The following is a 72089-nucleotide window of genomic DNA, read 5'->3' on the forward strand; positions in this document are numbered from 1 at the left end:
CTCTCTTATTAATATAATAGATTGCTAGGTAATTAAGATGCCAGAATATATTGTTTTATTTGACAGAAACAGCATTCATAAAGTGCTCCTCTGAATCAGGCTTGAAACAAAATATTATCTGCCTCTAATATGGTCAGTGCATGTGGTCAAAGAAGACTATCATTTTGCCTCTCTTGTTTACTCTGGTTTCATGAGGCGCTGAGGCTACGGGGTGATGAGTGCTTTTTACTAGTAAATCATACTGTGTGAGAAGCCTCATATCCTGAGTTTAATCCCTATTACCTGAAGAGTTCTCATATTATCTCAGTGAAAGTGCTAGTCACTCAATCATGTCCGACTCTTTGTGACCCCATGGACTGTAGCCTGCCAGGCTGCTCTGTCCATGGAATTCTCCAGGCAAGAATACTGGAGTGGGTTGTCATTTCCTTCTCCAGGGGAACTTCCTGACCCAGGGATCAAACCCGTGTCTCCTGAATTACACACAGATTCTTCACCATCTGAGCCATCAGGGAAGCCATTTATTATCTCAAAGTCTTCTCAAATAAAATACTAATTACCAAATAATAATGAGCATTTGGGTTTATCAGAACTTATGTAATTTACTTCTCCACTTTGGGACATTGCTATAGACTGAAAGTTTACTTCCCTCTCCAAAATCATAAGTTAAATCGTTTCTAGTGTGATGATATTGGGAGGGCGGCCCTTTGGGTAATGAGTAGGTCATAAAAGTTTCACCCTGATGAGTGGGATTGATGCCCTTATAAAGAAACATCAGAGAGTTCACTTAACTCTTTGGCATGTGAGGACACAGAAAAAAGAAAAAAAAAAAAAAAAAAAGGCTGTATGTGAACTAGGGACAGGACCTCACCAGATATGGAGTCTGTTAGCAACTTAATCTTGGATTTCCTAGCCACCAAACCACTGAAAAATAAATACATATTGCTTAATCGTCTAGTCTATGATGTTCCATAAAAGCAGGCCATACTCAAAGTATACCAGGCATATGTTTAGTTAATTTTAAAACTTGTGTAGTTATATCAAGTAATAAGATAAAAATATTTGCTAACTCTCTATGTTCCTTAGTCTATGAGCTTCCTGAAGTCAGGGACATTGTTCTAACTGTCTTTGTATTTTCTATTCCTTGCACAGTGTATGGGAGATAGAATCTACTCTATAGTTTTGTCAATTATCAGAATTATTGATCTATTGGAGTGAGAATCTTTACTGAAAGGTTATGATTAACTCTTTTTATGTTAAATATACTCACAAATATTACTATTCTTTGACATCTCTTACATTTATTTTGTTGTTCATGTTAAATTCTAAGTGTTTTATAGATAGCTCTTATTTTCATATTTTTCCTTTTTATTTCTTCTATCACATTACTTTTGAAAAGTTTCATTTCCTAGCAATTATTTTAAAGTTTTAACCTCTTTTTTTAAAAAAGAAACATGGATGGACCGAGAGAGTATCATACCAAAGTCAGAAAAAGAAAGACAAGTAGCATCCAATCTCATTCATATGTGGAATCTAAACTATAACACAAGTAAAATTTTCTACAGAATAGAAAGGGACTAAAGACACAGAAAACTGACTTGTGGTTGCCAAGGGGTTATTTGGGGAGAGGGATGGATTGAGAATTTAGGATTAGCAGATGGAGGTTATTATGTATGCATTGTATAGGCAACAAGGTCCTACTGTATAGCACGGGGAACAATATCCAATGTCCTGTGATAAAGCAATAAAACACCATATAAATCATATGAAAAAGAGTGTTTGTATGTGTGTGTGTATATATATATATATATATATATATATATATATATGTATGTATAACTGAGTCACTTTGCTGTGTAGCAAAAAATAAAGCATTGTAAAATACTCTTCAATAAAAGAAATAAAAATTCAATTATTCATTAACAGTCTAGAATTTACTTTTATTTGTGATAGGGAAATATTTAAGCCTATTTTTCCCCAACAAGTAAAATAATATATCAACATAATCATTAATTTCAGTTTATTTGACAATTTTCTTTTTACTATGTGAGGTATTACACCATCTAGAAGGCTGAATTCTGAGGAACTTGCTCTTCCTCACCACTCTCCTCCTTATTTAGCTTGTCATGACACTTATATTTATTTTGATGAAAATTACGTTTTAATATTATATTTTCTCATCCAGAATAAGACACATATTGTAAAGTATTCACTGATGTTTCAATAAAAATTTATAAGTATCTCCATAGAGTGTATACAAATCTTGTCTTTTCATTTTCTTATAGAAAAGGATGACTCTCTTATTTGCATTTGACTTACCGACACATTTTCAATGAACAGCTCAGAGAAGAGTCAGTGTCTTTTTCTGGTGTGAATTATAGCTCATTTCTAAAGGTCACAGGCATATCAGTCAGTTCAGGTCAGTCGCTCAGTCATGTCCGACTCTTTGTAACCCCCATGAATTGCAGTATGCCAGGCTTCCCTGTCCACCACCAACTCCTGGAGTTTACTCAGACTCATGTCCATTGAGTCAGTGATACCATCCAACCATCTCATCCTCTGTCGTCCCCTTCTCCTCCTGACTTCAATCTTTCCCAGCATCAGGGTCTTTTCTGATGAGTCAGTTTTTCACATCAGGTGGCCAAAGTATTGGAGTTTCAGCTTCAGGGTCAGTCCTTCCAATGAATATTCAGGTCTGAAGTCCTTGAGGATTGACTAGTTGGAAAGGGACCCTCAAGAGTCTTCTCCAACACCACAGTTCAAAAGCACCAATTCTTTGGCACTCAGTTTTCTTTATAGTCCAACCCTACATCCTTACATGACCACTGGAAAAACCATAGCTTATACTAGACAGGCCTTTGTTGGCAAAGTAATGTCTCTGCTTTTCAATATGCTTTCTAGGTTGGTCATAGCTTTTCTTCCAAGGAGCAAGCGTCTTTTAATTTCATGGCTGCAGTCACCATCTACAGTGATTTTGAAGTTCCCCAAAATAAAGTCTGACACTGTTTCCACTGTTTCCTCATCTATTTGCCATGAAGTGATGGGACCGGATGCCATGATCTTAGTTTTCTGAATGTTGAGTTTTAAGCTAACTTTTTCACTCTTCTCTTTCATCAAGAAGATCTTTAGTTCTTTGCATTCTGCCATAAGTATGGTGTCATCTGAGTATCTGATGTTATTGATATTTCTCCCAGCAATCTTGGTTCCAGCCTGTTCTTCATCCAGCCCAGCATTTCACATGATGTACTCTGCACATAAGTTTAATAAGCAGGGTGATAATATACAGCCTTGATGTACTCCTTTTCTGATTTGGAAGCAGTCTGTTGTTCCATGTCCGGTTCTAACCATTGCTTCTTGACCTGGAAACATATTTCTCAGGAGGCAGATATGGTGTTATGGTATTCCCATCTCTTGAAGTATTTTCCACAGTTTGTTGTGGCCCACACCATCAAATACTTTGGCATAGTCAATGAGGCAGAAGTAGCTGTTTCTCTGGAGCTCTCTTTTTCGATAATCCAATGGATGTTGGCTATTTGATCTCTGGTTCGTCTCCCTTTTCGAAATCCAGCTTGAACATCTGGAAGTTTGTAGTTCACATACTGTTAAAGCCTGGCTTGGAGAATTTTGAGAATTACTTTGGTAGTGTGTGGGATGAGTGCAATTGTGTGGTAGTTTGAACATTATTTGGCATTGCCTTTCTTTGGGATTATCCAAACATTCCTAGGCCTATATCCAACAGTACACATGTATGTATCCCACCACACTCTCAGATCTGTATCCAATCTCATGTGAATTTCTATGACAACTTGTAACTACATATTCAATATTATTTAGGTATTTATTCAATTGAACACACTATATATCTGACAATATATAGTTACTAAGTGAACTAGTGAATATGCGTATAATTGTTATGGATTTTGTCTAGAATGGTGTTGATTTTGATCTGTGATTTCCAGATATTGGGAGATCCTTCCTCTGTATATTGTTGGTTATTATTTGCAACAATTTGGTAATGTATGCCTCTGTGAGTAGACTTGAGATGTTTTCCTTTTCCCTCTGCCTGTTTGCTTAAAAAATTGGAGACTCTGGGCTACTGCTAATAAGCCCTAGTCCAATAACAGCACACTGAGTGGCCTGTCTGTGAAATTTTCAGCAGATCTTTGAATGAGCATTTCTAACACCTTGGGTTGAAATAGTCATAAAATGTCCTTAATACCATATCTGAAATTAAGACCCTGAAGGAGCCTTTCCACCTGGAAATTGGCACTTGTTGTCAGCTTCTGCAAGAATTAAGTGGGTGGTCATCATAGTCACTGACCCTCAAAACTGTCTGAAAGGAGTTCAGGGAAGAGATTTGGAATGAGGCAATCTGTGCTCTGAGAAAAGCTGGCAGAATAGGCCTTCAGATAGATATTTTCAGAAGACTTTATGAGCCACAAATCTTACATCTTCTCATGTCTAGAAAAGCACTGAAATCATTAACAGAAACATCTGCTTCAGACATTAGGAAGGAAATAAATTTGAAAGTCAAAATGGGATAATTGCAGTTCAGATATCGAAGGTAAAATTAGATGGCTATTGTGGATTTCAGCCACATTCCTGTATTGCTAAGGACTTAAATTTTCTGAGCTGTGTCAGATTAGGGGATGACACTGGTCACTAGTAGCTGCAACCTTATGATTTTAAGGTATCCTCCTGTAACTATTAAGATCTTCTACCCTAAAATTGTTTTAGATCAGATATTGACAAAAAAGCAGAGACATATGTAGTGGCCAATAACTCCTGTCATATATATGTCAGATCAGATCAGATCAGTCTCTCAGTCGTGTCTTTTTTGTACAGTTCTTCTGCGTATTCTTGCCATCTCTTCTTAATATCTTCTGCTTCTGTTAGATCCATACCATTTCTGTCCTTTATAGAGCTCATCTTTGCATGAAATGTTCCTTTGGTATCTCTGAATTTCTTGAAGAGATCCCTAGTCTTTCCCTTTCTGTTGTTTTCCTCTATTTCTTTGCATTGATTGCTGAAGAAGGCTTTCTTATCTCTTCTTGCTATTCCTTGGAACTCTGCATTCAGATGTTTATATCTTTCCTTTTCTCCTTTGATTTTCGCTTCTCTTCTTTTCACAGCTATTTGTAAGGCCTCCCCAGACAGCCATTTGCTTTTTTGCATTTCTTTTCCACGGGAATGGTCTTGATCCCTATCTCCTGTACAATGTCACGAACCTCAGTCCATAGTTCATCCGGCACTCTATCTATCAGATCTAGGCCCTTAAATCTATTTCTCACTTCCACTGTATAATCAATAGGGATTTGATTTAGGTCATACCTGAATGGTCTAGTGGTTTTCCCTACTTTCTTCAATTTAAATCTGAATTTGGCAATAAGGAGTTTATGGTCTGAGACACAGTCAGCTCCTGGTCTTGTTTTTGCTGACTGTATACAGCTTCTCCATCTTCGGCTGCAAAGAATATAATCAATCTGATTTTGCTGTTGACCATCTGGTGATGTCCATGTATAGAGTCTTCTCTTGTGTTGTTGGAAGAGGGTGTTTGTTATGACCAGTGCATTTTCTTGGCAAAACTCTATTAGTCTTTGCCCTGCTTCATTGTGTATTCCAAGGGCAAATTTGCCTGTTACTCCAGGTGTTTCTTGACTTCCTACTTTTGCATTCAAGTCCCCTATAATGAAAAGGACATCTTTTTTGGGTGGTAGTTCTGAAAGGTCTTGTAGGTATTCATAGAACCATTCAACTTCAGCTTCTTCAGCATTACTGGTTGGGGCATAGACTTGGATTACTGTGATATTGAATGGTTTGCCTTGGAAACGAACAGAGTTCATTCTGTCGTTTTTGAGATTGCATCCAAGTACTGCATTTCAGACTCTTTTGTTGACCATGATGGCCACTCCATTTCTTCTGAGGGATTCCTGCCTGCAGCAGTAGATATAATGGTCATCTGAGTTAAATTCACCCATTCCAGTCCATTTCAGTTCGCTGATTCCTAGAAGGTCGACATTCACTCTTGCCATCTCTTGTTTGACCACTTCCAATTTGCCTTGATTCATGGACCTGACATTCCAGGTTCCTATGCAGTATTGCTCTTTACATCATCAGACCTTGCTTCTATCACCAGTCACATCAACAGCTGGGTAATGTTTTTGCTTTGGCTCCATCCCTTCATTCTTTCTGGAGTTATTTCTCCACTGATCTCCAGTAGCATATTGGGCACCTACTGATCTGGGGAGTTTCTCTTTCAGTATCCTATCATTTTGCCTTTTCATACTGTTCATGGGGTTCTCAAGGCAAGAATACTGAAGTGGTTTGCCATTCCCTTCTCCAGTGGACCACATTCTGTCAGATCTCTCCACCATGACCTGCCCGTCTTGGGTTGCCCCATGGGCATGGCTTAGTTTCATTGAGTTAGACAAGGCTGTGGTCCTACTGTGATTAGATTGACTAGTTTTCTGTGAATATGGTTTCAGTGTGTTTGCCCTCTGATGCCCTCTTGCAACACCTACCATCTTACTTGAGTTTCTCTTACCTTGTGCGTTGGGTATCTCTTCACGGCTGTTCCAGCAAAGCACAGCCATTGCTCCTTACCTTGGATGAGGGGTGTCTCCTCACTGCCGCCCTTCCTGACCTTCAACATTGAATAGCCCCTCTAGGCCCTCCTCTGCCTACGCAGCCACGGCCCCTTGGACGTGAGGTTGGTTCTCCCGGCCACCGCCCCTAATGGGACTTACCCAGGGTTCTCAGATGCTGATAATTCTATTTTTGGTGTTACTTAGCATCTATATGGCAAATAGATGGAAAAAAAATGGAAACTGTGACAGACTTTATTTTCTTGGGCTCCAGATGGTGACCATCACTGCAGATGGTCACCACAGCCATGAAATTAAAATACACTTGCTCCTTTGAAGAAAACTATGACAAATCTATACAGCATATTAAAAAGCAGAGACATAATTTTGCCGACATAGAGTCAAAGCTATGGTTTATCCAGTAGTCATGTACGAATGTGAGTTGGACCATGAAGAAAGCTAAGCACCAAAGATTAGATACTTTCAATCTATGGTGCTGGAGAAGACTTTTGAGAATCCCTTGGACAGCAAGGAGATCAAACCAGTCAATCCTAAAGGAAATCAACCCTGAATATTCATTGGAAGGACTGATGTTGAAGCTGAAACTCCAATACTTTAGCCACCTGATGCGAAGAGCCAATTCACTGAAAAGGACCTTGGGAAAGATTGAGGGCAGGAGGAGAAGGAAGCGACAGAGGATGAGGTGGTTGGATGGCATCACCATCATCAATGGACATGGGTTTGAGCAAGCTCTGGGAGATGGGGAAGGACAGGGAAGCCTGGCTGCTGCAGTCCATGGGCTCACAAAGAGTTGGACATGACTGAGACACTGAACAACAACAATAACAAAAAGTTTCCATGATGTGGCACAGAGAGGGAGATCTCCAAAGATCCCGATGCTGCCTCTGAGTTGAGAATCTGAAATTCACAGTCAAGGACACTAAAGCAGAAAATACATCTATAGTCCTGGAGAGTCTGAGTGTGAGAAAGAGAGAGAGAGAGAATTATGCAAAGCTAAGAGGATGCATCTCAAGGATTCATCAAAGAACTGATTTGTGTGTGCATCTGAGGAAAATACCTGGGGCTGGGGAAAGATTTACCCAGATGAATTAGAGAGAAAGGCTTGGTTCTCCAACTAGGCCAGGAAGAGAGCCTACTCTCATTAGATGGAAAACCTCATAGTTCACAGGGGCAGTGCTGGTGGTTGAATACTTAGAAAAATTTTCATTATTGTGGCACGTGACTAGTTCTAGACTGAGCAAAATCCAGGACCAGCTTCAAGACGTGTATCATCAATATATTAAAAAAAAAATCCTCAAAGAAAACACCCAAAGGAATCAAAACAAGTATTTTGTTCAAAATTTTGTGTCTTTGTTAATGTGAACTATTAATCTAATTATTTCCATTTGATGCCCTTGTGTCATGCTTGTGTAAGGGTTATGCTGAGTGCATAAAATGTATTAGGAAATATATTGTTTCATTACTTCTATGAAAGTGTTGTGTAACAAGTTATTTCTTGATTAGTTGCCATGAAATTAAAAGATGCTTACTCCTTGGAAGGAAAGTTATGACCAACCTAGAGAGCATATTCAAAAGCAGAGACATTACTTTGCCAACAAAGGTCCGTCTAGTCAAGGCTATGGTTTCTCCTGTGGTCATGTATGGATGTGAGAGTTGGACTGTGAAGAAGGCTGAGTGCCGAAGAATTGATGCTTTTGAACTGTGGTGTTGGAGAAGACTCTTGAGAGTCCCTTGGACTGCAAGGAGATCCAACCAGTCCATTCTGATGGAGGTCAGCCCTGGGATTTCTTTGGAAGGAATGATGCTAAAGTTGAAACTCCAGTACTTTGGCCACCTCATGCGAAGGGTTGACTCATTGGAAAAGACTCTGATGCTGGGAGGGATTGGGGGCAGGAGGAGAAGGGGACGATAGAGGATGAGATGGCTGGATGGCATCACTGACTTGATGGACGTGAGTCTGGGTGAATTCCGGAAGTTAGTGATGGACAGGGAGGCCTGGCGTGCTGCGATTCATGGGGTCGCAAAGAGTTGGACACGACTGAGCGACTGAACTGAACTGAACTGAAAATTAATTGATTAAAGCTCCATGGGAATGAAGTATCTTGCAAGAGAATGTTAGGACTCTAAACATTCAATTTATTTGCACTTAGATTATCCCAGTTTTAAATTATTTCTCAATGTATGTTTAGATCATTGTGTTTTTCATAGAAATGGTCTGTTTTCTTTTCTTGGCACATTAACTGCCATACCTCTTTTATCATATCATTTTGTTGTCTTTTAAAATTTGTGGAATCTACAATGATGGCCCTCTCTTCAATCTTGATTCTGATAATTTGGTTTTTCTCATATTTGTTCTTAGTCCATTTGGCTAGAAATTATAATTTATTCAATGTTCAAAGGATCAATTCCTGGTATTCTTTACTTTATATAAATTACTCTTCTAATTATGTATAGCTTCTCAACACTTTCCACACTACAATGTTCTTTATGTTCATTTTAAATTTTCTTTTTTAGCATTTTGAGACAGAAGCTTAGTTCATTCTTTAAAGTGTCTATTGTTTTCTAATATTTGCATTTAAATCTATAAAATTCTCTCTAATCACACAGTTAGCTGCATCCAGTTAATTTATACACATTGCAATGTATTATACATAGTCCTTTATGTATATTAATATATATCTTTTATAAATATTTTTCATATAGTTTTTGTATACATGTATATCATAATGTTCCTGTTGAAAATATATTTTTGAAAATAGTCATGAGTGATTTTAGGCTAAATAATTGGAAAATATGACATTTTTGTTATAAATTTCTATTTAAAGTACATATGTGCTTTATGATTTAAGTTCTTAGAAATATATGGCAAATTGTGTCATGGCCTTAGGTATTTTCTGCTTTGGTGGCTGCCCTATGAACACTTTGAAATGAAAGGGACAGTCCCACAAATACCTTTTTCTTTTCCTAGTATGATACTAAAACTGATAAAAGTTTCTATCAATTCTGCGTCTGAAATTATGTGACACCTTTTATCTGCATTTGAAATAAGGTTTAAATGACCTGCTCTGAAATTAACATTCATGATTGGAAATTAGTTCAGATATCATATTTCAAAGATAAAGCTTAAATTTAAAAAGATTTGCTTGTTTTGAAGAACATAATTTCACAAGAATGTTTTCACATATTTCATTTCCACCAAGATTTGAATTTCTCTTTTGGTGATATGACCTAAATTTGTTTTCCATGATTTTTTCCCAGAAGGTAGAATTTTATAAGTCTTGTTCCACACCGTGATTGTTCTTGTACTATCTCTGGAGATCTACCCTCAAAATTATGATTAAGGTCCCTGTGAATTTAATTAGACAAAATCATACTTGGAGATGCAGGAATTGAATGACCCAGTTGTATGTGCTGCACTTAAATGTAGACAAAGTGCTTCCAGCCCTTTGCCAGGCCCTGCGGCACATTTGTCTACAACAGTGATCACATGACCGGCTTCTTCTGGAACTGCAATGATGGACTCAGAACACAATACAGTGTGCATATGAGATCATTCGCCCTCGTTCAGGAAGACTGAAGGTCAACAGCACTGTATGCGCACAGCACAGTAACTGATTAAGAATCGAAATGTTGCCACAGCTATTTCACAGCTTCACTTTGACTGCTGTAAGCGCAAACAGAAAATATTTTATTATATTTCATTAAATATTTAAAATATTGTATTATAAACAATTTACACAGAGTTTGAAGTTTTTTCTCTCTGTCTGATTAACGTACTGATTTAATATTTGTTTGTTATCAGGACAAATCGAGCCAACTGCACATTCTGAGTTTCTGTTCACAATCAAGATTCAGTGTTCCTTAGGAAATAGAATGTTCATATTCATTTTAAAATCTCAGTCATTTGAAAAGTAATTTTTAAAAATAACAGATGATTTTGATTTTCTGCAATCATGGAAAGCATTGGTCACAAGGAAGCAGTTCAAAGTGCTGTGAGGCTGCATGAATCTTCCTCTCTGCATTAAGAGAGACAACATCAGTGCATGAAGGACAAGCAAGAAGGAAGCAGAGCCCAGAAGATGGATTGAACAGCTTTCTTCATAGGCAGGTAACCCAGGAAGCATATTTAGAAACAAAATTCTGAACGAGGCTTTCAATTTTGCAAGAGTACGTTGGTGAGGTGAGCTTTCTTACTTGCTCAGTCATGTCCAACTCTTTGGGACCGTTCGAATTGTAGCCCACCAGGCTCCTCTGTCCATGGGATTTTCTAGGCAAGAATACTGGAGTGGGTTGCCATTTCCTCCTCAGAGGGATCTTCCTGACCCAGGCACTGAACCCGCACCTCCTGTGTATCCTGCATAGAAGGCTGATTCTTTGCCCACTGAGCCATCAGGGAAGCCCAGGATGGGGTTTGAATTCAGTCTTTTAGAGTTTTCCTTTGCGATTTTCATAAGTCATGTTAAACTCCTTTATGATTATCAAATATGTTGATTCAATAGATTGATTCTATTCTGTAATACTTCTTTTGAATAATTTCATATGATAATGATCTGGAATAAAGTTATCTACTTGCAGATAAAATATCCTTAGAAATTAATTTCAAAGGTAATGATCTGGGGATAGTTTCATGGGAAGAGATATATAAATCTGGTAATAGTTTTAATTTGTATGTTCTCTAAACATTGTGTGTTAATTAAAAGATGAGGTAACACCTGTAGACCTTGACTGAGTGACCCTCAAGAACATGAACAAATGCTGTAATAAGGAAACCGTGACTTTAAGTCCTGTTTTTTTTTGTTCACAGGTGGGCTTAGGCACCCTATCATGTTTGTTGGCCATTTAGAAGCTGTCTTCTGTTAATTTTTTTGGTTGATATTTTATTCATATTTCATACTTTTATATTTATCTTTTCTTCATTAGATGATAACTCTCTATATCATCCAATATGTAAGTCTTTCTTCAAACATTTCATCTACTGCTGTTTTGGTATCATTTCCTAAATCCTTAAAAGACATGAAATTGCCAAATAAACCTATTTGAGATTTCAAGGATTGGTTAAAAATATTCTTCCAACCCTAGAATGAAGAAGTGTACCTCCTTTATGAAATGGATAGCAAATATAAAGTAAATCTTGCTTTACCTTTGTATTACATTTTTTATTTTAATAGCTATTAGCTATATGTACAATAATTAGCTTCCAGATGGAAAGCTAATAGTGACACCTCATTTATTTAATGATGTATCCTTTTCCCACAAATGTCTCTAATTAATTGCCTCTCCATTAGTGTAGAAGATTTTGAGTTTAAGGATGCTGTTTTAATAAGCCTTGATCATGTTAATAATATCTGAAAATATAAGAACCATACTGCTCATTTGCTGAATGAATGAACAAATTATCATAAGACATCAGAACGTCAGTCGTGATAATTATATTTGTAGGAAATGTCCTGAACTCTGAAATAAAAGATGCAGAAAGACCTATGGAACAAAGGATCAATGTAACTGAGTTTGTCCTCTTGGGGCTCACTCAGAGCCCCCAGGGTCAGAAAATATTATTTGTCATCTTCCTGCTCATCTACCTTGTGACCATGGTGGGCAATCTCCTCATTGTCCTGACTGTGGTGTCCAGCCCAACCCTGGATGTCCCTATGTACTTCTTTCTTGGCAACTTATCATTTATGGATGCTGTTTATTCTACTACAGTCACCCCAAATATGACTATAGACTTATTCTATGTGAAAAAAACCATTTCATTCCAAGCTTGCATGATCCAACTTTTTACAGAGCACTTATTTGGTGGTGCTGAGATTTTACTCCTGGTTGTCATGGCCTATGACCGCTACGTGGCCATCTGCAAACCTTTGCATTATATGACAATCATGAATCAGAGGGTATGTATTCTGTTACTGCTGTTAGCCTGGACTGGTGGGTTTTTACATGCTATCATTCACATTCTCTTTGTTTACAACCTTCCCTTCTGTGGTCCCAATGTCATTGACCACTTTGGATGTGACATGTACCCCTTGTTAAAACTGGCCTGCACTGACATCCATATTATTGGTTTCTCGGTGCTGGCTAACGACGGGGCCATCTGTGTGGTCCTCTTCACACTCTTACTCATCTCCTATGGGGTCATCCTGCGCTCCCTGAAGAATCTTAGCCAGGAAGGGAGGCGCAAAGCCTTGTCCACCTGTGGCTCCCACGTCACTGTGGTGGTCCTCTTCTTTGTGCCCTGTATTTTTCTGTATGTGAGACCTCCTTCCACCTTACCCATTGATAAATCCTTGGCTGTGTTTTACACCATTGTCACCCCTATGTTGAACCCTCTAATCTATACTCTGAGAAATGAAGAGATGCAAAACGCCATGAAAAAGCTCTGGATCAGAAGAAGAAAATGAGGCCATAGGGAAATATGTCACCTATTTTCAATGAAAAATTGCTCTTCTCAGGAAAGCAATGTGTGATTCTTTAACTGTAGTATCTCCTTAGGCTAACTAACTTGGATATGATGAAAAACATTTCTTATTGAATAATTTGAGTGGTCAAAATATACTTTAATATTTTCAAAATTTCCTAGTTCAAAATATATATTTGTTTGAAATGCATTTTTATGATTTCCATGATTTCTTGGGGGAAGTACATATAGTTTTGGGGTATAAAATGTCTCTTTGAGACTATAGGTTTATGTTCTATATGATGAGTTAAGCTATATAGTTAACACTGTTAATTTATTAGATTAGGGGAAGATTTTACCATATTTCTCTCTAAAATAATGCAATATTTTTCAGAATTAATAGGGTTTATTATGTTATAGATTTCAGAAAAAAATAACAAAAAATATAAATTCGTCCACACACACACTTATTAATATTTGAAGTATAGATACAATTTTTATATCTGCAAGATACTTTATTTATACATCATTTTGTTTCTATTGCTTAACATCTTAAGATTGAAGAAAAATGTTTCAAAGATCTAAATTTAATAACAAGGCCATGTTTATAAAAATAATCTAAAGGAATGAAATTTTATGTAGAATAAAACCAAATCTTAATTTTCCAATTGTTATAATTATGAATGTTTTAAAATAAATGTGCTATTTTAATATTTTCTGCTTTTATATTTCTATTACCATATCACTTTTGAAAATTCCATTTCCTTCAAGTGATTTCATACACTTTAACCACTTTTTAAAAAATAACTTTTAAAAACACTTTATGAAAGTGAAAGTCATGTCTGACTCTTTGTGACCCCATGGAATGTAGTCCATGGAATTCTCCAGGCCAGAATACTGGAGTGGGTAGCTGTTCCCTTCTCCAGCAGATCTTCCCAACTCAGGAATTGAACCCAGATCTTTCCCGCATTACAGACAGATTCTTTACCAGGTGAGCCACCAGGAAAGCCCAACAACACTGTATATTTTAATCCATCTAGAATTTATTTTCATTTGTCATGTGCAAACATGTAAGTCTATTTTCCCTAAAGAGGTAAAATAGTCCATCAACATAATGATTCATTTCACATAGCTTGAAAATTTTCTACTTAGTAGGTCATGTTTTACACCATCTAAGATGTTCAATTCTGGGGCACTTTCTCCTCTATCCATCTCCTCTCTCACATTTCCCTTATCCTCTAAAGTTTAGGGTCATTTTGTAAAGTTTGAAAATTTCCATAAAAACATATTTAGCACGTCATTGCGAAATATAAGTAGGCTCTCCCTTGTCTAGAGGATCTTCCTGACCCTGGGATCAAACCCAGGTCTCCCAGATTGCAGGTGAATTCTTTACCAGCTGAGCCAAAAGGGAAACCCAAGGATACTAGAGTGGGTAGCCTATCCCGTCTCCAGGGGATCTTCCCGACCCAAGAATCCAACCGGGGTCTCCTGCATTGCAGGCAGATTCTTCACCAACTGGAAGTCCAGAATGTCATAGCACAACATAATTATTCTGAAAAAACTGGCATGTTTTAGTATTTTGTTTTCCTATCTAGAATAAATATATATCGTGAAGGATTAAATGATAGCTCAAGAAAAGTTGTAATCATCTCCTAAAAGTGAAGACAAATCTTGCTTTTTGGCTTCCTTTTTGAAAAAAAGGATTTTTTTTATATACATTTGATTCATGTTTTCAGTCAACTGTTGATCATAAAGGTCTTAATGTCTTTTGCTGGCCTGAACTAAAGCACAATTTTCAAAGCCATGGGCATATGTGTGTATCCAAACATTCATCGGTCTGTGCTCAGCAATACTCAACTGCGTATGCTTCTACACACTCAGATCTGTATCCAACGTCACGTGATTGTGACCACTTGTATATACATATTCAGTATTATATACTATGTATTGAATTGCATGTATTCATCTATATGTAAAAACAATCAGATATGTATAAAACAATACGTTGGTGAGTACTTGATTATCATTAAGGATCCATTTGTTTATGTATATGTTTTTGATATAAGCACACACAGGCATGCATCTTTCCATTCATTGCCCTGTATCTGATCATATAAATTTAGGCAGAATGTGTCTGAATGATTCTTCTGTTCCAAGTGCAACGAATCAAGGTCATTCTTTGATACTCAGCATGTTGCTGGGCTTTTAAGGAGGGTCCAAGGTGGCTGCACCTGCGTGAATGGTGCTTTGGTAGGGATGGCTATAAGATGGGGCCCTCTGGGTCTTTTTCGTTTTCTGTGTAGATACAGGGCTTTGTAGACAGTGTCTAACAAGTGAGGTTGCTAACTTGTAAAAAAGTCATCTCAGGACTCTCAGAGGGTGAAGGTAAAAACTTTCATGGTAGTTAAGTCTCCTCTCATCATATCAGCCTGAAGTCCCGGATCTCAAGTTCTAAATCCAGACTGCTTCCACATGTTGCAGGAAACAATCAACAAAATGAAAAGGCAACCTGAAGAATTAGAGAAAATATTTGCAAATCACATATTCATAAGGAGTTAATATCTAAAATATATAAGGAATTTCCACAACTAAATAACATAAAAACAAATAACCTGATTTAAAAATGGGAAAGGAACTGAATAGATATTTCTCCAATGAAAATATAGGAATGGCCACAGGAACATGAGAGGGTGCTTGACATCACTAATCATCAGAGAAATGCAACTCATAACAACAAAAAAAGATCGCCTTTCATCTGTTAGGATGGCCATATGATATCTATATGAGACAAAAAGTTTGGTGAGGATGTAGAGAAAAATGGAACTATACTATTAATGGGAATATAATTTTTCAGTCCCTACAGTGAACATTAGCAAGGTTTCTCAAGCAATTAAAAACAAAACCATTGTATTATGCAATCCTGCTTTTGTGTATATATTCAAGAATATGAAATCAGGAATCTGAAGGGTCATCTCTACTCTCATGCTCATTGCAGCATTATTCACAATAGCCAAGATCTGGAAACAACCAAATGCACATTGATAGATGAATGGATAAAAGAAATATGAGAGGTATATATATATATATATATATATATATATATATTCATGTATATATATAATGGACTTTCATTCAGCAACATAAAAGAAGGGAATCCTGAAATTTGTGATAACATAAAGGAACTTTAATGGCACTATGCCAAGTGGAATAACCAGAAATAGAAATACAAATACTCAATGATCTCACTTCTATGTGAAATTAAAAGAAACAAACAAACTCAGATGCAGAGAGAAGAATGTTGATTGCCAAGGGCTGGAGGATGAGGGTTAAAAAAATGCCATTTAGTTCAGCTCAGTTCAATCGCTCAGTTGTGTCCAACTCTTTGTGACTCCATGAGCCGCAGCACACCAGGCCTCCCTGTCCATCACCAACTCCCAGAGTTTACCTAAACTCATGTCCATTGAGTTGGTAAGGCCATCCAACCATCTCATCCTCTGTCATCCATTTCTCCTCCCACCCTCAATCTTTCCCAGCATCAGGGTCTTTTCAAATGAGTCAGCTCTTCACATCAGGTGGCCCAAGTATTGGAGTTTCAGCTTCAACATCAGTCCTTCCAAGGAACACACAGGACTGGTCTCCTTTAGGATGGACTGGTTGGATCTCCTTGCAGTCCAAGGGACTCTCAAGAGTCTTCAACACCACAGCTCAAAAGTATCAATTCTTCAGCGCTCAGCTTTCTTTAGAGTGCAACTCTCACATCCATACATGACTACTGGTAAAACCATAGCCTTGACTAGATGGACCTTTGCTGACAAAGTAATATCTCTGCTTTTCAATATGCTGTCCAGGATGGTCATAACTTTCCTTCCAAGGAGTAAATGTCTTTTAATTTCATGGCTGCAAACACCATCTGCAGTAATTTGGGAGCCCCAAAAAATGAAGTCTGACTCTGTTTCCACTGTTTCCCCATCTATTTCCCCTGAAGTGATGGGACCAGATGCCATGATATTAGTTTTCTGAATGTTGAGCTTTAAGTCAACTTTTTCACTCTCCTCTTTCACTTTCATCAAGGGGATTTTTAGTTCCTCTTCACTTTCTGCCATAAGGGTGGTGTCATCTGTGTATCTGAGGTTATTGATATTTCCCCTGGCAATCTTGATTCCAGCTTGTGCTTCTTCCAGCCCAGCATTTCTCATGATGTACTCTGCATATAAGTTCAATAAGCAGGGTGACAATATACAGCCTTGACACACTCCTTTTCCTATTTGGAACCAGTCTGTTGTTCCATGTCCAGTTCTAACTGTTGCTTCCTGACTGGCATATAGGTTTCTCAAGAGGCAGGTCAGGTGGTCTAGTATTCCCATCTCTTTCAGAATTTTCCACAGTTTATTTTGATCCACACAGTCAAAGACTTTGGCATAATCAATTAATCAGAAATAGATATTTTTCTGGAACTCTCTTGCTTTTTTGATGATCCAGCAGATGTTGGCAATTTGATCTCTGGTTCTTCTACCTTTTCTAAATCCAGCTTGAACATCTGGAAGTTCACAGTTGATGTACTGCTGAAGCCTGGCTTGGAGAATTTTGAACATTACTTTACTAGCATGTGAGATGCGTGCAATTGTGTGGTAGTTTGAGCATTCTTTGGCATTGCCTTTCTTTGGGATTGGAATGAAAACTGACCTTTTCAAGTTCTGTGGCCACAGCTGAGTTTTCCAAATTTGCTGGCATATTGAGTGCAGCACTTTCACAGCATCATCTTTCAGGATTTGACATAGCTTCACTGGAATTCCATCATCTCCACTAGCTTTGTTCATAGTGATGCTTTCTAAGGCCCACTTGACTTCACATTCCAGAATATCTGGCTCTAGGTGAGTGATCATACCATCATGATTATCTTGGCTGTGAAGATCTTTTTTGTACAGTTCTTATGTGTATTATTGCCATGAACAGTAGATCAGTTAAAAATAAAATATGATAATAAAAATTAAAGCTAAGACACACATCTAAGTGTTTAATTTACATGGTATCAAATATTCAGACTCCATATTTAAGCTCATTTATTATCAAATATCCAGTTTATGTCTTCCCAAGTGACCCAGTGGTAAAGAATTTGCCTGACAATGAAGGAGATGCAAGCCATACAGTTTTGATTCCTACAGGCTATAGTTCATGGGGGTCACAAAGAGTCAGACACCACTTAAACCACACACTCACACAATTCAAGTTTATAAGTGGTCAACTTTTTCTCTTTTGAGATGTTTTGTTTTCATGTAGACTTATGGATGAAGTTTAAAAGTAGTGAGAAACACTGTAAAAGTTCCTCTCTGATGTTGTCACCTTATTTGAAGTAATTGGTTTGTTGGCAAGACCTGTTAATGATAGGGAAATACCCATGAGTTCCAATTAGTCACAGAGAAGAAATTTCATAGATTTTGCCAACAAATAGGATATATGGTAGTGCTTTTAAGGCTTCTACAAAGTTATGATTTATAAATGAAGAGACACTTACTGCAGCTGAGTTAGTTGACACTTTTATCTTATGGCTTTTACTTCTTTCCTGATCAACTAACAGCTGCCTGGGGCCTAGCCATGGAGATATGTCAGACACTTTCATAGGTGAGATTATTTTTTTAGAAATCATATAATCATACATTCTCAGGTTTAAATACATATTACAAATCATACAATCAACCCTCATCCAAGCTTACCTTAGATTTAAATCCCTTCTTCAGCATACAAAATAACAAGAAAGGTAGACTCTGCTATAATACTATGAATTTAAAAATAAGAATATTTTGGAGACGTTTATTTCTTATTGATGTATTCTTAAATGGGCCTCCCTGGTGCCTCAGATGGTAAAGAATCTGCCTGCCAATGGAGGAGACGTAAGTGCAATCCCTGAGTCGTGAACATCCTCTGCAGGAAGCAATGGCTACCCACTCCAGTATTCTTGCCTGGAGAATTCCATGGACAGAAGAGTCTGGAAGGCTACTGTCCATGGGTGTGCAAAGAGTTGGACATAATGGAGTGACTAACACTTTCAGTTTCTCCTTTTATATATTTAAATTAGTTGAATTAATAATATAATTAGTTGCAATTACATAAGTTAGAATAAATTTGCAAGTCATATATGCATCCACAATTTCCCTCACTTAATATTACAACTTTAGAATTTTTTTATGACATTGCACAATTTGTAAAAGCATCGCTCTTAAATAGTATATATTATTCAAAAAGATGTACTATATATTATTCAACGAGATGTACAATTAAAAGGAATTTTAATTATCTTATTCCCCAGTGTTGAACATTCCATGTTGTTTCTAAAATTTCCACAGCTCTTATTAATAGTATTGGACAAATTTGTACATAGTGATTTTCTCTTTTAAAAATATTTTACATTAAGTTTTATCCCTAAAAGACGTATTGCAGAGCCAAAAGGAAAAAAATAAAGTAATTTATATTTTTTCATAGTTGTTTCTAAATTACTTTCATAAACTATGTTTGATTCTTACTTTATTTACACTGTCCTCTTCCTTATCTGCTGGGGGATCCCGCTAAAGAATGAGGAAATGCTGTAACAACGGTGCACTTTGTTTCCACGTGTGCATGAATGTTTCATCTTAGATAATCTAAAATAAAGTTTTTCATTCATTTATCTTTGAAAAGATATGCTGTATGAAATATACTTAATTGCATCTATTTCTCTTCTCCTTGGCAAATTTAAAACTGAAAATTTCTTGTTGTATTAGTCATGCACTATTTTGTAACCAGGAATGATGGATGCTGTTGGAAGATGTTAGAAGAAGGCATGAGAATGCATGTAGCAGAAACATAAAGGACCGGGAGGGTCGTTCCTACTGTGGATGGGTGAGCCGGTGGTGTTTGGTAACGGTAGGTCAGGCACTAAGGGCATTTAATAGCAGCACCACTTATGACTTTGTATGAATAAGCATACATTAATATACATAGTAAGTGTCCAGTAAATATTTGTTGACTGAGTGGACTTGTAGGAATAAATAGCAAGTAAAAGATTTTATATGTGTTTGTGGTAGTTGGTGCATATACACATATGTATGGTGCATTACCTGTCTCTCTAGCAAATTATTTCTGTTCTTCACATTAAATTTTTATTTACAGAACTTGAAAGTATTTCCTTTGCTTGAAAGATTTTTGTGTGTTGAACACCTATCTGAATTTAGTTTCTTTTTTAATCAAAACTACTGAAGGTATGGGTTTCTCTGGTGGCTCAGATAGTAAAGAATCTGCTTGCAATGTGGAAGACCTGGGTTCAATCCCTGGTTTGGGAAGACCCCCTGGAGAAGGGGATGGCAACTCACTTCAGTATTCTTGCCTGGAGACTATCATGGACAGAGGAGCCTGAGGTCTTGCAGGCTACAGTCCATGGGGTTGCAAAGAGTCAGACACAACTGAACAACACATACACACACACACACACGCTGAAGCAATGAATATACAGAATATGTATATTAAATTATATTTGGAGCAGAATTTTGAAAAATAAAATAATCAGTTAGCATATATACAAATTATCTTTAAAGTAAAATGATCCCTAACATGCACTTTTCTAGAGACATTTAAATATTTTCATGCTTACTCTGGAGAGTGTTCAGAAACTCTTAAACTGGAGTGCAGCTTCCCTTCAAATTTCTCATACAGTAGAGAGATTATAGATCAACAGAGCTGGAGGACAAGGGCATTTGAATTTCTGTTGAGTTTATGCTTTGGGGAAACAAGCATATCCTTACTTTTGGAGAATGACAATTTGATACCAAACATTTACTCATCACCTGATAGGCTTCAGGCACTGCGGACATCATTCCCTGCACTCTAGTGGAACAGTAAGGAAACACGATTGAATAGTTTATGTGTTCTGATAGGTACCAGAAAGGCTGTTTCACCAAGGACTTAGATATATTTCCCTAAACTCCCTGTTTAGCTGATATTTCTTGATCATGTTTTTTCTTTCCAAAGTTAAGAGTCGATGCCAAACTGTAATTCCATCATGGAAAAGGGAATAACTCTTACCTATGTACAGCAGTTCTTAGCCTATAAAATACATCTGAGAATTGCGATTTGTAACCTTACAGACACAGTGAAGGGCCTGAAGAACGGAGAGGATGCAGCCAAGTCCAGTGGGGTCAGAACAAGAAGGAGAATTCAGATCTCAAGTAGACAGTCCAGTGTTTTCTCAGTAAATTACACATCAAACTTGCCCTACAGATGGTTTACAGGTGATTGGTGCTAGGTATCTGAAGAGATGGAAAGCTTTATGGAGGAAATAAGAAAAAATTGAAACAAGTACTGGGACAAAGAGTCAAAGGCATACTCTACAGTTACAGTGATTGCACTATTTTGTTGTAAGTCAGACCACGATTCTTTGGTGATGAACGAGTATCATTCTTTTTTCCTCTGTAGGTGAGTCAGGCCCCAGGAAGCGGTTACTTGCTGAATGGATGTCTTCAGCTCTTCCAACAATGTGACTGAATTTGTCCTCCTGGGACTGACACAGAATCCACACGTGCAGAAAATACTCTTCATTGTCCTTCTGCTCATTTTTTTATTCACTGTTCTGTCCAACCTGCTCATTGTCATCACCATCTCCCTCAGCCCCACGCTTTCTGCTCCCATGTATTTCTTTCTCACCTACTTGGCTTTATTAGATGCCTCCTTCACCTCAGTCACCACGCCTAAATTGATCATTGACCTGCTGTTCCAGAGGAGAACCATCTCCTGGCGAGGCTGCCTGACTCAGATCTTTTTGGAACACTTCGTGGCAGCATCAGAGGCCATCATCCTCACTGCCATGGCCTATGACCGCTATGTGGCCATCTGCAAGCCTCTGCACTACATGACCATCATGCGACAGGGGCTCTGCCGGCTCCTGGTGGTGGTGGCCTGGATCGGGGGGATCCTGCATGCCACCGTGCAGATTCTTTTCACCACGGACTTGACCTTCTGTGGTCACAATGTCATTGACCACTTCATGTGTGATTTCTTCTCACTGTTGGAACTCGCCTGCAGCGACACCTACAGGCTGGGAATGGTGGTGGCAGCCAACAGTGGGGGCATGTGCTTGCTCATTTTTACCATGCTGCTCATTTCCTACATAGTTATCCTGAGCACCCTGAAAACCCATGGCTCTGAAGGACGACACAGAGCCCTCTCTACATGCGGCGCCCACTTTACAGTAGTGGTGCTCTTTTTTCTGCCTTGTGTGTTCACCTACACACGTCCTGTGGCCACTTACCCTGTGGACAAGTGGGTGGCTATGTTCTTTGCAATCCTCACTCCCATGTTAAATCCTATTATTTACACAGTGAGAAACACTGAGGTGAAAAAAGCCATGAGGAGTCTGATGAAGAAGAGAGCAACTTAGGCTATTCAGGATACCAAGAAAGTGATGATTTATATACATATACAGGGAGGATTATTCATGCTGTAAATTGTGAAAGTAAATTAGCAAATTTTGCAGACTATTGACAAAAACAGGCTAGAAAATAGGCACTTTGACAACTTTTTAAAATACTTTGCCAAGACTTCTATATTCTTACTCACAGTTTCAGAATAGCCAATGGCAAGAATATCAACAATAAACCCCTAGTTTATTGTAGAATATATTTTTTCCAATGTCTTATTAATTTTTAAAAATTATTGAGATAAGTTACTTGGATGAAATGGATTTTTTCATATGACCTTCATGTCAGAAATCTTGTTTTTGCAGAGCCTCTGGGACAGCGAGTAAGGAATAGATATACTTAGATAGATGCATGGAGAGTTGGGGAAGTTTAAGAATCAGTGCTGAATTTTCTATTAATTTTCCAAAATCAACAAGAGGAACACCTAGAAAAAGAGATAATAATAACTCACAAACTATTCCTTTTTTTGGTACAAAAATTAAGCCAGAAATTTTGAAATTATTCTTTATTTGCTCTTATTTTATAAAGTATCTTCATGACTCTTAGCTTTTCTTGAACATGAAGGAAATGTTTCTTTTTATGTCTCAAGGCTTGAGGAGCCATTTGAAACTAGAAGAGTAAACATCTTTTATTAAATTTCAATAGAAAATCATATGGGTAGATCCCAAAGCTCTACATCTATACATCTGATACATATATTTACATTACTTGAACCTTTTATTTATATTATATGTCAAGCATCTGTGTTTCAGTTGATTTAGTCATGTTCTAAGCTGGTGGTTTCATTATCATTAAACCCATTTTGTTGCTGTTGTTTAGTTGTTAAATTATGTCCAGCTCTTTTGCAACCCCATGGACTGTAGCCCACCAGGCTTCTCTGTCCATGGGATTTCCCAGGCAAGAATGCTGGAGTGGGTAGCCAGTCCCTTCTCCGAGGGATCTTCCTGACCCAGAGATTGAACCTGCATCTCCTGCATTGACAAGCCAATTCTTTACCACTGAGCCACCTGGGAAGCCCTATTCCCCCCATTTTACAGAAGCAAATTGAAGCCAAGAGAGTTTTACTAATTTACTTGTCTCACCTCACATGCCCTTCCCCCATTAGCGTGTCAGGAACCATTACACTGGGATGTATCTTCCTTTCAAAAGTTTCAGCTACAAGCTTCGAATCCAGGTCTTTAAAACCCAGTCTTCTTTCAAATGAGACAGGGCTGTCTGTGGTGTGTTTAAGTAGATCAGATCAGTTCATCAGTTCAGTTGTTCATTTGTGTCTGACTGTATGACCCCATGGATTGTAGCACACCAGGAGAATAGATAAATTTATCTGCAGTCTTAATGGTCCACTTTGTCCTTTAAGAAAATGGCGTAAAATACACAAAAATAAACTCAAAATGGAATAAAGATCTAAATGTAAGACCAGAAACTATAAAACTCCTAGAGGAAAACATAGGCAAAACACTCTCTGACATAAATCACAGCAGGATCCTCTATGACCCACCTCCCAAATGGAAATAAAAGCAAAAATAAACAAATGGGACTTAATTAAACTTAAAAGCTTTTGCACAATGAAGGAAACTATAAGCAAGGTGAAAAGCCTTCATATGGGAGAAAATAATAGCAAACGAAGCAACTGATAAAGATTTAATCTCAAAATAAATCTCAGAATAGCCAATGGCAAGAATATCAACAATAAACCCCTAGTTTATTGTAGAATGTATTTTTTCCAATGTCTTATTAATTTTTAAGAATTATTGAGATAAGTTACTTGGATGAAATGGATTTTTTCATATGACCTTCATGTCAGAAATCTTGTTTTTGCAGAGCCTCTGGGACAGCGAGTAAGGAATAGATATACTTAGATAGATGCATGGAGAGTTGGGGAAGTTTAAGAATCAGTGCTCCTGAAGCTCAATTCCAGAAAAATAGACGACTCAATCAAAAAGTGGGCCAAAGACCTAAACAGACATTTCTCCAAAGAAGACATACAGATGGCTAATAAACACATGAAAAGATACCTAACATCACTCATTACCAGAGAAATGCAAAGCAAAACCACAATGAGGTACCATTTCACGCCAGTCAGAATGGCTGCGATCCAAAAGTCTACAAACAATAAATGCTGGAGATGGTGTGGAGAAAAGGGAACCCTCTTACACTGTTGGTGGGAATTCAAACTAGTACAGCCACTATGGAGAACAGTGTGGAGATTCCTTAAAAAACTGGAAATAGAACTGCCTTATGATCCAGCAATCCCACTGCTGGGCAGACACACCAGGGAGATCAGAATTGAAAGAGACACGTGTATCCCAATGTTCATTGCAGCACTGTTTACAGTATGGAAGCAACCTATATGTCCATCTTCAGATGAATGGATAAGAAAGCTGTGGTACATATGCACAATGGGATATTGCTCAGCCATTAAAAAGAATGCATTTGAATCAGTTTTAATGAGGTGGGTGAAACTGGAGCCTATTATACAGAGTGAAGTAAGACAGAAAGAAAAGCACCAAATACAGTATACTAACACATATATATGGCATTTAGAAAGATGGTAATGATGACCCTATATGTGAGACACTAAGAGAGACACAGATGTATAGAACAGTCTTTTGGACTCTGGGAGAAGGCGAGAGTGGGAAGATTTGAGAAAATAGCACTGAAATGTGTATATTATCATATGTGAAACAGATCGCCAGTCCAGGTTCGATGCATGAGACAGGGTGCTCAGGGCTGGTGCACTGGGATGACCCTAAGGGATGGGATGGGGAGGGAAGTGGGAGGAGGGTTCAGGATGGGGAGCACATGTACACCTATGGCTGATTCATGTCAATGTATGGTAAAAAACCATGACAATATTGTAAAGTAATTAGTCTCCAATTAAAATAAATAAATTAATTTTAAAAATAATATAAAAAAGAAGATGGTGTCAAATATGTTGCAGACTTGTCTCACGTGTAGTAATGTATTTCAGCAGTTAAAGCTTATTCGTTTCATGAAAGTTCAACTTATGCCACTTCACTATTACAGAAGAGAAACATTTCTATGGCAAAATTTACCTGTGATGGAAAGGAATCTGAAAAAGTATACATATATTTTTTTATATATAACAGAATCACTTTGCTCAGCAATTAAATCAAACACAACGTTGCAAATTAACTGTTCTTCTATTAGAAAATGGAAAAAATATTTTTAATATCTCACTAATACTAATATGATTTTTTTTAAGTAAAAGGAAAAAGTCCTCTTTGGATTTTTTTTAAAAAAATTTTTAATTGAAAATAAGTACTAATGTTGCTGCTGCTAAGTCACTTCAGTCGTGTCCGACTCTGTGCGACCCCATAGACGGCAGCCCACCAGGTTTCCCTGTCCCTGGGATTCTCTAGGCAAGAACACTGGAGTGGGCTGCCATTTCCTTACCCAACGCATGAAAGTGAAAAGTGACAGTGAAGTCACTTAGTTGTGTCCGACTCTAGCGACCCCATGGACTGTAGCCTACCAGGCTCCTCCATCCATGGGATTTTCTAGGCAAAAGTACTGGAGTGGGGTGCCATTGCCTTCTCCGAAGTACTAACCTAGGCCTTCATAAAAGCCATGTGGCTAAGGTGAACTTTCAGAAAGTGGGGATACCCACGCTACTAATCTATGCCCGTGGTCACACTGTGAAGTTTGTCTTTGAGGTATTCTTCCCTTTTTTATTTATTTTTGGGAATGGTGGGGCTTTCTTCTCTTCATCTCTCTGTTGAACTCCATTTCCTAAGTTATTTGCACGTTTTAGGGTAATCTTGTGTGAAGTAAAACCATCTGATGATGTCTTTTCTGCAAATATGTTTCCCTTCAGGGGTTTTATGAAAAGAGGGATGTAATTGGATCAAGAAATAAAATTCAGTTTTCTTATTTCACAGGAAGTGTGACACGTGGGTAAAAGAGAGATGTTTAGAAGAAAGTAGAGCAACTCAATCACTGAGGAGATTGATACTTGGTTTGGGCGTGAGGTAGAACCTTGAAGAGCTAAATAGGTGCTGTTTCTGTTGGAATGCTTCCATTATTTTACCATAGTGATAACATTTATTATTGAAAAAGAGGGTTTCATAGTGTTAACATGTATTTCTGATTAAAAAAAAAAGGACTTTAGGAAAATTTGACTTCTTTAATTAATGGAAAAAGTAATGTTCAGTGAATACAATGTGCCAGAGAGTTATGGCAGCTCGGGATATGCCGCTGAGTAATACAAACAAAGGCTGTGTTTATGTGGAAGCAAAATTCCAGAGGGGTAATAGATGGATAATAAGCAAGTAAACAAGTAAATGAAAAGTATAGTTTTGTTAGTAATCGTTAAAATAAAAAAAAAGGCATTTTATAAGAGTGTGATACAGTAGAGAAGAATTAGATATTTATTTGTCTAGTTGTGTAAATCCCACCTAGAATTTCACTTTGATAGAAATATAATCACAAAAGCTATCACTTTTTTTAAAGTAGATTATTTTAAAACACGTGTTTGAAATGGGGATAATATCTTTTTTCAATGAGAAATAAATAATTTTTTAGGGGATGATCATTTCTTACTCTCTCTCTCTCTCTCTCTCTCTCTATATATATATATATATATATATATATATATAAAACGCATGTTAGTGCTACTGCTAAGTCGCTTCAGTTGTGTCCGACTCTGTGTGACCCCATAGAGGGCAGCCCACCAGGCTCCCCTGTCCCTGGGATTCTCCAGGCAAGAACACTGGAGTGGGTTGCCACTTCCTTCTCTGATGTATGAAAGTGAAAAGTGAAAGTGAAGTTGCTCAGTCGTGTCCGACTCTTAGCGACCCCATGGACTGCAGCCTACCAGGCTCCTCCATCCATGGGATTTTTCCAGGCAAGAGTACTGGAGTGGGTGGCCATTGCCTTCTCCATATAACACATAGATGTACATAAAGCACATGAATAGGTAGTATATTTATTGTATGATTACTTTAGAGGGGAAGGTTACTAAGGGAATATAGTATCTACAAAAGCCATAAAGCACCTTTTCGAGTCAATAGTGAAAAAAAAAGATTGGAGAATACTGCCTTAACTCATATCTAAAAGAGTAGGTAAGACCATGGAGTAAATTTAGAATGACAGTAAAATTCATCCAAGAACAGAGAGTGGCCCATCACCTGTAAGGATCATATGCAGTAAAATTGAGAGACTCTTCATTCTCAGGGGACTGCCCAGAGTGTGTGCTCAACTATATTAATAAGCAGGTTGTAATCTACAAACTATGTTGTAAACTGATATTTTATACATATGGATATAGAAGAAGAAGAAAGAAGGCTATAATCCCTAATATTCCTAAATAAAAAACAAGAAATTTGAGAGTACCAATTGCTATGCAATGAGAAAGAATTTAGTCCTTATTTTTCTGAATGAGGAACATTTTAAAATCCTTTACAATGGAAACTATTCTGTAGTTTGATGTGACACAGTTGTAATAATCATCCTGAAAGAGTTAGAGAGCACCAGATTAGGTGATAGAAAAATTCACCCCTGAAAAATTGGAAAGGAGGCTGGTGTGGGGCTGATGCTGGCTACCTGGTGGGTGGGCCCCAGGTCAGGTATGGACTCAAGGTATCCTGAGGTAGGGGGTCTAATGGCAGATGGGTGGGGCTCTGCCTTCGCTCTGCAAGCTACTTGCCCTGGGGCTTCTCAACATTGGTGCCACCTGGCTGGTGAGTGATGTTTGCACCCACCACAGAATTGCTAGAGGGAGAATTTCCAGCATCATGTTATTATCATGGAACAGCTGCCCCAAATGGTTGTGACCAGTGTCTGTGTCCCCAAAGTGAAGCTCAGCTTTCTCTTATGTTTCTGGGATGCTCTGTCCATTGTCAGTAATTTGATCTGACTCAAGCTCTTTTCAGATTTCTATTTCATATTGGACTGGATGTGACTTTTAAGGCTGGAGTCACTATTTTCCAAAGTCCGCTGGCTGTCTGAAAAGGAATCTCCACTGGCTTACAAAGTCATATGTTTTTGGGGAGATCACTTCCCAGTGTAGGAGTACTGGGCTAAATAGTACTATGTGGGGTTCAGAACAATTTCCTCCTTTGGGAAAATGTCTGCAACTGGATTATCACCCTAGGTTTATTGCCAACCTGAGGTATGGGACTGGACTATACCCTGTATCACTCACTACTCCCTGTCTTGTCATGGTTCCTACTTTATATATTTTAATAATAGAGGATCTGCTAGTCTTCAGGTTATTCTCATCAGCAGTGGCTCCTAGATAGTCATAACTTAAGTTTGAGAGGGCAAGAGTTCAGGATCTTTCTACTCTGCCAGTCATGACTGCTTCAACATGTATGTCTGTCTTTGTGCCAGTACCATACTCCTGGAATAGCCTTAACTTTATTGTATGTTTTAAAAACAAGAAGTGTGGTTGTTTTTTCTACTTGGAATCCCTTGAGATTTCATATGAATTTTAGGATGGATTTTTTTTCTATTTCTGCACAAAAAAGAAAAAAAAAAGAGAGAGAGAGATTGAAGTTTTCATAGAAATGACATTGAATTTCTAGAACATTTTAGGTCATCTTGACATCTTAATTGTTGTTCAGTTGTTAAATCTTGTCTGACTCTGTAAACCCGTGGACTGAAGCATGTCAAGCTCTCCTGTCATTTACTGTCCCCTGGAGTTTGCTCCAACTTATGTCCATTGAGTCAGTGATGCCATCCAAACATCTCATCCTCAGCCACCCCCTGCTCCTCCTGTCCTCAATCTTTCCCGGTACCAGGGTCTTTTCCAATGACTTGGCTCTTCGCATCAGTTAGCCAAAGTATTGGAGGTTCAGCTTCAGCATCAGTCCTTCCAATGAATATTCAGGATTGATTTCCTTTAGGATTGACTGGTTTGATCTCCTTGCAGTCCAAGGGACTCTCAAGAGTCTTTTGCAACACCACAGTTTAAAAGCATCAATTCTTCGGTGTACAGCCTTCTTTATGGTCCATCTTTCACATCTGTATATGACTACTGGAAAAAAAAAACAGCTTTGACCATATAAACCTTTGTTGGCAAAGCAATGTCTAAATTTTTTAATACACTGTCTAGGTTTGCCATAGCTTTTCTTTCAAGAAGCAAGTATCTTTTAATTTTATCTTAGTAATTTTAAAAATTCTAGCTCATGAGTGTATTTCCATTTACAAGTGTCTTCTCTAGTATCTTTTGGTAATATTTTAGAGTTTTCCTTGCTTAAGTGCTCTGCCTCCTTGCTTAAATTTATCAAGATATTTTATTTTTATTAATGCTATTGTCAATGGAAATGCTCCCTTAATTTCTTCTTTGTGTTGTTCATTGACTGTGTGGAAATTCAATGTCCTTTCATAATAATAATAATTATTAAAAAAAAACAATTCAGGTATAGAAGGAAAGTACATCAACATAATTAAGGAGGTAAATGACACAAACACAGCTCACATCATACTCAACACTGGAAGTTTGCAAGCTTTTCCATTAAGATAAGAATCAAGAAAAGCATGTACTTTCTGATCACTCTTTTATAACATAGCATTGCAATAACAATTTCTGTTAAATATTTAGTGTTTTCGACATATAGGCAAGCTCATCTCTGAAATGAGATTATTTTGTAAGTTAATTTTTACTTAGTTTTGCTTAAGAAACAGTGTTCCTGATGGTAGCCACATCTATTTTTTTGGATCTTACCTTAAGCACACTGTTTAGGAACAGTCATCTCTGATTATATTATTGATAGTAGAATTTTCCCTCATATCTGGTGCAGTCCTCTATTTGTGGTCTTGAAACACTGAAAAACTACACCTACTTTATTACTTATGGTCTCCTTCCTTGTTGTGAAATCTGTTATAAAACCATAGCATGCATACAAGAAGAAACGTTTATATCTTTTCCATTTTAGTATCTGCTGTGTCCTCAGCCATAGCATATTTTGTGTATTCAAATAGTCTAAGTACAATTTAATGATTGGATAAATATTTATTATATCTGAATTGATTATGCATTTCATATATTGACCAAACAATAATGAAGAATAGATTGAGTACTAAATATTAATAAAAAGAAAGAAAACTTTCCTATGGCAAGTGGAAAAATGCATGATAAATTGCTCTTTGCTGAAGCAAATCAACTGGGCTGATGTTTTGTTCTTAACGGCAGTAGTCTGCAAATAATTATAAACCATTTTGTTTTACTATCAATGTCACATCTTTCTGACCCTAAAAGGTGATGTGGTTTACTAGTATTTTTTACACATGGGCATACTTTTTAAATTTACTGGAAAAATCCAGTCAATTGAATTGAGCAAAGAATCAGTCTTGGACAAAGTCAAGTTCTAAAATTTAATAATCAGTATGGTGCAGTTCAGCTCAATCACTCAATCGTGTCTGACTCTTAGTGAACCCATAGACTGAAGCACTCCAGGCCTCCTTGTCCATCACCAACTCCCGGAGTTTACTCAAACTCACGTCTATTGAGTCGGTGATACCATCCAACCATCTCATCCTCTGTTGTCCCCTTCTCCTGCCTTCAATCTTTTCCCGCATCAGGTTCTTTTCCAATGAATCAGTCCTTCACATCAGGTGGTCAAAGTATTAGAGTTTCAGCTTTAGCATCAGTTCAGTTCAATCGCTCAGTCGTGTCTGACTCTTTGTGAACCTATGGACTGCAGCCCGCCAGACCTCCCTGTCCATCACCAACTCCTGGAGTTCACTCAAACTCATATCCACTGAGTCGGTGATGCCATCTAGCAATCTCATCCTCTATCATCCCCTTCTCCTCCTGCCCCCAATTCCTCCCAGCGTCAGAGTCCTTTCCAGTGAGTCAACTCTTCGCATGAGGTGGCCAAAGTATTGGAGTTTCAGCTTTAGCATCAGTCCTTCCAATGAACACACAGGACAGATCTCCTTTAGAATGGACCAGTTGGATCTCCTTGCAGTCCAAGGGACTCTCAAGAGTCTTCTCCAACACGACAGTTCAAAAGCATCAATTCTTTGGCGCTCAGCTTTCTTCACAGTCCAATTCTCACATCCATACATGACCACTGGAAAAACCGTAGCCTTGACTAGATGGACCTTTGTAGGCAAAGTAATATCTCTGCTTTTTAATATGCTGTCTAGGTTGGTCATAACTTTCCTTCCAAGGAGTAAGTGTCTTTTAATTTCATAGCTGCAATCACCGTCTGCAGTGATTTTGGAGCCCCCCAAAATAAAGTAAGCCACTGTTTCCACTGTTTCCCCATCCACTTCCCATGAAGTGATGGGACCAGATGCCATGATCTTAGTTTTCTGAATGTTGAGTTTTAAGCCAACTTTTTCACTCTCCTCTTTCACTTTCATCAAGAGGCTCTTTAGTTCGTCTTCACTTTCTGCCATAAGGCTGGTGTCATCTGAGTATCTGAGGTTATTGATATTTCTTCCATCGATCTTGATTCCAGCTTGTGTTTCTTCCAGCCCAGCATTTCTCATGATGTACTCTGCATAGAAGTTAAATAAGCAGGGTGACAATACACAGCCTTGACGTACTCCTTTTGCTATTTGGAATCGGTCTGTTGTTCCATGTCCAGTTAAAACTGCTGCTTCCTGACCTGCCTACAGGTTTCTCAAGAGCCGGGTCATGTGGTCTGGTATTCCCATCTCTTTCAGAATTTACCACAGTTTATTATGATCCACTGATTTCACAGTCAAAGGATTTGATAGTCAATAAAGCAGAAATAGATATTTTTCTGGAACTCTATTGCTTTTTTGATGATCCAGTGGATGTTGGCAATTTGATCTCTGGTTCTCTGCCTTTTCTAAAACCATCTTGAACATCTGGAAGTTCACAGTTCACGTACTGCTGAAGCCTGGCTTGAAGAATTTTGAGCATTACTTTACTAGTGTGTCCTTCCAATGAATATTCAGAACTGATTTCCTTTAGGGTTGACTGGTTGGATCTCCTTGCTCTCCAAGGGACTTTCAGGAGTCTTCTCCAACACCACAATTTGAAAGCATCAATTCTTCAGTGCTCACGCTTCTTTATGGTCCAACTCTCATGTCCGTACATGACTACTATAAAAATCATACCTTTGATTATACAGAACTTTGTCAGCAAAGTAATGTGTCTGCTTTTTAATATGCTGTGTGTGTTTGTCATAGCTATTCTTTCAAGGAGCAAGTGTCTTTTAATTTCATGGCTACAGTCACTGTCTCAGTGATTCTGGAGCCCAAGAAAATAAAGTCTGTCACTGTTTCCCCATATATTTTCCATGAAGTGATGTGACTGAATGCCATGATTTGAATGTTGAGTTATAAACCAACTTTTTCACTCTCCTCTTTCACCTTCATTAAAAGACTCTTTCGAACTTATGTAATTTATTTCTTCACTTTTGGATGTTGCTATAAACTTAAAACTTTTGTCCCTCTCCAAAAGCATAAGTTAAATCCTATTTAATGAGAGAGTATTTAGAGGTGAGCCCTTTGGGTAATTACTAGATCATAAAATTGTTATGAAGAGACGTTAGAGAATTCTCTTGACCCTTCTGCAATGTGAGGACACAGGAAAAAGATGGCCGTCTAGGAATGAGGTAGGGGAATTCACCAGAAATGGAGTCTGTCTGCAGCTTAATCTTGGATTTCCTAGCCACTAAACTTGTGAAAACTCTTTATTATTTAATCCTTCTACTATCAGTTCAGTTCAGTCGCTCAGTTGTGTCTGACTCTTTGGGACCCCATGAATCGCAGCACGCCAGGCCTCCCTGTCCATCATCAATTCCCGGAGTTCACTCAGACTCATGTCCATTGAGTCAGTGATGCTATCCAGCCATCTCATCCTCTGTCGTCACCTTTTCTTCCTGCCCCCAATCCCTCCCAGCATCAGAGTCTTTTCCAATGAGTCAACTCTTCACATGAGGTGGCCAAAGTACTGGGGTTTCAGCTTTAGCATCATTCCTTCCAAAGATATCCCAGGGCTGATCTCCTTCAGAATGGACTGGTTGGATTTCCTTGCAGTCCAAGGGATTCTCAAGAGTCTTCTTCAACACCACACTTCAAAAGCATCGATTCTTCGGCGCTTAGCTTTTTTCACAGTCGAACTCTCGTATCCATACATGACCACTGGAAAAACCATAGCCTTGACTAGATGGACCTTTGTTGGCGAAGTAATGTCTCTGCTTTTCAATATGCTGTCTAGGTTGGTCATAACTTTTCTTCCAAGAGTAAGTGTCTTTTAATTGCATGTCTGCAGTCACCATCTGCAGTGATTTTGGAGCCCCAAAAATAAAGTAAGCCACTGTTTCCACTGTTTCCCCTCTATTTCCCATGAAGTTGTGGGACCAGATGCCATGATCTTTGTTTTCTGAATGTTGAGTTTTAAGACAACTTTTTCACTCTCCTCTTTCACCTTCATCAAGAAGCTTTTTAGTTCCACTTCTGCCATAAGGGTGGTGTCATCTGCATACCTTAGGTTATTGATATTTCTCCCGGCAATCTTGATTCCAGCTTGTGCTTCTTCCAGCCCAGCGTTTCTCATGATGTCCTCTATATATAAATTCAATAAGCAGGGTGACAATATACAGCCTTGAAGTACTCCTTTTCCCATTTAGAGCCAATCTGTTGTTCCATGTCCAGTTCTAACTGTTGCTTCCTGACCTGCATACAGATTTCTCAAGAGGCAGGTCAGATGGTCTGGTATTCCCATCTCTTTCAGAATTTTCCACAGTTTATTGTGATCCGCACAGTCAAAGGCTTTAGCATAGTCAATAAAGCAGAAATAGATGTTTTCCTGGAACTGTTTTGCTTTTTCTATGATCCAGCAGATATTGGCAATTTGATCTCTGATTCCTCTGCCTTTTCTAAAAGCAGCTTGAACATCAAGAAGTTCACGGTTCATGTATTGCTCAAACCTGGCTTGGAGAATTTTGAGCATTACTTTACTAGCATGTGAGATGAGTGCAATTGTGCGGTAGTTTGAGCATTTTTGGCATTGCCTTTCTTTGGGATTGGAATGAAAACTGACCTTTTCCAGTCCTGTGGCCATTAATGAGTTTTCCAAATTTGCTGGCATATTGAGTGAAGCACTTTCACAGCATCATCTTTCAGGATTTGAAAGAGTTCAACTGAAATTCCATCACCTCCACTAGCTTGGTTCGTAGTAATGGTTTCTAAGGCCCACTGGACTTCACATTCCAGGATGTCTGGCTCTAAGTCAGTGATCACACCATCATGATTATCTTGGTCATGAAGATCTTTTTGTACAGTTCTTATGTGTATTCTTGCCACCTCTTCTTAATATCTTCTTCTCTTAGGTCCATTCCATTCCAGTCCTTTATCGAGCCCATCTTTCATGAAATGTTCCCTTGGTACCTCTAATTTTCTTGAAGAGATCTCGAGTCTTTCCTATTCTGTTGTTTTCCTCTATTTCTTTACATTGATCCCTGAGGAAGGCTTTCTTATCTTTTCTTGCTATTCTTTGGAACTCTGCATTCAGATGTTTATATCTTTCCTTTTCTCCTTTGCTTTTCGCTTCTCTTCTTTTCATAGCTATTTGTAAGGACTCCCTAGACAGCCATTTTGCTTTTTTGCATTTCTTTTCCATGGGGATGGTCTTGATCCCTATCTCCTGTACAATGTCACGAACCTCATTCCATAGTTCATCAGGCACTCTATCTATCAGATCTAGGCCCTTAAATCTATTTCTCACTTCCACTGTATAATCAATAGGGATTTGATTTAGGTCATACCTGAATGGTCTAGTGGTTTTCCCTACTTTCTTCAATTTCAGTCTGAATTTGTCAATTAGGAGTTCATAATCTGAGCCACAGTCAGCTCCTGGTCTTGTTTTTGCTGACTGTATAGAGCTTCTCCACCTTTGACTGCAAAGAATATAATAAATCTGATCTTGGTGTTGGCCATCTGGTGATGTCCATGTGTAGGGTCTTCTCTTGTGTTGTTGGAAGAGGGTGCTTCATGACCAGTGTGTTCTCCTGGTAAAATTCTATTAGCTTTTGCCCTGCTTCATTTTGTACTCCAAGGACAAATTTGCCTGTTATTCCAGGTTTTTCTTGAATTCCTTCTTTTCCATTCCAGTCCCCTGTAATGAAAGGGACATCTTTTTTGGGTGTTAGTTCAAGAACTTCTTGTATGTCTTCATAGAATCATTCAACTTCTGGTTCTTCATCATTACTGGTCAGAGTATATTCTTGGATTACCATGATATTGAATGGTTTACGTTGGAAATGAATAGAGATCATTCTGTTGTTTTTGAGATTGCATCCAAGTACTGCATTTCAGACTCTTGTTGACTATGATGGCTATTCCCTTTTTCTAAGGGATTCTTGCCCACAGTAGTAGATATAATGGTCATCTGAGTTAAATTCACCCATTCCAGTCCATTTTAGTTCGCTGATTCCTAAAATGTTGACGTTCACTCTTGCCATCTCCTGTTTGACCACTTCCAATTTGCCCTTGATTCACAGTCCTAACATTCTAGACTCCTATGCAATATTGCTCTGTACGGCATTGGACATTGCTTCCATCACCAGTCCCATCCACAGCTGGGTATTGTTTTTGCTTTGGCTTCATCTCTTTATTCTTTCTGGAGTTATTTCTGCATTGATCTTCAGTAGCATGTTGGGCACCTACTGACCTGGGGAGTTCATCTTTCAGGGTACTACCTCTTTGCCTTTTTATACTGTTCATGGGGTTCTCAGGGAAAGAATAAGGAAGTGATTTGCCAGTCCCTTCCCCAGTGGACCACATTTTGTCAGAACTCTCCACCATGACCCATCTGTCTTGGGTGGCCCTACACAGCATGACTTAGTTTCATTGAGTTAGATAAGGCTGTGGTCCATGTGATTAGATTCGTTAGTTTTCTGTGACTGTGGTTTCAGTCTGGCTGCCCTCTGATGCCCTCTCTAAGGGCCTACCATCTTACTGGGGTTTCTCTTACCTTGGATGTGGGATATCTCTTTATGATTGCTCCAGAAAAGCGCAGTCGCTGCTCCTTACCTTGAACATGTGATATCTCCTCATGGCCTCTCCTACTGACCTTGGATGTGGGGTATCTCCTCTTGGCTGCTTGCCTGGTTTTATATAAAACTATTTCTGAATTGAATTGAATTTTGTTACCAAACAACTTTAATATCAGTTTTATCTCTTTTACTAGATAATAATAATAATGGGTCTTGCCGTTGGTGGCAATATATGAGTATCATGATACTTTAGTCATAAAAACATAATTTTAAGATAATAGTCCTGTCCCAGGATTTAATGGCCTGGTTTCTTATCTCTCCATGGTAGATGTGTTCCCATTCCCTTTCTTATGTTTTGCTATATAAATTCTGAATGTTATTTCCTACTTTTAATACCTATATGGATATTATAGGATTACACTTAAATGACAAATGCATTTTATCATTTCAGAATATAATTGAAAAATAGATTTATTTTCAGCATTTTCATGTTCATCTTAACAACTACTTTGAAGAAGTACCATAAAATTTATCTGGTATGAAGCACTAAATTTATAATGAGGTTCATAATTATCATTTAACATATAGCTGAATGCAATATTTAGAAATTAGGACTACTGTGAATGGTCATTAATGTTGTTTAGTAGTGTATTAGTCTTTGCTATTCCATGGACTCTAGCCCTCCAGGTTCCTCTGTCCATGAGATTTCCTAGGCAAAGATACTGGAATGGGTTGCCATTTCCTTTTCCAGGGGATCTTCCTGACCCAAGGATTGAACACGTCTCCTGCACTGGCAGACAGATTCTTTACTGCTGAGGCAACAGAGAAGCCTATCATGAATGGTAGATCAGTTAAAATAAAATGATTGTTCAGTCACTAAGCTGTGTCTGACTCTTTGTGACTCCCTTGCCTACAGCATGCCAGGCTTCCTTGTCTTTCACTGTCTCTGGGAGTTTGCTCAGTTTATGTTCATTGAGTAGGTGACGCTATCTAACTATCTCTTCAAAATATAATCATATAATAAATATTTAAAAATCTGATAGTAATGCACTGAAACATATAATTTATAATTTCCAAATACTCAAACTCTGTATTTAAGCTCATTTACTATCAAATAATGAAGTCCATAAGTGTTCAACTTGTTGCTATGTTTTTCTTTTGTGACTATGTTTTACAGAATCTGCCCAAATGCAGGAGACCTGGCATCAATTTCTATGTTGGGAAGATCCTCTGGAGTAGGAAATGGCAACCTGATCTAGTACTCTTGCCTGGAGAATCCCATGGACAGAGGAGTCTGATTGGCTACAATCCAAGGGGTCACAAAGAGTCAGACATGACTGAGTAACTAACCCCTTTCACTTTATTTTCACATAGACTTAAAGATGAAGCTTAAAATTAAAAAGGAATACTATAAAAGCACTTCTCTGATGTTGTTATGAAATAATTGGATTGTTAGCAAGACCTGCTAATGATGGAAAAATACCCATGAGTTCCAATTAGCCACACATAAGAAACTTCATAGACTTTGCCCACAAATAGGATATGTCGTAGTGCTTTTAAGACTTATCCAAATGCACAATCAAGAGACACTGAGTTAGTTGAAATTTTTAATCTTATGACTTTACTTCTTTCCTGGGGAACTAACAGCTGCCTGGGGTCCGGTCATGGCGCCAGGTCAGACATTTTCATAGGTGAGATTATTTTTTGAAATCACATAATCCTATATTCTCAGGTATAAATGTATGTTTCAAATCATATAATCACTCCTCATCCAAATTTACCTGAGGTTTAAACCTTCTTAATCATACAAGACATCAAGACAGGTAGAATAGACTATAGTACTAAGCAATTTAGAAGGAAAAATATTTTATAATCTTTTTTCTTATTGATATGTATTTAAATTAGTTGAGCTAATAATATAATTAGCTACAATGAATAAGTTAGAATAACGATACAATTAAAATATGCACCAACAATTTTCCTTACTTTAATATTACAATTGATAATTTTTTCATGATATTGCACAATTTTAAAGCATCTCTGTTAAAAACTAAATATTATTCAAAAGGATCCACTACAGTTTATTTATCCTTTCCTCCACTGTGGAACATTTCACACTCTTTCTAAATTTTCCACAGCTGCTAGCGATTATGTTGAACATATTTGTGCATAACAATGCTTCTCTTAAAATATTTTACATTAACCTTTATTCCTAGAAAAAGTATTATGGAGCCAAAGAAAAATTTAAGAAGTAATTTATTTTGTTTCATAGTTGTTTATAAAGCATTTCTATGAATTGTGTCTAATTCTTACTTTATTTACACTGTCTCTTCTTTGATCTGCTGGGAGATCCCGCTAAAGAAGGAGGAAGTTCAGTGAAGCTGCTGCATTGTGTTCCCACATATGCACACAGTTTTCATCTTGGAAAATTAAAAAAAAAAGTTTCTGTTTATCTTTGAAAGGACATGCTCTATGTACAATGTTTAATTATACTTATTTCTCTTCTCTTTGGCAAATTTATAACCCCAAATTGTATTAGTAACACATTCTGTAACCAGGAATGATGGGAGATGGGTGCTGTGGGAAGACAGGAGAAGAAGGCATGAGAATGTATGAAGCAGAAACACAAAGGAGTGGGAAGGTCATGTAGGTTATGGATAGATATGCTGCCGCTTTGATGATACAATTTCAGGAATTAAGTTCACTCAATAACATCACTTTTCATGATTTTATGTGAGCAACATTCATTAATGTGCACAGCAAGGGTTCAATAAATAATTGTTTGATGAAGGAATCTGTAGTAGGAGTTAATAGTAATGGATTTTATACAAGTTTTGATAGTTGGTGTATTGATATACATATCTATACATATAGTGTATTAGGTATCACTCTAATTTATCTAGCAGAGTATTTCTTTCTGTTCTCTTTGTTAAATTTTCATTGTTAGAGCTTTGAAAATAAGGATTTCCTATGCTTGATAAATCCTTGTGTGTTAAACATCTATGAAAGGGTTTATGTTTTAACCCAAGTTTTCTAAAGCTATAAATTTATAGAATATGACTATGCTAAATTGCATGTGGAGCAGAATTTTGAAGAATAAAAAACTCAATAAACAAACACAGCATCTTGAAAGAAAAATGACCCAATATGTGTATTTTCTTAGAAGCAATTAAATACTTTCATGGTTACTCTAGGGAGTGTGTCAGAAACTGTTATACTGGAGTGTTGCTTCCTTTCAAATGTTCATGTGTTTCTTATAAAGTAGAGAGTTTACAGATAAACAGAACTGAAGGACAAGAGCACCTGAATTCCTGCTGAGTTTATGGTTTGGGGAAGCAGACCTATGCTTACCCTTAGAGAATGGCCATTCAATACCAGCCCTTACTCATCACCCATTAGGTTTCAGGCACTGCAGACATACCAGGCACTCTAGTAAGTGATGACTAGCTTATGTGTCCTGGTAGGTACAAGGGCGCATGCATCTCCAAGGACTTATACACACCTCACTAAATTCCCTCCATGTGATAGATATTTCTTGACTATATTTTTTCTTTCCACAGTTTGACCTGAGGGTTGGAATATAAATTCTCATGGAAGAGGGAATAACTCTTGCCTGTGTATTGCACTTCTTGGCTTTCAGGATACCTCTGAAAATTACAATTTGTTACCTCACAGACACAGAGTAGGGCTTGGGAAGCATGGGGCACTGAGGTGACTCAGTCCAATGGAGTTGAAACCAGTAGGAGAATCCAAATCTCATGTAGACAGCCTCTACATGTCTCATGTAGACAGTGTTTTCTTGGCAAATTACACATCAAATGCGGCCCAACTGATGTTTTACAGGTGACAGGTACTAGATGTCTGAAGAGATGCAAAATACCATGGTGAAGATAAGAAAGACTTGAAATGAGTACAGGGCAAAAGTTCCAAGGGCACAGTGACTATTTTGTTCTTAGCAAGTCAGATCACAAGGCTTTCATGATTAATGAGTATCATTCTTTGTCCCAGGAAGCTGTTGCTTACTGAATGGATATCCTCAGGCCTCCTAGCAATGTGACGGAATTTGTCCTCCTGGGACTCACACAGAATCCACAGGTGCAGAAAATACTCTTCATTGTCTTTCTGTTCATTTTCCTCTTCACTGTGCTGGCCAACCTGCTCATTGTCATCACCATCGCCCTCAGCCCCACGCTTTCTGCTCCCATGTACTTCCTTCTCACCTACTTGGCCTTCTTAGATGCCTCCTTCACATCTGTTACCACCCCCAAATTGATTGTTGACCTACTTCATCAAAGAGGAATCATCTCCTGGCGAGGATGCTTGACTCAGGTCTTTTTAGAACACTTTCTGGCAGCATCAGAAGTCATCGTCCTCACTGTCATGGCCTATGACCGCTATGTGGCCATCTGCAAGCCTCTGCACTACACGACCATCATGCGACAGGGGCTCTGCCGGCTCCTGGTGGTGGTGGCCTGGATCGGGGGGATCCTGCATGCCACTGTGCAGATTCTTTTCACCACGGACTTGACCTTCTGTGGTCGCAATGTCATTGACCACTTCATGTGTGATTTCTTCTCCCTGTTGGAACTTGCCTGCAGTAACACTTACATACCTGGAATGGTGGCGGCAGCCAACAGTGGGGGCATATGCTTGCTTATTTTTTCCATGCTGCTCATTTCCTACATAGTCATCCTGAGCTCCCTGAGATCCCACAGCTCTGAAGGACGACGCAGAGCCCTCTCTACATGCGGCGCCCACTTTACAGTAGTGGTGCTCTTTTTTCTGCCTTGTGTGTTCACCTACACACGTCCTGTGGCCACTTACCCTGTGGACAAGTGGGTGACTATGTTCTCTGCAATCCTCACTCCCATGTTAAATCCTATCATTTACACAGTGAGAAACACAGAGGTGAAAAAAGCCATGAGGAATCTGTTGAAGAGAAGAGTAGTTTAGATTGTTCAGAATGCCAATAAAGTGATGATTTATATACATAGGGACGATTAAGTGTGAATACTCAATTGCTAAGTCATGTCAGACTCTTTGCAACCTCATAGACTGTTACCAGCCAGACTCCTCTGTCCATGGGATTTCCAGGCAAGAATACTGGAGAGGCTTGCCATTTCCTTCACCAGAGGATCTGTGCAACCCGGGGATTAAACTAGCATCTTCTGCATTGGCAGGCAGATTCTTTACCATTGAGCCACCAGGAAAGTCCATGTTGTTTTTGTTGTTCAGTCACTAAGTTGAGTCTGCTCTTTGCCATCTCGTGGATGGTAGCATTCCAGGCTCCTCTGTCCTCCACTATCTCCTGGATTTTCTCAGATTCATGTCCATTGAGTCAGTGATGCAATCTAACCATCTTATCTTCTGCTGCCTCTTTTCTCCTTTTGCCTTTAATCTTTCCTATCATCAGGGTCTTTTCCAATGAGTTGATCCTTTCTATCAGATTGCCAAAGTACTGGAGCTTCAGCTACAGCATCAGTTCTTCCAGTTAATAGTTAAGGTTGATTTCCTGTATGATTGATTTCATTGATCTCCATGCAGTCCAAGGGAGTCTCAAGAGTCTTCTCCAACACCACAGTTCCAAAGCACTGATTTTTCGGCATGCAGCCTTCTTTACGCTCATATCCGTACATGAGTACTGGAAACACCATAGCTTTGGCCATATGGACATTTGTTTGCAAAGTGACATCTCTGCTTTTTAATATGCCGTAGGTATGTGATAGCTTTCCTTCCAGGGAGCAATTGTCTTTTAATTTCATGGCTGCAGTCAAATTCTGCAATGAATCAATCTGACTGTGATATTGACCATATGGTGTTGTTCATATGTAGAGTCATCTCTTGGGTCATTTAAATGGATGTTTGCTATCGCCAGTGTTTTTTCTTGACAAAACTTTGCTAGCCTTTGCCCTTTTTAATTTTGTACTCCAAGACCAAACTTGCCTGTTATGCTGAATATCTTCTGACTTTATACTTTTGCATTCCCATCCCCTATGATAAAAAGGATATCTTTTTTTTGGTATAAGACCTAGAAGGCCTTGTAGGTCTTCACAGAACCAATCAACCTCACCTTCTTCAGCTTCAGTAGTTGGGGCATAAACTTGCACTACACTGACGCTAAATGGTTTGCCTTGGAAGCAAACTGAGATGATTCTGTTGTTTTAGAGATAGCCCAAATACTGCATTTCTTACTCTTTTTTCTAACTCTGAGGGCTACTCCATTTCTTCTAAGATTTTTGTCCACAGTAGTAGACACAATGGTCATCTCAATTAAATTCAAGTCCCTTTTAGTTCATTGATTCCTAAGATGTCTATGTTCAATCTTGCCATCTCCTGCTTGACCACATCCAATTAACCTTGAACCATGGACCTAACATTCCAGGTTTCTATGCGATATTTTTCTGTACAGCATTGGGCTTTACTTTAACCACCACACGCATCCACAATTGAGTGTCATTTTTGCTTTGGCCCAGCCGATTCATTCTTCCTGAAGCTATTAGTAATTGCCCTCCGTGCTTCCCCGGTAGCATATTGGATACCTTCTGACCAGGGGGCTCATCTTCTACTGTCATATCTTTTTGCCTTTTCATACCGTTCATGGGGTTCCCCTGGTAGGTTGCCATTTCTTCCTCCAGTGGACCACATTCTGTCAGAACTCTTCACTATGATCCATCCATCTTGAGTGGCCTTGCATGGCATGGCTTATAGCTCGCTTATAGCTTCATTAGGTTGTGCAAACTGCTTTGTCAAGACAAGGCTGTGATCCATGAAGGGACTGAATAAGACTATAACTACTTTATTAAATTGTCACTATCCCTGTTGTGAAATCTATTATATGAATATAATACTCATGAAAGAAGAAACTTTCATATGATATTACCCTGTTTTATTAATTACAGTGTCCTCAGTCATAGCATATTTTGTGTATTAATATAGGTAGTATCCAATTTAATAATTGGATACATATTTAAACACTATATCTGAATTGGTGGTAAATTTTTATATATAGATCAAACATCAAGGCAGAGTATATTGAATACTAAATAAAAAGGGAGAAAAACTTAGAATGACAAGTAGAAAAATACATGATAAATTCATCTTTGCTGAAGCAAAACAACTACTCTGGTACTTTGTTCTTAACTGTAAATAATGTGAAAATAGTTATAAAATATTTTTTCTTCTATCACTGTCACATCTTCAGTTCAGTTCATTTGCTTAGTTGTGTTCAACTCTTTGTGACCCCATGGACTGCAGCATGCCAGGCTTCCCTGTCCAATACCAACTCTCAGAGCCTGCTCAAAATCATATCCATCGAGTCCATGATGCCATCAAACCATATCATCATAACTTCCAGACCTTAATCAGTGATACGGTTTAGTAGTGTTTTTACACAGGCGGCTGTGACCACCAGCGTGCTAAGCACGGCCGAGAAGAGCCACCCCACATCCGAGGTCGGGGCAGAAGCCGGGAGGACCCCATGCCCATAGAGCGGTGGCCAAGAGGAGTTACCCCACATCCGAGGTCAGGGGCAGCAGCCGAGAGTACCAGACTGAGACTGCGCAGAAATGGCTGAGAGGAGCTACCCCTGTCCGAGGTCAAGAAGTGCGGCCGAGAGGAGATACCCAGCGTCTGAGGTTAGGGGTGGTGATGAGAGGAGTTACCCCACGTCCGAAGTCAGGGGCAGCGGCCGGGAGGAGCTACCCCACGCCCCGATGACCGAGGCCAGGGGTGGCAGGCTGGAGGGCCAAACCCACATCCAGGGAGCTGTGGCTGCGCAGGCACCTAAGGGCCTAGAGGAGCTATCCCACGTTGAAGGTCAGGAAGGGCGGTGGTGAGGAGATACCCCTCGTCCAAGGTAAGGAGGAATGACTGTGCTTTGCTGGAGCAGCCATGAAGAGATACCCCACGTGCAAGGTAAGAGAAACCCAAGTAAGATGGTAGATGTTGCAAGAGGGCATCAGAGGGCAAACACACTGAAACCATACTCACAGAAAACTAGTCAATCTAATCACACTAGGACCACAGCCTTGTCTAACTCAATGAAACTAAGCCATGCCCGTGGGGCAACCCCAGATGGGCAGGTCATGGTGGAGAGATCTGACAGAATGTGGTCCACTGGAGAAGGGAATGGCAAACCACTTCAGTATTCTTGCCTTGAGAACCCCATGAACAGTATGAAAAGGCAAAATGATAGGATACTGAAAGAGAAACTCCCCAGGTCAGTAGGTGCCCATATGCTATTGGAGATCAATGGAGAAATAACTAAAGAAAGAATGAAGGGATGGAGCCAAAGCAAAAAGAATACCCAGCTATGGATGTGACTGGTGATAGAAGCAAGGTCCGATGCTGTAAAGAGCAATATTGCATAGGAACCTGGAATGTCAGGTCCATGAATCAAGGCAAATTGGAAGTGGTCAAACAAGAGATGGCAAGAGTGAATGTCGACATTCTAGGAATCAGTGAACTGAAATGGATTAGAATGGGTGAATTTAATTCAGATGACCATTATATCTACTACTGCAGGTAGGAATCCCTCAGAAGAAATGGAGTAGCCATCATGGTCAACAAAAGAGTCAGAAATGCAGTACTTGGATGCAATCTCAGAAACGACAGAATGATCTCTGTTCGTTTCCAAGGCAAACCATTCAATATCACAATAATCCAAGTCTATGCCCAACCAGTAACGCTGAAGAAGCTGAAGTTGAACGGTTCTATGAAGACCTACAAGACCTTTTAGGACTAACACCCCCAAAAGATGTCCTTTTCAATATAGGGGACTGGAATGCAAAAGTAGGAAGTCAAAAAACGTTTTGTCAAGAAAATGCACTGGTCATAACAAACACCCTCTTCCAACATCACAAGAGAAGACTCTATACATTGACATCACCAGATGGTCAACACTGAAATCAGATTGATTATATTCTTTGCAGCCAAAGATGGAGAAGCTCTATACAGTCAGCAAAACCAAGACCAGGAGCTGACTGTGGCTCAGACCATGAACTTCTTATTGCCAAATTCAGATTTAAATTTAAGAAAATAGGGAAAACCACTAGACCATTCAGGTATGACCTAAATCAAATCCCTTTTGATTATACAGTGGAAATGAGAAATAGAATTAAGGGCCTAGATCTGATAGAGTGCCTTATGAACTATGGAATGAGGTTCATGACATTGTACAGGAGACAGGGATCAAGACCATCCCCATGGAAAAGAAATGCAAAAAAGCAAAATGGCTGTCTGGGGAGGCCTTACAAATAGCTGTGAAAAGAAGAGAAGCAAAAAGCAAAGGAGAAAAGGAAAGATATAAACATCTGAATGCAGAGTTCCAAAGAATAGCAAGGAGAGATAAGAAAGCCTTCTTCAGCCATCAATGCGAAGAAATAGAGGAAAACAACAGAATAGGAAAGACTAGGGATCTCTTCAAGAAAATCAGAGATACCAAAGGAACATTTCATGCAAAGATGAGCTCAATAAAGGACAGAAATGGTATGGACCTAACAGAAGCAGAAGATATTAAGAAGAGATGGCAAGAATACACAGAAGAACTCTACAAAAAAGATCTTCATGACCCAGATAATCACGATGGTGTGATCACTGACCTAGAGCCAGACATCCTGGAATGTGAAGTCAAGTGGGCCTTAGAAAGCATCACTATGAAGAAAGCTAGTGGAGGTGATGGAATTCCAGTTGAGCTATTCCAAATCCTGAAATCCTGAAAGATGATGCTGTGAAAGTGCTGCACTCAATATGTCGGAAAATTTGGAAAACTCAGCAGTGGCCACAGGACTGGAAAAGGTCAGTTTTAATTCCAATCCCAAAGAAAGGCAGTGCTAAAGAATGCTCAAACTACCACACAATTGCACTCATCTAACAAACTAGTAAAGTATTGCTCAAAATTCTCCAAGCCAGGCTTCAACAATATGTGAACCGTGAACTTCCTGATGTTCAAGCTGGTTTTAGAAAAGGCAGAGGAACCAGAGATCAAATTTCCAACATCAAAAGCTCAATATTCAGAAAACGAAGATCATGGCATCTGGTCCCATCACTTCATGGGAAATAGATGGGGAAAGAGTGGAAACAGTGTCAGACTTTATTTTTCTGGGCTCCAAAATCACTACAGATGGTGACTGCAGCCATGAAATTAAAAGACGCTTACTCTTTGATAGGAAAGTTATGACCAACCTGGATAACATATTGAAAAGCAGAGACATTACTTTGCCAACAAAGGTCCGTCTAGTCAAGGCTATGGTTTTTCCAGTGGTCGTGTATGGATAAAAGAGTTGGAATGTGAAGAAAACTGAGAGCTGAAGAATTGATGCTTTTGAACTGTGGTGTTGGAGAAGACTCTTGAGAGTCCCTTGAGCTGTAAGGAGATCCAACCAGTCCATTCTGAAGGAGATGAACCCTGGGATTTCTTTGGAAGGAATGATGCTAAAGCTGAAACTCCAGTACTTTGGCCACCTCACAAGAAGAGTTGACCCATTGGGAAAGACTCTGATGCTGGGAGGGATTGGGGTAGGAGGAGAAGGGGACAACAGAGGATGAGATGGCTGGATGGCATCACTGACTCGATGGACGTGAGTCTCAGTGAACTCCGGGAGTTGATGATGGACAGGGAGGCCTGGAGTGCTGCAATTCATGGGGTCGCAAAAAGTCGGACATGACTGAGCGACTGATCTTATCTGATCAGATCTTACACAGAGGATGAGATGGTTGGATTCCATCATGGACTCAATGGACATGAGTCTGAGCAAGTTCTGGGAGACAGTGAAGGACAGGGAAGCCTGGCATGCTGCAGTCCATGGGATCACAAAGAGTTGGACACGACTGAGAGACTGAACTGGACTGAACTGAAGCTGAAGATTATTGAGGGAGACCTTGCATGCACAGGTCACAAAGAATCGGACACAACTGAGCGATTGAACAACAACATAATTTTTAATTTAGTGGAAAAATCCCGGTGTACTTAATTGAGCAAGAATCAGTTTTGGACAGATTCCAGTTCTAAGATTTAATGATATATGTAGTTAGAAATGAATAAAATGTACAGTGATCTTAATCTCTATTGGGGCAAAATATGATACCCTTTTAAGAAATGTTATAAAATTTGGGGGAGGTCCTTCATTAGCCTTAAAGCAATGCATAAAAGAAACAAAGTAAAACACAATAATGTCCTGCAAAATTTCAAGTCATCTAGTCTGGCCACACCAACATGACAGAATGAGAAGAACTAAGCAATTGAATGGTATTTTCTATTTTGGAGTTAGTAGGAAAAGCAGTTACTAAAACAAATTTCCCTAGGGAATAATCTACAGTGTAAATAATAACAGTTTTCTGAATAATCAGAGACTCCATGGAGAAAATGGAGACACAGTTAAATGAAATAAAATATTTCTACAAATAATAATGCAGTCTGTCACACTATCTTGTCATCATGGATGAAAGATGAATTCAGAGTAACTTAAAAAGCCTTCAGTCACACAGAAGCCTCCACATCACATCACATCAAGCCTCCAAATGGTGACAAAAACACCTGATATTGGGAATCTGGCTTTGCAACTGTGCAACTTTATTATGTAAAACATTAAATTGTTTTGAAATAAATAAAGCTTTGATTCCAATTCTGGTTTTATCATTTAACATATTTGACTTTTGGGAAATTAATGAGATGGAGTAAGCCTCAGTAAAAAATGGAGATTTCTGTCTTATTAGAGTAAATGTTGAAAGTGATACAATGACTATAGTAAAGTTGCAGGATATAAAATCAACACACAGAAATCCCTTGCATTCCTATACACTAATAATGAGAAAACAGAAAGAGAAATTAAGGAAACAATTCCATTCACCATTGCAACGGAAAGAATAAAATACTTAGGAATATATCTACCTAAAGAATCTAAAGACCTATATATAGAAAACTATAAAACACTGGTGAAAGAAATCAAAGAGGACACTAACAGATGGAGAAATATACCATGTTCATGGATTGGAAGAATCAATGTAGTGAAAATGAGTATACTACCCAAAGCAATCTATAGATTCAATGCAATCCCTATCAAGCTACCAACAGCATTCTTCACAGAGCTAGAACAAATAATTTCACAATTTGTATGGAAAAACAAAAAACCTCGAATAGCCAAAGCGATCTTGAGAAAGAAGAATGGAACTGGAGGAATCAACCTACCTGACTTCAGGCTCTACTACAAAGCCACAGTTATCAAGACAGTATGGTACTGGCACAAAGACAGAAATATAGATCAATGGAACAAAATAGAAAGCCCAGAGATAAATCCATGCACATATGGACACCTGATCTTTGACAAAGGAGGCAAGAATATACAATGGATTAAAGACAATCTCTTTAACAAGTGGTGCTGGGAACTCTGGTCAACCACTTGTAAAAGAATGAAACTAGAACACTTTCTAACACCATACACAAAAATAAACTCAAAATGGATTAAAGATCTAAACATAAGACCAGAAACTATAAAACTCCTAGAGGAGAACATAGGCAAAACACTCTCCGACATACATCACAGCAGGATCCTCTATGACCCACCTCCCAGAATATTGGAAATAAAAGCAAAAATAAACAAATGGGACCTAATTAACCTTAAAAGCTTTCGCACATCAAAGGAAACTATTAGCAAGGTGAAAAGACAGCCTTCAGAATGGGAGAAAATAATAGCAAATGAAGCAACTGACAAACAACTAATCTCGAGGATATACAAGCAACACCTACAGCTCAACTCCAGAAAAATAAATGACCCAATCAAAAAATGGGCCAAAGAACTAAATAGACATTTCTCCAAAGAAGACATACAGATGGCTAACAAACACATGAAAAGATGCTCAACATCACTCATTATCAGAGAAATGCAAATCAAAACCACTATGAGGTACCATTTCACACCAGTCAGAATGGCTGCAATCCAAAAGTCTACAAGTAATAAATGCTGGAGAGGGTGTGGAGAAAAGGGAACCCTCTTACACTGTTGGTGGGAATGCAAACTAGTACAGCCACTATGGAGAACAGTGTGGAGATTCCTTAAAAAACTGGAAATATACCTGCCTTATGATCCAGCAATCCCACTGCTGGGCATACACACTGAGAAAACCAGAAGGGAAAGAGACACGAGTACCCCAATGTTCATCGCAGCACTGTTTATAATAGCCAGGACATGGAAGCAACCTAGATGTCCATCAGCAGATGAATGGATAAGAAAGCTGTGGTACATATACACAATGGAGTATTATTCAGCCATTAAAAAGAATACATTTGAATCAGTTCTAATGAGGTGGATGAAACTGGAGCCTATTATACAGAGTGAAGTAAGACAGAAAGAAAAACACCAATACAGTATACTAACGCATATATATGGAATTTAGAAAGATGGTAACAATAACCCTGTGTACAAGACAGCAAAAGAGACACTGATGTATAGAACAGTCTTATGGACTCTGTAGGAGAGGGAGAGGGTGGGAAGATTGGGGAGAATGGCATTGAAACATGTAAAATATCATGTATGAAATGAGTTGCCAGTCCAGGTTCGATGCACGATACTGGATGCTTGGGGCTGGTGCACTGGGACGACCCAGAGGGATGGAATGGGGAGGGAGGAGGGAAGAGGGTTCAGGATGGGGAACACATGTATACCTGTGGCGGATTCATTTTGATATTTGGCAAATCTAATACAGTTATGTAAAGTTTAAAAATAAAATAAAATTAAAAAAAAAAAAAGAAAGTGATACATTAAACTGTAGCACAGGAAAGATACAATCAGAACAAGATTGAAAGAGAATCAATAGTTTTGGCTGCTTCAGGATAACAAACTGTTAGAAGTTGGAACAAAGGTAGACCTAACTCTCAGGAGGCTGCTGCAGAGGCCAGGATGGAGCTGGGGCAGGAATGATCAAATCAGGGATACATTCTGAAGGTAGAGACAACTCAATTTGCCAAAGGCATGAGTGAGTCATAGGAAATCAATAAGGGAGTGAAGAACACTGTGAGTTTTATTGTCTGAGCAATGGCATTGAAGTGGGTACCACTTAACAAGATAGGATACACTTTTACATTGTGGAAATTTTAATTATGTATCATATATACTAAATTGATATTCAAATGCAGATGTCCAAAATTGGAGATATGGCATGCAAAAATTTGAAAATAAGGGTAGATGTCAGAGCTAGAGATGAAGCATTTGATAACATCAGCATTCATAGGTCAGGAAATGGGAACATCCAAGTAAAGAGCCACTGAAAGACATCTCAGTGATTTCTTGTACAATCCAAGCCAATGATCTTCTGTTCACAGTTTGATCTATTCACGCTTGATGTGTCAATTCCTTTGTGCTTCAATAATTTTGCCTTTGTGACTGCATAATGGTACACATTTCCATATAATTCCCTTTCCACCTTTATTTGTTCTATCACTATTTCTTTAAATCTGAACTAAATTATCTGTTTTCTGTTTGATGGATATATTCCTACCTTAGTATTACTTAGTAACTTACTTACTTAATAGTACTTAGTAACCCTTGGTATTTTGCCAATATTTTTATAATAACTTTTTCCATTAGACTGGAATTTTTTGATGCATCTTTATATGTTATATCACTGGGGACAGGGAACTAGGCCTTTTTGAACTTGGTCATCACAATGTATGTGCCACATTGAACATAAACTGGTACATTATAGTCATGGTTTGCACTTCCCAGTTGGGGCTAGCGGTAAAGAGCCTACCCACCAATGCAGGAGACAAGAGACACAAATGTGATCCTTGGGTCAGAAAGATTCCCTGGAGAATATAACAACCCACTCTAGTATTCTTGCTGGAGAATCCTAAGGACAGAGGAGCCTGGTAGCTACAGTCCATAGGGTCACAAAGACCTGGACATGACTAGAACGACTTAGCACCCATACATTGTTTTAATTGATTGGATAAAGGAAAAGATTAACTTACAATGCCTTAAAAATTCCCTCCTCTTCTTTTGTAACTTACCTGGTTCTAATGCATTACTTCAGCTCCTATACAGACAAGACAGAATTAAGGAACCGTGTAACTTATTTCATCCTATTGGGCTTCACACAAAATCCACAGGAGCAGAAAGTCTTTATTCAATTATCTGTCTAATATCAGACACAGAGCTAGTTTTCACATCTGCATTCTTCAAAATCAAAATCTGATACTCTTTCAACCATTTCAAAGATATCAGAGGAAAGATATTTCAGCAGAACCTCTTTCATATCACAGAAATTTAAAACTTATCTTTTCTAAATACATATTCATATAAGTTGTTTTTATGCTCAAAAGTCTAAGAAGTTGTTTCTAAGACAGTTATATGACTTACTAGTATCAAGGGTGATGTGGACTGTTATATAGAAAGAAGCATATTACTATATAAGTGTTAGAATTTTGGCTTACATTTAGTTCCTTGAATTTGCAATCCTCTTTGAAAATTATTTTAGTAGATTATTTATAAGGAATAATAAAAACCAGATAAAAATCAATACTCCACAGTTAACGAAAGAAAGCATTTCTCAGCTAACTTACATAACTTAGAAGGCTTTGTTGTGAATTAATTTTGGCTTTTTTCAAAAATGAAATGTGCTTCTAAAATATGAACGTGTATATATGTTGCAGAAGTGTGTATAGTTCCCTTTTTGACAGAAAGGTCCAGCCTCTGATTTCAAGGGTACCATATGTTTATTTTTCACTTGGGGAGTTATTGCTTTACAATGTTGTGTTAATTTCTGCTCTACAGCAGTAGAGTATACACACACACACACACACACACATATATATATATATATATATATGCACTCCCTATCGAGCCTCCTTCCCACCTCAACTTCCCACCCCTCTAGATCATTCCAGAGCACTGAGCTGAGCTCCCTGTATTCTACAGCTTTTCACTTTGTTGTTGTTCAGTGGCTATGTCATGCCCGAGTCTTTGCAACCCCATGGACTATAGCATGCCAGGCTCTTTTGTCCTCCACTGTCTCTAAGAGTTTGCTCAAATCTGTGCCCATTGAGTCGTGATGCTACCTAACCATTGCATCCTCTGTCACCCCCTTCTCCTTTTCCCTTCAGTCTTTCCCAGCTTCCCACTGGCTATCTGTTTTACACATAATAGTATATTATTTAAGAAATTAATGGACTCCATGATATAAAAATATTCAGAAAGTGTATTATTAGGAATACATGATGGAGAGCAACAAAACCACTTTGAGTTTTATTTTACAGTATGCAACATTATACCCTAGAGCCCTAAACAGCTCTCCCTATTTCTGTAAGTAGTTTACTTAGATAAACTGCAAGTTGTTTCCAAGTTCTGCCTTTCTACCCAAGCTAATATGTTTATTGTCATAAATATTGTTATTTTTGCTTCTACTTCAATTAGAAACAACACTGGAAGGCTTATGATACCACAGCTTACCTCCCAGAACTTTTCATTCCTCGTAAACAACACGGGATGAAAGTTCCTTCGGATGGACTAATACAACATGAGCTCCCTCTGGACTGCTTTGCTATCCTGAGCACATGTTTCTCCACCTCTTGAAGTTCATGAATCTGCCCATAAAAACATTTTGATACATACCTGGTTTTTTTTTTTTTTTTTTGTGAAGTTAGTCCCTAAAACTATCAAACATCAAAACAGACCTCAACTACTTTCTGATCAGCTGTGAAATGATCCATACATTTTTGTTTTTCTGCTTTCTTCCTGGTTTGCCTTTCAAGTGGAGAATCTATGTTACTGTCTCTCCAGGATTTATAAACCACCTTAGATTTGTATTCTGGAGAAGGCAATGGCAACCCACCCCAATACTCTTGCCTGGAAAATCCCATGGATGGAGGAGTCTGGTAGGCTACAGTCCATGGGGTCGCTAAAAGTCAGACATGACTGAGCGACTTCACTTTTACTTTTCACTTTCATGTGCTGGAGAAGGAAATGGCAACCCGCTCCAGTGTTCTTGCCTGGAGAACTCCAGGGGTGGCAGAGCCTGGTGGACTGCCATCTATGGGGTCGCACAGAGTCGGACACGACTGAAGCGACTTAGCAGCAGCAACAGCAGATTTGTATTCTAGAAAGAGACTGCCTGGCATAGCTCCAGAATTATTTTTTGAAAAACACCAATACAGTATACTAATGCATATATATGGAATTTAGAAAGGTGGTAACAATAACCCTGTATGCGAGACAGCAAAAGAGACACAGATGTATAGAACAGTCTTTTGGACTCTGTGGGAGAGGGAGAGGGTGGGATGATATGAGAGAATGGCATTGAAACATGTAAATTATCATATGTGAAATGAATCGCCAATCCAGGTTCGATGCATGAGACAGAGTGCTCAGGGCTGGTGCACTGGGATGATCCTGAGGGATGGAATGGGGAGGGAGGTGGAAGGGGGGTTCAGGATGGGGAACACACGTACACCTGTGGTGGGTTCATGTCAATGTATGGCAAAACCAATGCAATATTGTAAAGCTAAAAAAATATATTTTCAGGGACTAAATCTTCTCTCTTTCCCTTTTATGCTTCTCTAAAGCCTTGGGGAACTGTATTAGAGAGATTGTGGGGTTATCAAGCCATCTCTCTACCCTGCACAGTAGCTATTAAAGTCAAGGATTGAGGAACAATGAATGGGCCATGGTTGAATGGATTTCAGTCTTTCATGAAGTTGGGGATGGTGACTTTGTCAGTACATGCTAATTCTGTGATTTGGCTTTCTTTCACTCCAGTGTTGAAAAGAGCAAGTTCAAGACAATTCCATGATGATACTTTTGCAAAATTCATGTCCCCCAGAGGTCTTTAGACAGGTTACAATCCTCATTGAAACTGTTTTGGCATCTGCTATCACAGATACTATTGCAGAACTCTAATGTTACAGTGTCCAATCAGATTAGGTTTGGTCATGTGTTTTCAGTTTTATTAAACTGTTTTCCTTCATGACACATTCTGCTCACAGTGATCACAATCGCTGGGGTCAGTCTAGAGTTGTCTACAATTTATTTTTCTTCTTATTAAAGAAAGCATATTTGAATATCTTGAAGTAGCTGTGATTTCACATAAAAATATTTCTGAATTGAATTTATTTGCCAAATAATTTTTATATCAGTTTTATTTATTTTATTGATGACACACCACCCTTCTGGCACAAAGTGAAGAATAACTAAGGAGCCTCTTGATGAAAGTGAAAGAGGAGAGTGAAAAAGTTGGCTTAAAGCTCAACATTCAGAAGACGAAGATCATGGCATCCGGTCCCATTACTTCATGGCAAATAGATGGGGAAACAGTAGCTGACTTAATTTTTCTGGGCTCCAAAATCACTGCAGATGGTGATTGCAGCCATGAAATTAAAAGATGCTTACTCCTTGGAAGGAAAGTTATGACCAACCTACACAGCATATTGAAAAGCAGAGACATTACTTTGCCCACAAAGGTCCGATAAGTCAAGGTTATGGTTTTTCCAGTAGTCATGTATGGATGTGAGAGTTGGACTCTAAAGAAAGCTGAGTGCCAAAGAATTGATGCTTTTGAACTGTGGTGTTGGAGAAGACTCTTAAGAGTCCCTTGGACTGCAAGGAGATCCAACCAGTCCATCCTAAAGGAGATCAGTCCTGGGTGTTCATTGGGAGGACTGATATTGAAGCTGAAACTCCAATACTTTGGCCACCTGATGCGAAGAGCTGACTGATTTGAAAAGACCCTGATGCTGGGAAAGATTGAGGGCAGGAGAAGGGGACGACAGAGGATGAGATGGTTGGATGGCATCACCGACTCAATGGACATGGGTTCGAATGAATTATGGGAGTTGGTGATGGACAGGGAGGCCTGGTGTGCAACGGTTCATGGGGTTGCAAAGAGTCAGACACGACTGAGTGACTGAACTGAACTGAACTAAGTAATTATAGTGGACTTCACAATTGGTGGCTGAATAAGAGTGTCATGACACTTTAGTCATAAAAAAAGTAATTTAAAGATAAGTGTCCTGACCTAGGATTCAGTTGTATGGCTTCTTATTTTCCCTTGGTAAATGGTATCTTTATTTCCTTTCTTACATTTTTTATACAAATTGTGAGTATTATTTCCTATTTTTTATATTTTGTAGGTATGCTGCAGGATTAAATTTAAATGGCAAATGCATTCTACCATATTTGGATATATTTAAACAACGGAATAATTTTCATTGTTATCATGTTAGTCTAATTCCAGAACTGGAACAAGAAACAACTGTTTTGAAGACATACTATAAACCTTATCGAGCATGAAGTGTTAATAATATAATAGGGTTCATAATAATCATTTAATGTACACCTGAAAGCAATATTTAGAAATGATGATTATCGTGTCTGGTAGATCAGTAAAAATAAAATATTAGAATAACATCTAAAAATCAGATAGCTACATACCTAAGTGTTTTATTTATATGGTATCAAAGATTCATACTCTGTTTTAAGCTCATTTACTATCAAGTATCCAAGTTTGTAAGTGGTCATCTTGGTGCTTTTTTATTTTGTGATGATGTTTTGTTTTCACGTAGACTTAAGGATGAAGTTTAAAATTAAAGATGAATACTGTAAAAGCTGGTCTCTGATGTTCAGATGCCTTATTTGAAATAATTGGGTTATTGGCAAGACCCGTTAATAATGGAGAAATACCCCTGAGGTTAATTAGCCACAGAGGAGAAGCTTCCTAGACTTTGCCCAAAAACAGGATATGTGGTAGTGTTTTTAAGGCTTGTCCAAAGATACCATTTATAAATCAACAAAAACACTTATTGCATCTGAGCTAGTTGACATTTTTAATCTTATAACTTAACACTTCTTTCCTAGTGAACTAGCAGCTGCCTGGGGCTTGACCATGGAGCTATGTCAGACATATTCATAGGTGAAATTAGTTTTTTAAATTATATAATCTTAGATTCTCATATTTAAATGCATGTTGCAGATCATATAATCACTGCTCATCCAAACTTACCTTAGATTTAAATCCTTCTTCGGTGTACAAGGGGATTCCCTGGTGGCTCAGACAGTAAAGTGTCAGCCTGGAATGCCAGAGACCCGGGTTCGATCCCTGGGTTGGGAAAATCCCCTGGAGAAGGAAACGGCAACCTACTCCAGTATTCTTGCCTGGGAAATCCCATGGACAGAGGAACCTGGTGGGCTACAGTCTGTGGGATCGCATAGTCGGACACGACTGAGCGACTTCACTTTTCACTTTCAGTGTACAAAACATCAAGTGAGGTATATTCAACTACAGTACTAACAATTTAGAGGTAAAAATATTTTGGGGTCTTTTATATTATAAATATATATTTAAATTCAATAGAATAATAATATAATTATTCAATGAAATTACAATGAAATAACCGAGTAACTATACAATTCAAATATATATCCAAATTTTCCTGACTTAATATTACAACTTCAGAAATTTTCTATGATAATGTACAATTTTAAATGCAGTTTTGTTAAAAACTACATATTATTCAAGTGAAGTGATTATATTTTAATTATTTTGTTCTTCACTTTTGAAAATTCCATACTGTTTCTAATTTTCCATACCTCTTAATAATTGTGTTGAACATATTTATACATAGTGATGTTTCTCTTTTAAAAATATCTTACATTAAGGCTTATTCCTTGAAAAAGTATTGCAGAATCAAATAAAAACAAGAAAAGTAATTTATATTTCTTCATAGTTGCTATGTTTAATTCTTACTTTATTTACATTCTAGTCTTTTTTGATCTGTTGTGAGATCCTACCTCAGAATGGGGACTTGCAATGAAGCTGCTGCACTTTGATTTAAGGTTTGTATAAAATTTTCATCTTAGATAATTAAAAATAAAGTTCTTTATTAATTTATCTTTGAAAGAGAAAGTTACATTTTGCCAAATACATTTTATTATATTTACTTCTCTGCTCCTTGACAAATTTACATCTCCAGTTCTCTCGCTCTATTGGGAATGCAGTATCCTGTACCTGGATTTCCCAGGTGGCACTAGTGGTAAAGAACCTGACTGTCAGTGTGGGAGACACAGAGACCATGAGTCTGATCTCTGGGTTGGGAAGATGCCCTGGAGGAGGGCATGGCAGCCCACTCCAGTATTCTTGCCTGGAGAATCCCATGGACAGAAGAGCCTGGCAGGCTAACGTCCATGGGGTCTCAGAGTGTCAGACATGACTGAAGCAACTTAGCACTCACTCATCCTGTAACTAGGAGTGACGGATACTGGATGCTATAGAAAGATGGGAGAAAGCATGAGAAGGAATGGGAAGGTCCTTCATATCACAGATTGATGTGCTGCTGCTGTTTGGTGATAGAATTTCAGGCATTAATAACAGCTGATTATGACACATTTATGACATTTTGTGAACAACATACACAATAACAACATAATATATATAGTAAGTATCCAATAAATATTTCTTGAATGAATGAGCTTGTAGTAGGAACTAATAAATAATGGATTTTATATTATAAAGAAATCTGAGGACTGAAGAATTGATGTTTTTGAACCATGGTGTTGGAGAAGAGTCTTGAGAGTCCTTTGGACTGCAGGGAGATCCAACCAGTCCGTCTTAAAGGAAATCAGTCCTGAGTATTCATTGGAAGGACTGATGATGAAGCTGAAACTCCAATACTTTGGACACATGAGGCAAAGAACTGACTCACTGGAAAATACCCTGATGCTGGGAAAGATTGAAGGCAGGAGGAGAAGGGGATGACAGCATGAGATGGTTGGATGGCATCACGGACACAATGGACATGAGTTTGAGCAAACTCCAGGAGCTTGTGATGGACAGGGAGGCCTGGTGTGCTGCAGTCCATGGGGTCACAAAGAGTTGGACATGACTGAGTGACTAAATTAACTAAATACTATTTGTTATCGTTGGTGTGTATATATATATATATATATATATATATATATAGTGTATTGATGAAGTTTCTAGCCAACTATTTCTGTTCTCCTCATTAATTTTTTTCTTATTTTTAGAACTTTGAAAATAAGGATTTTCTTTTTTTTTTTTTTTTGTCATTTATTAATCAATTTTTATTGGAGTATAGTTGCTTTACAATATTGTGTTAGATTCTTCTGTACATCAAAATGAATCAGCTATGTATATTCATATATCCCTTTTTTGGTTTTCCTTCCTATTTGTGTTCCACAGAGCATTGAATAGAGTTCTACACTACACTGTAGGTTCTCATTAGTTATCTATTTTATATAATTGTAGTATATATATGTCAATCCCAATCTTACAATTCATCACACCCACTCTCCCCACTTGGTATCCATTTATTATTTCTCTTCATTTGTGTCTCTATTTCAGCTTTGTAAATAAGATCATCTGTATCATTTTTCTAGATTCCACAAATGATCAGGATTTTCTTTACTTGATGGATCCTTGTGTATTGAACACCTATGCAAGAATATTTTTTTTTTATCAAGTCTACTGAAACGGGAAATTCACAGAATATGACTATGTTAAATTGAATGTAGAACAGGAAATTGTAGCCCATTTCATTATCTTGCTTGGAAAATTCCATGGATCTAGGAGCCTGGTGGGCTACAGTCCATGGGATTTTAAAGATTTGGACACGACTGAGTGTTCATGACCATGCACGCACGTGCACACACACACACACATGGAACATAATAATGAAGAATATAAATTATAAATTAGCAAACTAACTATCTTGAAAGTAAAATGACTCATAAAATGAACTTTCCAAGAGGCAATTAAATATTTCCATAATTACTCTAGAGAGTGTGTCAGTTCAGTTCAGTTCAGTCACTCAATTGTGTCCGACTCTGTGACCCCATGGAGTGCAGAACACCAGGCCTCCCTGTCCATCACCAACTCCCAAAGTTTACTCAAACTCATGTACATTGCGTTGGTGATACCATCCAACCATCTAATTCTCTGCCGTCCCCTTCTTCTCCCACCTTCAGTCTTTCCCAGCATCAGGGTCTTTTCAAATGAGTCAGCTCTTTGCATCAGGTGGCCAGAATATTGGAGCTTCAAATTCAGCATCAGTCCTTCCAATAAATATTCAGGACTGATTTTGTTTAGGGTGGACTGGTTGGATCTCCTTGCAGTCCAAGGGACACTCAAAAGTCTTCTCTAACACTACAGTTCAAAAGTATCAATTTATCAGTGCTCAGCTTTCTTTATAATCCAACTCTCACATCTATACATACTACTGGAAAAAACAGCTTTGACTAGACAGACCTTTGTTGTCAGAGTAATGTCTGTGCTTTTTAGTATGTTGTCTAGGTTGGCATAGCTTTTCTTCCAAGAAGCAAGCATCTTTTAATTTCATGGCTGCAGTCACCATCTTCATTGATTTTGGAGCCCCCCAAATTAAAGTCTGTCACTGTTTCCTCAACTATTTGCCATGAAGTGATGGGACCAAATGCCATCATCTTAATTTTAGGAATGTTGAGTTTTAAACCAACTTTTCACTCAGAAACTATTAAATTGCAGTGCCGCTTCCTTTCAAATGTCTGTTTAATTTCCTCATAAAGTAGAGAGATTATAGGTGAACAGAGCCGGAGGAGAAGAATATTTGAATTTCATCTGAGATTATGGTTTGGAGAAGGAGGCATATGCTGATCTTTGGAGAATGGCAATTCAGTGTCAAACACTCATCCCCTAATAGGTTTCAGACACTGTAGATATTACGCCAGCCACTATGGTAGGGACAGTGATGAAACACACCTGAATAGCTAACGTGTTCTGGCAGGTACCAGTGAGTTTTTGTCACCAAGGACTTATGTACATTTCCCTAAACTCCCTGTTTATAACAGACACTTGTTGATCATGCTTTTTCTTTCCACAGATGTGAGATTTCAAATGTAAATTTTCATGCAAGAGGAAATAACTCTTACTTGTGTGTAGCACTTCTCAGCTTATAAGACACATCTGAAAATTACAATTGGTAGCCTCACAGACACAGAGGAATTCATGGAAGTATGCAGCACTTAGATGACTGTGTAGAGTCCCATAGAGTTGAAACCACTAGGAGAATCCAGATCTCATGGAGACAGCCCAGTGCTTCAGTAAATTATAACATCAAATGTTACAGGTGACAGACTCTGAGTGTTTGAAGAAATGGAAAGCACCATGGAAAAAAGCAAGGAAGACTTGAAAGGAGAACTGGGGCAAATTACCAAGGATATGCTCAACAGTCACTGTGACTGCACTGTTTTTATTCTGAGCCAGTCAGATCACAATGCTTTCCTGATTAACAAGTATCATTCTATATTCTTTGTGGGTAATACCGGCTCAGGAAGGTATTACTTGCTGAATGGATGTCCTCAGGCCTCCCAAAAATGTGACTGAATCTGTCCTCTTGGGACACACACAGAATCCACACCTGCAGAGAACACTCTTTGTTGTCTTTTTGTTAATCTTCCTGTTTACTGTGCTGGCCAATCTGCTCATTGTCATCACCATCTCCCTCAGTCCCACACTTTCTGCTTTTATGTACTTCTTTCTCACTTACTTGGCCTTGTTAGATGTCTCCTTCACCTCTGTGAGCACACCCAAAATGATAATCGACCTGCTGTACCAGAGGAGAACCATCTCCTGGGGTGGCTTCCAAACTCAGCTCTTCTTGGAGCACTTCCTGGGAGGATCAGAGATCATTGTCCTCATGGCCATGACCTATGACTGCTATGTGGCCATCTGCAAGCCTCTGCACTACATGACCATCATGTGACAGGGGCTCTGCCAGCTCCTGGTGGTGGTGGCATGGGCTCGGGGCATCCTGCATGGCACAGTCCAGATCCTTTTCTCAATGGACTTGACCTTCTGTGGTCCCAATGTCATTGACCACTTCATGTGTGATTTCTTCTCACAGTTGGAACTTACCTGCAGCGACACCTACAGGCTGGGAATGGTGGTGGCAGCCAACAGTGGGGGCATGTGCTTGCTTCTTTTTTCATCCTAGTCACCTCCTACATAGCTCTCTTGAATTCCTTGAAATCCCATGGCTCTGAAGGACGGCAAAAAGTCCTCTCTACAGGTGGCGCCCGCTTTATAGTAGTGGTGCTCTCTTTTGGTCCTTGTATATTCACCCACACATGTCCTGTGGCCATTTACCCTGTGGACAAGTGGGTGACTGTGTTCTTTGCAATCCTGTCCCATGTTAAATCCTATCATTTACACAGTGGGAAACACAGAAGTGAAAAAAGCTATGAGGAATCTGCTGAAGAGGAGACTCACTTAGGATATTCAGGATGCCAAGAAAGTGATTATTTATGTACATAGCAAGGGTTACACCTGTTTTAGATTGTGGAAAAAAAAAGTTACTAATTTTTGCAGATCACTAATGAAAAAGAAAGACCTATAAAACAATATTTGTTGAATATTTACTAACAGATTGGTATTTATTTGGAATTTTTATAACTTTTAAATTGCCTTGTCAAGGTTTCAATATTCACATTCATAGTTTCAGAATACTTAATTTAATTGAATCAACAACAATAAACTCCTAGTTCAATAATTGTAGAGTATATTAGTCTCCAGTGTTTTATTGCTGTTTCTCCAAATTCTCACATATGTTACAGGTATAAAATTGATTTTTCCATAGGACGTTCATGTTAGAATCCATGTTATTTTCTTAGGCTATCATAAATCCAGTAAATGAAAACTTTTGATAGATATAGGGGAAAAGGACAGAAGGGGAGTGAAAAACTCAATGCAGATTTTTTTCTGTTAATTTATAAAATTCAACAAAAGAAACACCCACAAAAGGAGGAAACAATAATTCACAATCTAATTCTTTTATTAGCACAAAAACTAAGCCAGAATTTTGAAATTATTCTTCATTTGCTCTTAAATATCTTTATGGTTTACGTATTTCTTGAAAATGAAGGAAATATTTTCTTTTTTTGTACCAAGGCTTGAGCCATTTGAAACTGGAGGAGGGGGGGAGCGGTGGACGGTTCAGTTCAGTTCAGTTGCTCAGTTGTATCCGACTCTTTGCGATCCCATGAACCACAGCATACCAGGCTTCCCTGTCATCACCAACTCCTGGATTTTACCGAAACTCATCGATTGAGTCGGTGAAGCCATCAAACCATCTCATCCCCTGTCATCCCTTCCCCTCCAGCCTTCAATCTTTCCCAGCATCAGGGTCTTTTAACATGAGTCAGCTCCTCCCATCAGGTGGCCTAAGTATTAGAGTTTCAGCTTCAACATCAGTCCTTCCAATGAACACACAGGACTGACTTCCTTAGGATGGACTGGTTGGATCTCCTTGCAGTCCAAGGGACTCTCTAGAGTCTTCTCCAACATCACAGTTCAAAAGCATCAATTTTTCGGTGCTCAGCTTTCTTTATAGTCTAACTCTCACATCCATACATGACCTCTGGAAAAACCATAGCCATGACTATGGTGACCTTTGTTGGCAAAGTAATGTCTCTGCTTTTGAATACGCTAAGTTGGTCATAACTTTTCTCCCAAGGAGTCTTTTTATTTCAAGGCTGCAGTCATGATCTGCAGTGGTTTTGGAGCCCCCAGAAATAAAGTCTGCCACTGTTTCCACTATTCCACTATTTGCCATGAAGTGATGGGACCAGATGCCATGATCTTAGTTTTCTGAATGTTGAGCTTTAAGCCAATTCTTTCACTCTCCTCTTTTACTTTCATCAAGAGGCTCTTTAGCTCTTCTTCACTTTCTACCATAAGGGTGATGTCATCTGCATATCTGAGGTTATTGATATTTCTCCCAGCAATCTTGATTCCAGCTTGTGCTTCTTCCAGCCCAGCATTTCTCATGATGTACTCTGCATAGAAGTCAAACAAGCAGGGTGACAATATACAGCCTTGATGTACTCCTTTTCCTATTTGGAGCCAGTCTGTTGTTCAATGTCCAGTTCTAACTGTTGCTTCCTGAACGGCATACAGGTTTTTCAAGAGGCAGGTCCAGTGGTCTGGTATTCCCATCTCTTTCAGAATTTTCCACAGTTTATTGTGATCCACACAGTCAAAGGCTTTGGCATAGTCAATAAAGCAGAATTAGATGTTTTCTGGAGCTCTCTTGCTTTTTTGATGATTCAGCAGATGTTGGGAATTTGATCTCTGGTTCCTCTGCCTTTTCTAAACCAGCTTGAACATCTGGAAGTTCATGGTTCACGTATGCTGAAGTCTGGCTTGGAGAATTTTGAGCATTACTAGGGTGTGAGATGAGTGCGATTGTGTGGTAGTTTGAGCATTCTTTGGCATTGCCTTTCTTTAGGATTGGAATGAAAACTGGCCTTTTCCAGTCCTGTGGTCACTGCTGAGTTTTCCAAATTTGCTGGCATATTGAGTGCAACACTTTCACAACATCATCTTTTCAATTTGAAATAGCTCAACTGGAAATCCATCACTTCCACTAGCTTTGTTTGTACTGCTGCTTCCTTAGGCCCACTTGACTTCACATTCCAGGGTGTCTGGCTCTAACTGAGCATTCACACCATCGTGATTATCTGGTTTGTGAAGATTTTTTTTTTTTTTTTGGAGGGGGTAAACACCTTTTTTTATCCAGTGGTCATGTATGGATGTGAGAGTTGAACTATGAAGAAAGCTAAGCACTGAAGAATTGATGCTTTTGAAGTGTGGTGTTGGAGAAGACTCTTAAGAGTCTCTTGGACTGCAAGGAGATCAAACCAGTCCATTCTGAAAGAGATCAGCCCTGGGATTTCTTTGGAGGGAATGATGCTGAAGCTTAAACTCCAGTACTTTGGCCACTTTATGCAAAGAGTTGACTCATTGGAAAAGACTCTGATGCTGGGAGGGATTGGGGGCAGGAGGAGAAGGGGACAATAGAGGATGGGATGGCTGGATGGCATCACTGACTCGATGGACATGAGTCTGAGTGAACTCCGGGAGATGGTGATGGACAGGGAGGCCTGGCGTGCTGCGATTTGTGGGGTCTCAAAGAGTCAGACGAACTGAAACACCTTTTATTAAATTTCAACAAAAGGTATATGTTTAGGTTCTAAAGATATTGCTCTGTAGGTCTGATAAGTGTATTTACATCACATGATCATATCATCCATCAGACACATTCACCTCAGTTAATTCATCCATGTCCTAAGCTGGTAGTTTCATTTTTATTATCCCCATTTTACAGAGAACAAATTGAAGCCAAGAGAGATTCACTTGCCTCACATCACATGTGTTTTTCTTGTTAGTGTGTCAGGAACTATTATACTAGAATCCAGCTTCCTTTCAAAAGTTTTAGCAATGAACTTCCAATTCAGGTCTTTCAAACTCAGTCTTACTTTTTTTCAAATGAAACATTGCTGTCTGTTGTATGTTTAGGTCTATAGATGAAGAAAATGTCTACAGTCTTAATGATTTACTTTGTTGCTTAGTCGTGTCTGACTCTTTACGACCCCATGGATTGTCCATAGAATTCTCCAGGCCAGAATACTGGAGTGGGTAGCCTTTCCCATCTCCAGGGGATCTTCCCAACTCAGGGATCAAATCCAGGTTTCCTGCATTGCAGGTAGATTCTTTACCAGCTGAATCACAAGAAAAGTCCAAGAATACTGGAGTGGGTAGCCTATGCCTTCTCCAGGGGATCTTCCTGACCAGGAATTGAAAGGAGGTCTCCTGCATTGCAGACAAATTCTTTACCAACTGAGCTATATGGAAAGCCCATGTCCTTCAAGAAGATAGTGCTAAATCTGTTGCAGCCTCTTCTCACATGTAGCAATATAGTTCAGCATTACAATTTTCTCTCTCTCTCTTTTTTTCCACTTTGGCATAGTGAGCTATGCTAACTCACTTTTACAAAAGGCCAATGTTAGTATGGTAGCAGATTTGTTTCTTTCTCAGAAAATAAAAAATCTTCTATTTCTTTCCATTAGTGAAATCGAGTACTAATGTTGGTCTTCAGTAACCCAAAGGACTGTAGCCTGCCAGGCTCCTCTGTCCTTGGGATTCACCAGGGAAGAATACTGGACTGGGTTGCCTTGCCCTCCTCCAGGGGATCTTCTCAACCCAGGAATCTAACCGGTCCACCTGGGAAGCTGCTTAAGCTGTTAAAATGATCAAGTTTACAATTAATAATGATAATTAAGCATTTCAAGAGTCTAGACTTAAACACTATATGGGGTTCATTTTTTCTTGTGACTGTTAGAAATTAGCTGAGCATAATTCATGGATAAGAATGGGGAAACTCTTGAATAAATATTGCTTCTACTCTAAGACTAAAGGGAGTATCACAAGAGGAAAACTGAGGCCAATGGTTGGGTCTTAGGGGCTATACAAAGGGCTTGCTGGAGGGGTGAGATATTTAATCATTTCTTGGGAAATAGATGGGGCAACAGTGGAAAAAGTGTCAGACTTTATTTTTGGGGGCTCCAAAATTACTGCAGATGGTGATTGCAGCCATGAAATTAAAAGACACTTACTCCTTGGAAGGAAAGTTATGACCAACCTAGATAGCATATTCAAAAGCAGAGACATTACTTTGCCAACAAAGGTTCGTCTAGTCAAGGCTATGGCTTTTCCAGTGGTTATGTATGGATGTGAGAGTTGGACTGTGAAGAAGGCCGAGCGCCAAAGAATTGATGCTTTTGAAGTGTGGTGTTGGAGAAGACTCTTGAGAGTCCCTTGGACTGCAAGGAGATCCAACCAGTTCATTGTAAAGGAGATCAGTCCTGGGTGTTCATTGGAAAGACTAATGTTGAAGCTGAAACTCCAGTACTTTGGCCACCTCATGTGAAGAGTTGACTCATTGGAAAAGACTCTGATGCTGGGAGGGATTGGGGGAAGGAGGAGAAGGGGACGACAGAGGATGAGATGGCTGGATGGCATCACCGACTCAATGGATGTGAGTTTGAGTGAACTCCAGGAGTTGGTGATGGACAGGGAGGCCTGGCATGCTGCTATTCATGAGGTCGCAAAGAGTCGGACATGACTGAGCGACTGAACTGACTGACTGATATTATAAATTGTGAACAGAAAACTTAGAAGGTTTCAGAGCTGAAGATGGGAATATAAGGCCATCTGGCATTCTCAGTTGGAGACTTGCTGGCTTGTGAGTAAGTTTAAAGTATATTAAGATGTCCTTTCATATTCATCATCAAGAATGTCTCTTGAAGACTAACAGCCACCTAATTATTTCCAATTTTTTTAATTTAAATTTATTTATTTTAATTAGAGGCTAATTACTTTACAAATTTGTACTTGTTTTGCCATACATCAACATGAATCTGCCACGGGTGTACATGTGTTCCCCATTCTGAACTGCCCTCCCAACCTCCCTCCCCATACCATCCCTCTGGGTCATCCCAGTGCACCAGCCCCAAGCCTCCTGTATCCTGCATTGAATCTGGACTGGTGATTCATTTCTTATATGATATTATACATGTTTCAATGACATTCTCCAAAATCATCCCCCTCCTTCCTCTCCTACAGAGTCCAAAAGACTGTTTTATACATCTGTGTCTCTTTTGCTGTCTTGCATAACATAAGCATGCAAGTGTGTTTCCTTAAAATTAATGAGATAAATGTATAGATCTTTATATATAAGAATACATTATTTTAATCTGGACTTTAGTGAAATTATTAGGCATTAGTGAGGAAAGTGAGTTCTCTATTGTTGAAGGCCATCTATAAGGTTTTTCTGTCCCTTCCCCTTCTTGTTTTCCTGATGAAACCAATCAAATATAGTGAAACTATCTATCTATATACAGTCTAGTGAAAAGGTTTGATTTAGAGTTTGAAGCTTTCATACCAACATGCTAGGATAGAAAAGTGAATATTTATGTGAATATTTTTTTTTAATAACCAGTAACTGAAGAAGACTCTCCTTCTGCAGTGTTGTAACACTGAAGTACTTGCTGTATTAAATCTGAAGTCATGGCTGAGCCTTTAAAATTTGAATTAATTAGCAGTAACAATTTTAATTTATATTTAAACATAAATTGACAGCTAATTTAAGATTTACCTTAATAATGAGACTAACTATTTTTGAGTAAAATTAATAAACCCTGTACATGAAGACTAGCACCACTTACATAAGAGATGCAGGTTTGATCACTAGGTCAGTGATATCCCCTGGAGAAGGGAATGGCAACACATTCCAATATTCTTGCCTGGGAAATCCCATGGACATAGGAGGCTGGTGGGCTACAGTCCATGGGTTCACAAAGAGTTGGACACGACTGAGCAACTAACACAGCTACAAGGCATACATTTTCATAGGTTCTTTAAATAATTTAAGCAACAAGTGTAATTAAGGAGGACTTTACTGCATTTCATAAAAAAGATATGACTCAATGAAGGTAAGCCGCACAAGTCTTTCAGACTTTGTTTCCTTCCTCTCTTTTCACCTGACAACAGTAGTCCTTGTTCTCATGATGTGAAAATATCAAAACACAGATACAATCATTTGCCACATTGTGGATACTGCCATTGAGACATTTTTCCCTTTTGGTGGGGCAGGGACACTGTCCTCTCTCAGCCCTCCCTTGACCTTCATTCCTCGGGCAACTTGCACTTTCTTGATTCCACTTTTGTTAGAGAGAAGCCACCTGCTGATCTCATCTTTGAAGGTATATTACCCTTCATGGGCATCATGAAAAGTGAAACATAATGGGCTCAAGAAGTGAAATTCAATGACTGAATTTCAAAGAAAGTGGCACTTGGGTGAAAGATATTTGGAGGAAAAAAATAGCTTAATCGTTGAGGAGACTGATACTGAGTTTGGGCAAGAGGGCAGCACCTTGAAGAGCTAAATAGGTGTCTATAGGGCTTTTCCCATTGTTATCCCACAATGTTACCATTTTTACTGGAAAATGGCTTCATGGTCAATTCAGTTTAGGAAAGTTAGACATTTAATTCATTCAAAAAATATTGTTCGGTGTCTACAGTGGGGAAAAAAAAAGCTGTGGGATTTAGGTATACGATGTTGAATAATACAAATAGGGTTGTATTTGTGTGGAACTAATTTCAATGGTGAGTAAGTAAGTAATAAGCAAGTAAACAAATGAAAAATAAAGTTTTGTTAGTAATGGGTAATATGAAGAATATTTTATGAGAGGGTGATGTAGGACAGAAAAATTGGATATAGATTTGTGTAGTTGTTTGAAGCACAGCTAAAATTTCAGTTTACTCAGAGTTTAAATAACCATACTATCCTTCTTCTATTTTCAAAAACAAGCAAGTTATTTAAAAACATGCATTTGAAATGAGGGTAATGTATTTCCCAAGTAAGTAAAAATGGTTTCTTGGGGGATGAGCATTTTTTACTGTTTTTATATGTAATGCACAGACATACATATATCATATAAAAAAGGTAGCAAATTTGTGGCATTCCTAGTTCAGAAGAGGAAGCGATTAAGGAAACGAAACATCCAACAAAGTACCTTTTTGGGAGCAATATTGGAAAGGAGAATTGTGCTAAGCTTCCCTGTGCTGTGTGCTGTGCTTAGTCGCTCAGTCATGTCCAACTCTTTGCAACCCCATGGGCTGTTGCCTGCCAGGCTCCTCTGTCCAAGGGGATTCTCCAGGCAGGAATACTGGAGTGGGTTGTCATGCCATCTGCCAGGGGATCTTCCCAATCCAGGGATGGAACACGGGTCTCCTGCATTGCACGCAGATTCTTTACCATCTGAGCCATCTTGCAAGTTCAAGTTGCCCTAACTCATGTCTATATTGTTAAATGAGAGCATGGAGTAACTTTAGAATGTTAGGAAAGTTAATCCAAGCACAGAGGTTGGCCCATGACCTGACCTTCAGTAAAACTGAGAGACTCTTGCTTCTCTGGAGACTTCTTCGAGTGTGGTCAAGTATGTTTATTGGACTAGTTATAGTCTGTGAAGTGTGTTGCAAATGTAGGATACTGATTTTTTTATATTATTAACAGTAGAAAAAGAATAATGGTCCTAAACCCCAAATATTTTTAAATTTTAAACATGCTATTTGAGAATACCAATTTTTAAGGAATGTGAAAGAATTTAGCCTTTCTTTTTTCTTGCTGAGGAGCATTTTTAAATGCTTTATAATGGCAGTTAGATGTGATACTATTTTAAGAGCAGTCTTAAAAGATACAGAGAGAAAAACACCAATAAAGTATGCTAATGCATATATATGGAATTTAGAAAGATGGTAACGATGACCCTATATGCGAGACAGAAAAAGAGACACAGATGTATAGAACAGTCTTTTAGACTCTGTGGGAGAGGGCGAGGGGGAGATGATTAGAGAGAATAGCACTGAAACATGTATATTGTCACATGTGAAACAGATCGTCAGTCCAGGTTCGATGCATGAGACAGGTGCTCAGGGCTGGGGCACTGGGATGACCCTGAAGGATGGGATGGGGAGGGAGATGGGAGGGAGGGTCAGGATGCGGAACACATGTACATCCATGGCTGAATCATGTCAATGTATGGCAAAACCCATACAATATTGTAAAGTAATTAGCCTCCAATTAATATAAATAAATTAAAAAAAAAAGATACAGAGAACTCTAGGTCAGATGATGGAAAAATTCAGCCCTGGGGCTAGCGAGGTGATCAAGAATAAGTCCTACTGACTTTTCTTCATTTCTGTCATCAGGCAGATGAATCATTGTGTGGTTATTCTTCTACTGAAGAAGAGAACTTTAGTTCAACAAATAACTCAATAGTTATCACCCACCATGATCTGGTTGTGTGTTTGTGGAGCATCAGTTTGGCCTAGCTCCAGTGAGGCTCCACTCCTGGGAAATGTGGATCATTGCAGGAGTGGGTGGGAATTCATTGGTATGGTGATTAGAGTCTCAGTCACTGGAGACACAGCCTCAAAGGGGTGCAGTTGAATTAATGCAAGTCTACACTTCTTGAAATCCTGTGTCATTTGAAAATAACACTCTGTCCTCTTTAACCCAAGTCTATTGCCCAAAGGAAAATGTCTTAGTAATGATTTTTTTTTCCCTAAGATATGTATTGGAAACTGTTTGCAAATTAAACTCAAATATAGCTAAATGGCAGGCAGTTCCATGAATGATTTTGCAAACTGTTTATATCTGGCTGCCTTTTTTAGAAAACTTTCACATTTAAATTCTGCTCCTATCCACAGAGGTTGTTTCCTATATAAATCCTTGGACATTTAGATATGTTTTAAATGTGTTTTTCAAAATCATTAGAAACTCTGGTCCTATCAAAATTACCTCCCATTGACTGGATGATATGCTTCCAGTGTGATCCTGATTTACTTTATTCCATACTTGAATTTTCTAAGTTTCAACTATAATGCATCATGATTTCTAGACCTTTTGTAGAGAAAAGTTCATGTAAGTATATCCTGAATGGAGTCAGACTTTTGATTATTCTGACATGATCTTAGAAAATTATTCACACACTCTCTGCCTTCTAGTTACAGAGATCATCAGGTAATTAGAGAGATTACATGAAACTGAGTTTTGGAGATGATTTTAACAACTTTTTTGAGCATTAAACATGGTCTTATTAATTTGAATTACTGTTTTGAGGTCACTGAGATTACTGAATCATATACATACCAATTTTATTTAAGATGTCAGTTGCTAACCTTTTTTGTCTGTATAAACAAATTTTAGCCTCAGGTTGAAATGTCTTGAGTTATCAACAATTTTTAGCTTAATTTACTTTAAACTCTTTGGGCAAATTGCCAGAACTTAAGTGTCTACCTTTTGGTCTCTATCCAGATCATGAGATTAGCAAATAAATTGTGTGTTTACATGTCAGCGGTTTGTCTTAGAAAAGGGAGGAATGGGAGTAGCTGGTACATATAGGATAGTTTTAGACATATTGTGCTTCCCTTCTTTCAAGCAACATTCTGTGTGTATATGTAGTATACAAGCAACATATATGTGTGTATACATAGATATATTTCTGTGTTCCTCTTGTATCAACTGCCTTTCTTTTTCTATTAGTCACCTTTGACAAAGACCTTATTTAGTATTTTTCTTTCTGTTTTTATAAATTATTGATTCTAGTTATTCAATATATATATTAAATTTATATATATAATTCATATTAAATTTGCATATATATATATATATATATATATATAGTAAAACACAGATGTTTATTTCTGAGGAGCTCTGCCTATAAGGGTGGTGTCAGCATTAGTCCTGAGGGTGAAGCAAATGGTTGTTCAGGGTTGAAGCCCCCTGCCTCTGGAGTCATTTCAAGAAAGCATTAATTTTTGTATCTACAATGATATACTAATTTCTATCCAAAATTATGCTGCTGTATATAATTACATGTCTATTCCTCTTTCAAGGAAAGCAAGTGAAGGAAGGAAGACTTAGGGACAGAAACAATCCTTTTAACGTCCTTCATTAGAGACAGCCTGCTGATGATGCCTGTGCTCGGGCATGAGTCTTCTAAGAAACACAGCACACTGTTGCTCCTTAAAAATGATGACCCAGAGGCTCTCCCTAAATACCTTGCTATCACTTCCTGTTATCCAAGATTTTATTGAATAAATCATTAAGCTCCATGAGAAATTCAGACACAAGAAACACATATCAACTTAGAGTTGGCTTCTTGGGTTCATATCTGGGCTTTCTTAATTACTGACTGTATACCCTTAAGCAAATTAATCATTTGGCTTTATCTCAGTCATACAATGTGTCTCCTCATAGTTAGATGTGAGGACTAAGTGAGAAAACATACATTAAGTAATAGCAAAATATCTGATATATAGAATATAC

At 38.5% G+C, this 72089-nt stretch overlaps 3 protein-coding genes and 1 pseudogene across 3 annotated transcripts; all 4 read left to right on the forward strand.

Moving 5' to 3' along the window:
- Positions 1-12082: 12082 nt before the first annotated feature.
- Positions 12083-13000, forward strand: LOC129628428 (olfactory receptor 4A47-like). Its single transcript, XM_055547871.1, has one exon. The coding sequence runs from the start codon at positions 12083-12085 to the stop codon at positions 12998-13000; it is 918 nt and encodes a 305-aa protein (XP_055403846.1).
- An 8472-nt stretch (positions 13001-21472) lies between these two features.
- Positions 21473-22399, forward strand: LOC129628429 (olfactory receptor 140-like). The gene has a single exon (XM_055547872.1). It carries the CDS (start codon positions 21473-21475, stop codon positions 22397-22399), a length of 927 nt encoding a protein of 308 aa, XP_055403847.1.
- Positions 22400-39758: 17359 nt separating this feature from the next.
- LOC129628430 (olfactory receptor 140-like) lies at positions 39759-41338 on the forward strand. Its single transcript, XM_055547874.1, has one exon. The coding sequence runs from the start codon at positions 40412-40414 to the stop codon at positions 41336-41338; it is 927 nt and encodes a 308-aa protein (XP_055403849.1). The 5' UTR covers positions 39759-40411.
- Positions 41339-60707: 19369 nt separating this feature from the next.
- LOC129628879 (olfactory receptor 140-like) lies at positions 60708-61631 on the forward strand (annotated as a pseudogene).
- Positions 61632-72089: the final 10458 nt, after the last annotated feature.

The sequence above is a fragment of the Bubalus kerabau genome, chromosome 15, assembly GCF_029407905.1.
Source record: "Bubalus kerabau isolate K-KA32 ecotype Philippines breed swamp buffalo chromosome 15, PCC_UOA_SB_1v2, whole genome shotgun sequence".
Lineage (NCBI taxonomy): Eukaryota > Metazoa > Chordata > Mammalia > Artiodactyla > Bovidae > Bubalus > Bubalus kerabau.

Bases quoted from the DNA above. Each gene is read 5' to 3' on its own strand.
- LOC129628428 (XM_055547871.1), top strand. From the start codon at position 12,083: ATGGAACAAAGGATCAATGTAACTGAGTTTGTCCTCTTGGGGCTCACT.
- LOC129628429 (XM_055547872.1), top strand. From the start codon at position 21,473: ATGGATGTCTTCAGCTCTTCCAACAATGTGACTGAATTTGTCCTCCTG.
- LOC129628430 (XM_055547874.1), top strand. From the start codon at position 40,412: ATGGATATCCTCAGGCCTCCTAGCAATGTGACGGAATTTGTCCTCCTG.